Source organism: Prionailurus bengalensis, chromosome E2 (genome assembly GCF_016509475.1).
Source record: "Prionailurus bengalensis isolate Pbe53 chromosome E2, Fcat_Pben_1.1_paternal_pri, whole genome shotgun sequence".
Taxonomy (NCBI): Eukaryota; Metazoa; Chordata; class Mammalia; order Carnivora; family Felidae; genus Prionailurus; species Prionailurus bengalensis.
The window spans coordinates 2,588,614-2,639,947 of record NC_057352.1 but is presented as its reverse complement, the minus strand read 5'-3'; the positions used below and the strand labels follow the sequence as shown (position 1 = coordinate 2,639,947).

The 51,334-nt window shown below is 48.4% G+C and overlaps 3 protein-coding genes across 3 annotated transcripts in view; all 3 read left to right on the top strand.

Moving 5' to 3' along the window:
* The window catches only part of LOC122495208 (galanin like peptide), a 5,348-nt gene extending 1,238 nt beyond the window's left edge, over positions 1-4,110 (top strand). Inside the window, exons 2-6 of the mRNA XM_043600964.1 lie at positions 788-836; positions 1,559-1,639; positions 2,390-2,536; positions 2,630-2,707; positions 4,055-4,110. Of these exons, the coding sequence (XP_043456899.1) occupies positions 788-836; positions 1,559-1,639; positions 2,390-2,536; positions 2,630-2,707; positions 4,055-4,110 (411 nt within the window). The remainder of the gene's footprint in view (positions 1-787; positions 837-1,558; positions 1,640-2,389; positions 2,537-2,629; positions 2,708-4,054) is intronic.
* A 9,514-nt stretch (positions 4,111-13,624) lies between these two features.
* LOC122495206 (zinc finger and SCAN domain-containing protein 5A-like) lies at positions 13,625-17,637 on the top strand. The gene is given in 5 exon segments (XM_043600962.1): positions 13,625-13,960; positions 15,417-15,566; positions 15,650-15,665; positions 16,963-17,036; positions 17,038-17,637. Coding segments are annotated over 5 exon segments (1,176 nt in total).
* A 23,198-nt stretch (positions 17,638-40,835) lies between these two features.
* Positions 40,836-51,121, top strand: EDDM13 (epididymal protein 13). Its single transcript, XM_043600109.1, has 9 exons — positions 40,836-40,898; positions 42,548-42,553; positions 43,361-43,369; positions 43,954-43,962; positions 44,312-44,338; positions 45,248-45,274; positions 47,407-47,534; positions 49,448-49,485; positions 50,815-51,121. Coding segments are annotated over exons 1-9 (270 nt in total). The 5' UTR covers positions 40,836-40,897; the 3' UTR covers positions 50,840-51,121.
* Positions 51,122-51,334: the final 213 nt, after the last annotated feature.

Sequence of the window (51,334 nt, the reverse complement as noted above, 5' to 3'; positions counted from 1 at the left end):
TCGGGGCGTCATGGGCACCAGGTGGTAACCACCTCAAGGACTTGGAACCAGGGCGGGATGCGGGCGTGCGCCACCCAGGAGGTGCCCACGCTCGCTGCGGCCGTCTCAAAACCCTTAATCGCCTCTGAGCAAGAGGGTCCCATGTTTTCACGTTGTTCTGTGCCCCCTAAATCGTGTATCCAGTCCTGCTGGCAGGTAGTAAACCCACAATTAATGTCGGCCGTTGTAATTATCAGGGGGACGCAGCAACATGGCTAAAACCACCCAGCGACGCAGCCTGGTTCGATCCCACACTCGTGCACACACGCGCGTGTTGTGCGGTTTGTGACGGCGTGGAAAGGTTTATGGCAGTGCTCTTTTTTTTTTTAATTTTTTTTTTAACATTTATTTATTTTTGAGACAGAGAGAGACAGAGCATGAACGGGGGAGGGTCAGAGAGAGAGGGAGACACAGAATCTGAAGCAGGCTCCAGGCTCTGAGCCGTCAGCCCAGAGCCCGACGCGGGGCTCGAACTCCCGGACCACGAGATCGTGACCTGGCTGAAGTCGGACGCTTAACCGACGGAGCCACCCAGGCGCCCCACGGCAGTGCTCTTTAAAGCCCCTTCCCATTCCGAGTCGCTGTGCTTCAGGAAGCCTCCGATTTCCGCGCTTGTGAAATGTGGGTTCCGTGAACCCGCTTGCCAGGCTTGCGGGACCGTGGCGGCTGGTGCACGCGACCCCAGAGCTGAGGGCTGCCTGCCACCCTTTCTGCCCGTCTGAGTCTCGCTCTCTCCGTCTCTGTCTAGGGCCGAGGAGGCTGGACCCTCAACAGTGCCGGCTACCTCCTGGGTCCCGGTGAGTGAGCCTGCTGAGGGCTGCCCCCGCCAGCGGCCAGGCTCAGCGAGCCCGGGAAGACCCTCGACTCACATTCACTGGGGTCCACGGGTTTTATTTCCAGACCCGTCTCGAGAGTTAGTGTAGCGGAGGGATGGGCGTGTGGGCCACGGAGCCACGGCATTGTGTTCGCATCCCCGCCTAATTCTCTGGACACCTTGGTTTCCTCACCTGTGACAGTGGGCGTCGTGCTGGTCCCCTGCCTCACGCGGATGTTGTGCGGATTAGACGAATGGGAACGATTCCCAGTGCATACTTATGTTCCTCCACCGCTGGCTCCCCGTCTCCCCTGGTTCTTCCTCACTATGCACTTGTGTACGGGGCTCGGGGACAATTCCAGCCGCCGCGTCCCTGTGATGCTCAAGGCAGGGCCGCTCGGTGGTCCAGGAAAACCCAGGCTCCCGGGACCGTATGAAAGCAGGAAGGACTTGAGGTTTGGATCCAGACACAGGCGGGTTCAGAACCCAGTTCTGCCACTTAGCGGTGTAGTAACTCCGGGCAGCCACCTCCACTTTTCACCTGCCCGTCGGGACGGGCCAAATGCACGCCGTCCCGCGGATTTGGTGGCGGTGCTCCATCGAGGGAGTAACGTAACAGGATTGCTGGATTCCCCGTTATGTTGCCATTTCACAGATCCATGGGTCCTGTTCTCCCCCCGTCCTCCCCCCCCCCCACCCCCCCAGAGCTCCACCTTCTTCAGAGCAGGGACCGCGGCAGCGGGAAGAAGACAGCCCTGGAGGTCCCGGACCTGTGGAAGGCCATTGGTGAGCGCGTGGGGCATTCGTCTCCACCACCCCCCTTGCCCCCTTGCCTGCCCGCGGCTGGCTTTGGAAACTGGCAGGTGTGGGCTCCGTCCCTCGCTCTGCCACCTACTGGTTGGGGGAGCTCAGGGAAGGGCGATTCTTTCCAGCCTCAAATACGTCCACCTGCAGAACGTATCAGTGGAAAGGCCCAACGGCTCTGTCGTGTGGCTCGCCGACAGAAGGCAGGTAACAGTTTGGCATGTGATGGAGACTAAAGGAGTCACAGTTGCCACGTTGGTTTAATTATCTATCTATCTTTAAATTTTTATTTATTTGTTTTAAATATTTTTGAGAGAGAGAGAGTGTGGTGGAGGGACAGAGAGAGAAGAAGAGAGAGAATCCCAGGCAGGCTCCACACTGTCAGTGCGGATCTTGATTCGGGGTTCAGTGTCACAAACCATGAGATCATAACCTGAGCCGAAACCAAGAGTCGGACGCTTAGCCGACTGAGCCAGCCGGGGGGCCCCTATGGTTGCCATTTTTAATATTCTCTCCCTGCAAGATCCACATTCACTTTGTCCTTGCACATCCCTGGTGCTGTTACCTCGTCTGCTCGCTGGGCCGCGTCCCGTCTCTGAGACTCCCCGCTCTGTCCCACCCTCATCTGAAGGGAAAGAATCACGGGTGTGCACGGGGGTTCAGACACCTGGACAGGCACACTGTGAATGCAGCTTGTGACCTGAACTGAGTCTCATTGTTGTCACCTGCCAGGCCATAGAGGCATATCAAGGGCTGGTTCTTCGCCGGTGGCCCTGTTGGTATTTGGTGCCGATGGTTCGGTGTTCGGGCCACAGGTGTCCCCACACATTCCCAAGTATCCCCGGGCTGGAGAAAATGACCCTGAACGGGTACCCCAAAGTACCGAGAGATTCCCGGGGAATAAGAGAGCTGCAGGAAATTCCCAGGAAATAAGTCACTTGGTACAAAGCCCTGAACTGGTTTTGTTCCTAGACAGGCTCCCCAATCCCCACCCTCAGCAGGCCACCAAGAGGAGTCCGAGGGAGACCTTGGCCAAACCAGAGACGGCAGGTAAGCATGGGAGATACGAAGGAGAGAAAGAGACACAGACGGGGACAGGAGACAGGGACAGGAGAAATGGCCAAAGGAGCTTTGAGGCTCAACTCTGAACACCCATCGCGGCCATGACGGTTGCCTCCCTCTGTGCTCCTTCGCCTCCCTCCCTGCCTCTCGGCCCAACACGAATTTCCCAGCCAACCCCAGATATTTCCCCACAACCTGGCGCTTTTCCAGGCATGACCCCACTCCCAAACTTTGATCTGCCCTAAAACCACCCCCAGGCCTTTGCTGCAGCACTCACCTCAAGCCCTCACTTGGACCCCATGGGGTCACCTCTGGCTCTGACCTGTGTCTGGAGTAAGATCTTTATTTCCGGCCTTTCAACTCCCTCTGGACCCTGTGCTCATCTGCATTCACGATCAGGCGTGTCCTTCGACTCCCGTTCTGAATCCCGGTTTCCTCAGAACACAGGGTCCATTTCCCTCGAGGACCTTTGCCCCAGCTGCTGCCTCAGTCTGGAATGTTCTGTCTCTAGAGCTTTGCATGGCTGCGTCCTTCGCCTCTCGCAGAAACCGTTTGAGCCAACTCCTCCACCGTAGGGCCTGCCCCTGACCTTTGTATCTGACGTAAACCTACCTTCCCTCCATTTTTGTCATCTTCTCTTATTTTCATAGTAACATTTGCCAGGATGCACCTCGTCTTTGGTTTGCACATTTCTCTGCTTGTTCTCTGTCATCTCCCGATAAAATCTAAGCTCCACGTGAGCAGGGACCTTCTCTGTCTTGCTCGCTGCCTAGTGCAGGGGACGATGATGGATGATACGGGGTAGGCTCTTGGAAGATACTTGTTAAAGGAATGGATTAAATTATCCAAGTGCTGGCTTCCCACCCAACCACGACCCAAGTCAACGATCAAGGCCCACTTTCTCCTGCCTTCCTCCGGCTGGACTTCGCCCCAGTTCCTTCAACCCCAGCCCTGTTTCTGGAAACGAACAGCATACTTTCATCCCATCCCAGCTGTGCTAGCCCCTCTGGAAAGCACTGATTGCACATCTTACCGGTGTTGCTCTTGACAGACCTCCTCAACCCTCTAAGCCCCACGCCAACCTTCGCAGCCCTCTGGCTCTCGAAAACACCCGCCACCATCACGTGCCATCTTAAATGGGGAGGAAAAGGAAAATATGTGGGTAGATGCAAAGAAAGGAGGGCAGAGCAAAAAGGATCGAGGGAGAGCGAACAGGGAAGGCGATGGGATATGGAACGAACCGCAGCCGAACTCCTCATCCCCAGCCTCGAGGACCTGGTTTGGGTGGTGGCAGTGAACAGAACTGTTCAAAATTTGCCTCTTTCTCTCCCACAGACCCGGGCGAGCTCAGCAAGAAAGCTCCCAGGGAGGGAGAGGCCCTGCAGTCTTAGATGTCTCCACACCTCTCCTCTGCATCCTTCTCTCCAGCTCCTCCTGAGCCCCCCTCTACCTCCCTCCACTGAGACTAGGATCTTGAAATTAAGTCCCCAAATCCTATGTCGAAAATTTGGAGTGTTGACAGAATTTCCCTCAAAAGTTCCCAGACTGTCTCGGGTTTCACTGATTTTTCCTGGGCATTGTTAACAAGCTCAAGAATAATTCTGGAACCATTTGGTTAATGTAATCAGGGAATATTTCCGTAGTCCGTGTAAAGTGATTGTATTCTTTCATTTGTTCGCATTTTGGTGCGTTTTTTTGTTTTGTTTTTTTAGAGAGAGCCCATATGAGGTGGGGGTTGCAGAGACAGAAAGAGAGAGAGAAGTTAAGAGAGAGTCCCAAGCAGGCTCCGTGCCTAGCGTAGAGTCCGATGTGGGGCTCAATCCCCTCATGAACCCCAGGGTCACGACCTGAGCCAAAATCAGGAGTCCCATGCTCAACCAATTGAGCCACCCAGGCGCCCTGGCCCACCCACTTCTTTTAATGTTTATTTATTTTTGAAGGAGAGAGAAACAGAGTGTGAGCGGGGGAGGGGCAGAGAGAGAGAGGGAGACACAGAATCCCAAGCAGGCTCCAGGCTGTCAGCACAGAGCCTGATGTGGGGCTGGAACCCACGAACCGTGAGATCACGACCCGAGCCGAAGTTGGCGCTTAACCGACTGAGCCACCCAGGCGTCCCGGCCCACCCACTTCTTTTAAAGAAAAGTCCCTGCACAGCACCTGTCATGTTGGCTCACACACCTGTGCGTGGCTATTCTGAGTCCTGTGGGAGGTGGGGAACGGTCCTCTTGAGCTGGGGGCACGTGCCCCCGTAAGAACACAACATAAAGGAAGAGGCGGAGGTAGGCGGTCGGTCGCACGTCTGAGTCGCTGTTGTCCTTTGAATTCGCCCCTTCCTCAGCAGCGCCCCGTGGCTGGCATCACTCACACGGGATTCCTGGATCTCTGGCCGGATGCAATGCACTATCAGAAATCTCAGTGTAAGCCCTTAGCAACTTTAAATTGCAGAATCAAGAGACAGTTTCAAGCCCCAGGCACGAAAAAGGCACACAGGCCCTGCCTTCAAAGATCTCACGGCGGGGAGAAACCACAGAAATTGGGGGACAGAGGCGGTGTGGGGACAGTAGCACAGGGACCCGTTGGGTGAGAGCCCTGAAGGACATTCAGAGAGGAGGCTGAGGGTGAAGGGTTCTTCTCGGAGAAGACGCTTCAGGAAGTGGGGGACAATAGGGGATACCCGGAGTCAGGTTCGTCTAGGGCCCGGGGGCTGAGGGGTGGCCAGGGGACAATGAGCCTTGTTTGGGAACCAGATAAAAACACAAGTAAAGGATAGATTGAGATGAGACCTGATGGCCCCAAGGCAGAGAGTGGTAAGTCTGTGAGCTCTAAGGTGAGAGAGAAAGGGTAGGGGTCCTGCCCAGGTGCTGGGGTTTTACCCACACTGACAGGGGCTTGGAACCCCGCAGAGGGCTTGTCCTAATGTTGAGCACGTGGGCTCGTATTGCATGCAATAGATTATATACTCGGATAATCCCCATTGCACGGGACATACTTCTGCTGAAAATTATTCATGGCTTACCTGAAATTCCCATTCAGCCGGGCATCCTGAATTTTCCACCGCTGACAACCCTAAGGAGGCACAGCTTCATTCCCAGAGTGCCATCAACACCCGGCTGTCCAGGGTGAAGGTCGCTGTCCCCGAGCAGCTGTGGGGTCGGAGACCCATCCCTAGACAGCGTCACTCCTTGCTCCTCTTCTCTCCAGCTCGGGAAGGAAAGGGCTGATGTCAGAGGAGACTGCTCTGCTCAGCCTCTCAGCACAGCTCTGCTGTGTCCCCCCCAGGCTGGAGGGCTGTGGCCTCCGAGGGCCACTCACTGGACGGGTCTTCACCTGGCCACTCACTGGACGGGCTGTCTGCAGAGGGGGAGGGGAGGGGTGGGCTCTCGAAGAGGGAGAGGGCTTTCCTTGCAGGTGCAAATCTCCCTCCAGATGTCCTGGTGACGAATGAGTCCTGATGAGCAGAGATGTTGCTGGTGCACAGACGGCAGGTGAGGGACACACCTGAGTAAGTCGGAGGGAGGTGGACACACATCCAGCCGTGGTCCCTCCTTAGTCAAGTTCCCCAAACAAGTGTCTTCTTAAAGATATCTAATCAAGGGGCACCCTGCTGGCTCAGTCGGTGCAGCACGCGACCCTTGATCTCGGGGTTGTGAGTTTGAGCCCTAAGCTGGGTACCTGAAAAAAAGTTTTAATTAAAAAATTTTTAAATTGTGGTGAAATACACGTACCATGAGATTTACCATCGTATCCACATGTAAGGGGTACGGTTTTGTGACGTTAAAGGCATTCACACCATCGTGCAGCCAGCCCCACCATCCACAGAGTGCTTTTCTTCCTTCAAGAGTGAAATTCTGCCGCCATTAAACAACCACTCCCCAGGACCCTGGCCCAGCCCCTGGCAACCAGGGTCCTGCTTGCTGAATTGAATCCGCTTGTGTCTGGATTACTTCGTTTAGCATACTCATGGTGTTGCAGCCTGTGATGGGATTCTCTTCCTTTTAAGGCTGAGTAATATTCCCTATCACCTGGGTGCTTTGAAAACATCCTGTCAAAGCCCCACTCTAGACCAAATCAATCCACCAAGGGATCGGAGGGTGGGGCAAAGCTGTGGGTGGTCTCGTTCCTGGTGATTCTATTGTGAACCTCACATATAGGGAGGGCTTTCTCCCAGTGCTGGTTTCCCCCATGGCGGAGGGGCCGGGCTTAATTTTGTGACCCTGATCTGAGGTTTTACTTGGTAGGATTATACCAAAGGCAGTGTTAACTGTAGATTAATCTCCTCTCCTTGAGGGCATTGGAGCTAGAACAGGTTAGCCTCTGGCTTACTAGACTTTGCCAGGTTAATCAGCTACAGTCGGTACCCCCATCCCAGGATTTCTCAACCTCTGCACCACTGACATTTCTGTTGGGATCATTCTCTTTGTGGGGCCATCCCTTGCGTTACAGGATGTTCAACAGCGTCCCCCCCCTCCCCCCCCCACTCAGCACACAAGATAGCAGCAGCACTCTCTCCCCGGTTGTGACAACCAACCACATCTCCAGCCATTGTTGAGCGTTCACCTGAAACCAAATTATCCGGAACTGAGAGATTATCCAACCCCAAAGAATTCTAACTCACGGGGCCCAATAAGGAGCCAGCTCGTTAAGCAAAATCGATGGAGAAGAGAAAAGCTGGTTTCGGATACTTTCAGAAACAGGGCTATTAGAACTGTCGTCCAAGAAATAGAAATATCCATAAGAAAAGCAATCTGCAAGATGAAATAATTAAACATCTTTTAAATGCAGCGAATATTCATTAAGAAAAATACATAGTAGCTGAACTAAAGAACATGCCAGGCGGGACATAGGGCAGAACGGACACAACAGAGAAACAAATTAAGAAAAGGAACAAAACATTGCAGTCTCTTCCAGAAGCAAGAAAGTATGAAGAATCCAAGGCCAACTCCAGGAGAAAATGAGAAGGGGGAGAAGGAGATGTTTGTAAGAAATCGTAAAGATAAATTTCATAAGATTAAAGATGAAAAACCTCTCAGACCGGTAGTGTTCTTCAGGACGAGCAGGAAAAATCTACACCTGGTGGTCACAGAAGAATGAATTTCAAAAATGCTTATAAGAGGGGTACCTGAGGGGCTCAGTCAGTCAAGCATCCAACTCCTGACTTCCTCTCAGGTCATGATCTCACCGTTCGTGGATTCGAGCCCTGCGTGGGGCTCTGTGCTGACAGCTCCAAGCCCAGAGCCTGCTTCCGACTCTGTCTCCCTCTCTGCCCCTCCCCCACTCACACTCTGTCTCTCTCTCTAAAAATAAACTTTGAAAAAATTTAAAAATACGTATGTCTCACCTATCAAATGCTTAGCTGAACACATAATGTAAACGCTCAACAAATAGATGCTAAGCATGAAATAAAGCATAACGATCCAGTAAATAGTATAAATATAGCATCAACAACAGCAGTACTGTGAGAACGTGGTCTCTAGCTTCTAGATAGGCTGGCTGAAAGGTCAGGGGCAAATCCAGAATTCACAGAGAACCAAGGGTATGATAGTTTCGTTTGGTTGCTAAATTAAACGACACACTATACATAAAACATTTACTACATATTGTGGCTAAGTATTCTATTTTATGTTCATGCATAGCTTTGTATCTATACATCTACATCTATATTTATATATCTTCATCTGACATATACAGGATCACATATTAGGACTCAAAGAGAATCATAAAATCCATTATTAAGATAAATTTGAGGTTGAGTTTATTTTGAGAGAGAGTGCATGAGCAGTGGAGGGGCAGAGAAGGAGGGGAGAGAGAGAGAGAATCCCAAGAAGGGCTTGGACGCAGGATCCACAAACCATGAGATGATGACCGGAGCCGATATCAAGAGTTGATGCTTAACCGACGGAGCCACCCAGGCGCCCCTGTGTGTCTGCTTTCCATTGTTTTTATAAAAGGGTAAATTGACAAGTGTCAAATCAGCGATTTAATCTAGTTTGAGCAGAGTTTTAAGGCATTAATTCCAAGATATTGAAAAATAATAAAAATAAGTTTTAAAAAGTCACTAGTATTCCTTATGTATCAATATTTACTTTTCATTTTTCAGTGCCTTGGAATTAATATGTTAAAGCTTTGGTTGAGCTAGGGTTATTTTTTTCTGAAGATTTTATTTTTATTTTTTATTATTTTTTAAATGTTTATTTATTTTGAGAGCGTTAGAGAAAGAAGGAGCAAGGTAGGGCAGAGGGAGAGGGAGAGGGGGAGAGAGAGAGAGAGAGAGAGAGAGAATCCCAAGCAGGCTCCACACTGTCAGCACAGAGCCCAACATGGGGCTCAAACCCACGAACTGTGAGATCACAACCTGAGCTGAAAGCAAGAGTTGGACGCTTAACCAACTTAGCCACTGAGGCGCCCCTTAAATATTTTATTTTATTTTTATTTTTAAGTAATCTCTACCCGAAACGGGGCTCAAACTCACAACCCCAACATCAAGAGTCTCCTGTTCCACTCGCTGAGCCGCCCAGGCACCCTTGAGCTAGATGAAATCACTGGTTTGACACCAGCCTATCATCTCTTCACACATCCTTGATGATGTATCACTGCCTTCCACCTTTAGGGAAAGCATGGCTTGTGCAACTGATGCAATGTCGATGTATTTTTCCCTACTTGCATGCAACTTCTGGTTTTTTAAATGCCTACTTGTCAGCCCATTTTACTTATTATTATTTTTTTAATATGAAATTTATTGTCAAATTGGTTTCCATACAACACCCAGTGCTCATCCCAATAGGTGCCCTCCTCAACGCCCATCACCCACCCTCCCTTCCCTCCCCCACCCCCCATCAACCCTTAGTTGATTCTCAGTTTTTAAGAGACTCCTACGGTTTGGCTCCTTCCCTCTCTAACCTTTTTTTTTTTTCCCTTCCCCTCCCCCATGGTCTTCTGTTAAGTTTCTCAGGATCCACATAAGAGTGAAAACATATGGTATCTGTCTTTCTCTGCCTGACTTATTTCACTTAGCCCAACACTCTCCAGTTCCATCCACGTTGCTACAAAAGGCCATATTTCATTCTTTCTCATTGCCAAGTAGTGTTCCATTGTGTATATAAACCACAATTTCTTTTTTTTCAATTTACTTATTTATTTTATTTTATTATTATTTTTTAATATATGAAATTTATTGTCAAACTGGTTTCCATACAACACCCAGTGCTCATCCCAAAAGATGTCCTCTTCAATGCCCATCAGCTCCCCTCCCCTCCCTCCCACCCCCCATCAACTCTCAGTTTGTTCTCACTTTTTAAGAGTCCCTTATGCTTTGGCTCTCTCCCACTCTAACCTCTTTTTTTTTTTTTTTCTTCCCCTCCCCCATGGGTTTCTGTTAAGTTTCTCAGGATCCACATAAGAGTGAAAATATATGGTATCTGTCTTTCTCTCACTGACTTATTTCACTTAGCATAACACTCTCCAGTTCCATCCACGTTGCTACAAAGGGCCATTTTTCATTCTTTCTCATTGCCACGTAGTACTCCATTGTGTATATAAACCACAATTTCTTTATCCATTCATCAGGTGATGGACATTTAGGCTCTTTCCATCATTTGGCTATTGTTGAGAGTGCTGCTATGAACATTGGGGTACAAGTGCCCCTATGCATCAGTACTCCTGTATCCCTTGGGTAAATTCCTAGCAGTGCTATTGCTGGGTCATAGGGTAGATCTATTTTTAATTTTTTGAGGAAACTCCCCACTGTTTTCCAGAGCGGTTGCACCAGTTTGCATTCCCACCAACAGTGCAAGAGGGTTCCTGTTTCTCCACATCCTCTCCAGCATCTATAGTCTCCTGATTTGTTCATTTTAGCCACTTTGACCAGCGTGAAGTGATATCTCAGAGTAGTTTTGATTTGTATTTCCCTGATGAGGAGTTGTCAACCCATTTTAAATAAAACCTTGACCCAAAGTGCTTAAAACTTGCAGCTCTATGTTCCCCAATTCCTTTGAGCACCTTGGGCATATGATAAATAATTCACCAGAGCAGGAAAACCAATATTGTCTCCAAAGAGACTTACTTAATAAATGAGTTTTTCTCTTGATGGGGTTTCAGTGAGAAATTTAATCCACTCAACCATTTAAAGTTGTTAATTCTATGGCTTTAAACCAATCATCAGGCTGATGAGGTAACCGGAAGTTTGTAGTTTCTCTAGCCATATATAAACAGAGACATTTCAGCTTGAGGCACAGTTTGAGAGCTGGTCCCTCGGAGGCAGGAAGACATGTAGGAGGTAAGTTATGGGTGGGAATGCCTAAGGTTGCTTGGAAACTGGGATGGATGGATGGATGGATGGATGGAGGTTGGAACCAGGAAGGCTTAGGTCTATATTCACTATGCATTAGCTCTGAGGTCTTGTGACGGCAATGTTATCTTCCTACACCCCATTATTAACTTCGATTCATTGTCGATTCATTGTCGAATTCATCTGGGAAATGAGAATCATGTTAATACATTCGTGCTACGGTGGGTGTGGTTTATACTTTGAACCAAGGTTTTTCGACCTCAGATGCTATTTTTGGCCACATAATTGTTTGCTGTTTTGTGGGGGTGGTGGGAGGGGAGTTGTGGGTTGTGGGGGCTGCCCTGTGCCTCGCAGGATGTTTAGCGACATCTCCCCCACCCGCCTCCCCCATGCCCGGGTTAGGACAACCAAAAGTGTCTCCAGATGTTGCCCAAAGTCCCGAGGTGCGTGGGGAACAGGGGCAAAAGTCACCTTTGTTGAGAACCGCAGATCGAAATGTTGGGGTCGCTCCATCCAGTAAACGTGTGCCAGGCATGTCTTTAGCCTCCTTAGTTTATCCTCACACCACATAAGAGGTAGGTTTTATCTGCCCATGTCATGGAGAAGCGTTGTGGTCTCCAAAGAGCTGATTGACTTGCCCAAGACCCCGCAGCTCATTGAAGCTGAAGCGTGGAACTAAAACAACACTGAGCTCAAGCAAGCTTCCCCAACGATCTGAAACAGGACAAAAGTGGACAATTGTGGGTTTTAGGCAAAATGTCTTACCTTTGAATTCCATGTGGCACATGGTTCTCCTGAGATTTCTAAACGTGCCACACTTTTGCTTAAAAACACATCACTGGGGGGGCGCCTGGGTGGCTCAGTCGGTTGGGCGGCCGACTTCGGCTCAGGTCACGATCTCGCAGTCCGTGAGTTCGAGCCCCGCGTCGGGCTCTGTGCTGACAGCTCAGAGCCTGGAGCCTGTTTCAGATTCTGTGTCTCCCTCTCTCTGACCCTCCCCCGTTCATGCTCTGTCTCTCTCTGTCTCAAAAATAAATGAGCATTAAAAAAACATTCAAAAAAAAAAAAAAAAACCACATCACTGGGTGTTTGCTGTCCACGGGGTAAAATCAAACCTTTAATTATGGGCCTCTTATCAACCTACTAGAGAGGCCAGGATTAGAGCCCCTTTACCTGGGGGCCCCGTGGCTCTCACTTGTGAACTGAGTCCCCCCACCAGTCTGCAGAGTAACAAAGTGGTTCTTGCCTTTGGGAGCTAGGTTGAGAACCTCTTAAAAACTCTCTCTCTTAAAATCTTTGAAAACTTCAAAGAGCGTTGGATTTTAAATCCTTTTTTCTGGGATGAGATTAGGTATGTGTAACCCATAGAGACAGAGCCCATTAATGGATTACCAGGAGGTAAAGGTGGGTGGGGAAGGCAGGGTTTCCTTTTCAGGGATGAGTCACTTCTAGAAATAGACAGTGGTGAATGGTTGTACAGCATTGCAAATGTGAGTACTGCCCCAAAATTGTATACTTTAAAGGACTGAATTTTATGTAATGTGTATTTTATCACAGTGACAAAGTTATCTGTTAATCCTGTTAGGATTCTTTTGAGTTCTCCCTTTCCTGGAAGAAATCAATATCCTGGGATGAACAAGGAAATGTATTGGGGGACAATCCTAGGTTAATATTTCCAACATTTCTACACCACATGAAATTCTTAGGTTGGAAATATATTTCTGTATTCTGCAGAATTACAACTAACAGTTTTGCCTTGTATGCTGTCCTGATGAGAAGGTACAAAGATTGACATTGTTAAAATAAATTGTATATATCAAAATATGTTTTGAAAAATCGAAATATATTTTGAATTGAAATTCAAAATTGAAATATATACAAAGTTTATTTTTGAGAGAATCCCAACCAGGTTTCTCACTGTGCATAGTCACGTAGGGCTTGAACTCACAAATCAAGAGATCCTGCCCTGAGCTGAAATCAAGAGTCAGATGCTTAAGCAACTGAGCCACCCTGGTGCCTGCACTTAGTTATATTTAATTTATAGTAAAGAACAATATTGTCCCAATTTATAGATGCAAAAACTGAGCCCACCTCTGTATATTTCATGCTCAGAATTTAGGGGCCCATTCAATTAAACCACCTTTTACTATAAAGGACATTGGGAAAATAATAGTGGGGCTCACTTTCCAATGTATTAAACACAGACCAGTTGGTGTCTAGTGTTGGGTGAGGGGAGGAAGGGTAAGAAGTTTAATCTTTGGGCACCTGGGTGGCTCAGTTGGTTAAGCATCTGACTCTTGGTTTCAGCTTAGGTCATGCTCTCACGGTTTGTGAGTTCAAACCCCATGTCAGGCTCTGCAGTAACAGTGTGGAACCTGCTTGGGATTCTCTCTCTCCCTCTCTCTCTGCCCCTCCCCTGCTTACTTGCTGTCTCTCTCTTCCTCAAAACAAACAAACAATAAACTAATCTGGTTCATTCCTCCCCCCACCCCCAGACTTGTGAAAAAACAGCCAGTCTACTGCTGAGGAAAACCAGAGTAAATACCTTTAGATAGGTCTTAATTAGGCACCAGCCCTTAGAGAGTTTGCACAGAGCCATACTGGAAAATTCTCCTGTAAATATGGCTGCAGACCAGACGTTCTCACGGGAGAAAGCCCAAGGAGCCCTCGCTGGAATGCAAGACAGCAGCTGTGAGCAGTGGCACGTGAGCTTCAGGGCGTTTAGCGGCTCGGGGCGGTCGGACCCTGTGGAGGACCTGAGGAGGCTCTATGAGCTCTGCTATCTGTGGCTGCGGCCAGATCTGCACACCAAGGAGCAGATGCTGGATATGCTGGTGATGGAGCAGTTCATGATCTCCATGCCGCAGGAGCTCCAGGTCTTAGTGAAGGAAAGTGCTGTGCAGAGCTGCAAAGACCTGCAGGATGTGCTGAGAAGCAGCCAGCGGCCCAAGAAATGGGTGAGTAGCGCCTTCCTCGTTGCAACGGGAAAGCGGGGGCTGGTATGGCGGACAGGAGGGGCTTTTTCTGGGCCCAGTGGTTCTCGAGTGGAAGGCAGGAGACACTCAGCAATGTCTAGAGACATTTCTGGCTGTTGAACAGGGAGGAGGGGGACATTACTGGCATCCAGTGGGCTTTGTGAGTCTGCACACTTTACTGTCACTTAACCCTGCCCTACCTCTCAAGGGGACAGTTGTGTAAGGGATGTTCCAGACACTCGAGGAGAAAGGCTGAAACCGGTCCACTCACTGGCCCCACAATTCCTGGTATTGCCAGAGACCCTCTTAAAAGTGGTCCTACCTGAGTAAAGCAACTACAGGGTGCAGAGAGGTGCATTGGATGTGTTGTCATGGCAACTAGAGTCCTGGGAAGATGCTGAGGAAGGGAGGGGGTTGGGATAGTAGGTTTTTGACTGGATCGGGTTCTCTCAGATCAACTAGTGATACTGGGGGGTGGACCATCCTTTGCTTTGGGGGTTTTCTTGTGCATTGTAGGGTGGTTTGCAGCATCATTGTGTCAGTGGCAACTTCCCCTAGTTGTGAAAATCAAACCTCACCACCCCACCCCATCCCCCCAAAATCTCTGGTGGTTGCCGAATGTCTCATAGGGTCAAAACTTTGGCTCTTGGGTAAGAATCACCAGACCAGGTAAGACTTTATTTACGTGGGAACATTTTCCATCATGGTGGGTTGAGTGTGCCTTTATCCTTTGTAGAAAAATGAAGGGTTCAGAAGGATCTAGAAGGGAATAGGACCTGGTGTGCCACATGCATATTTGTTCCAGTCACAGGGGATGGGTTCCTCTATAGGTAATTTTGTAACCGGTGGACAGGAGGGAACTAAGTCCAACATGGCAATCCCCCTTTCCCTGTGTACTCTGGTAGGAGAGGAAATCCTCCAGGGGGTGAGCCAAGAATGGAGATTACAAGCTTCCACAACATCGTGGAAAAATAGCTGTGAAAACTGTAAGGTTTTAATCTGGAATGATTGATAAAGGGATTTAAGACCAGCTGGGTGACACGTAGGTCAAACATTGGCAGCCTCACTTGGGGGAGGGGTTGGGGTTTTCACGGCACCATGTTGCATGTGCCTAGATCAGGAGGACAGTTTGAGGGCTGAGTATTAGTATTAGTATTAGCTGGGGCAGTGGGAAATAAAAGGGAGGTATTGAAGTTGATTAGATATTGTGGCTAGGCCAGTAGTTAGCTGCCCAACACAAGGGGATGGGGTAATTTCACCTTCACCCCCTAGGGGTGCATTTGACAATGTTTGGAGACATTTTTGGTTGCCATTTTAAACAAGTTATTCCAACAAATTGAATGTGTGGTAGGATGCGCACTGTACAAGAGAGCTACCTTCTGGTTCTTACAGAGTCTGATCTTGTTTTATTTTCCCCCCTCTCCCCCACCCCCCACAGACCATAGTTAGCATAGAAGGACAGGAATTTCTCATGCGAAGTTCAGATGTTCAGATGGCCAACGCTGAGGCTGGTGACAGGGATCTTGTGACAGACTTGTCCAAGAAGCCCCAATCCTCTGGGTGTGAGATACATCCAGAGAACATCCAGGTCAGCAGAGAGCTACAGAACCTGCCAGGAACCAGTGAACCATCAAAGGGGCAGGTGAGTGTGATGCCCTCCTCAATCTCTAGGGAGTGGTGGCAGAAGGTACCAGAAGTGTGTGCAGCTGCTAGAATAATTGGGATATTTAGCATAGCACCGAACTAGGCCCTTTTGCCCTAGGAATTCCCATGGATGCATCAAGTCCCTAGACATTTCTGAGCCTCTGTGGAGAATGAGGACCTTTCAGCCTTTGTCCCCCTGCCATTAAGGCTTTTAGTGTTGAGGCTGGAGGAAAATGGTGGTGATGAAATGGTGCCAGGTCAATTTGCCACAGGGTAATGAACTGAAAGCTGATTTTTCCATAGTCGAGTTCCTCAAAGGCATTCCATGAAATGACAATTGGCCAAAGGACCAGTTTGGGGACTACTGTCAATAAATTAAAGGAGGGTTCTCACTTGGAGTCATTTTGCCTTTCAAGACATTTGCAAATGTCTGGAGACCTTCTTGGTTGTCAGAATGGAGGTGGGGATGGGGGGGTGCTATTGACACCTGTTGGGTAAGACCAGGGATGCTGCTAATTGTCCCACAATGCATAGGAGAGCCTCCCAACAGGGAATCATCCAAAGTATCAGTAGTGCTGGGTAGGGACACCTGGACCTAGGGCCATCTTGCTTCCAGAGTCGGACAAGGGGAAGCAGGGGTGGCTTTAGGAAGCATGCTTAGAGAATTAGGCACTAAAGTTGTGATGTGTGGACATGATTTAAAGGCGCAGTGGGTATTGGTTAACAAAGTTCTGAGAATCAGGTGATTATCAGGGGTGATGGGGTGGTCCAAGGGACGTCGTGGGGATATATTCAAAACACTATTATGGAGAAAGTTGGGGTCTCAGATTAGAAAGATGGGCAGGATGGGGAAAGAAGAGACGAGAGCTTTCCACCCCATAATTTAGACACATTGGTAACTACAGTGACTGCCCATTGTCAGGGACAGAACGTTCTCCTGCCTGAGACCATTCCTGGAAAAGGTGTACTGGAGGGTCTGAGACCTAAGGAGAACTTGGAGAAGAATCTGACAGAAGACTTGGAAGAGACAAAAATACTTAAATCCCAAGAGCCTCCCTTTCTGAAGGGTCCTGGTGAGCATGGAAACTGGGAAGAGTGACTTCTCTGCTGGGGAGGGGCTGGGGATCAAGCATTGACATCTCTTGGTGGTGCTGGTGGTGGGGAGGCTCTCAAATGCCTTCTCCATCACTGATTTCCAGAGCGTCCTACATACAACCCAATCTCAAGTTTGTTGATTGATGAGAAGTTCTTAGCCCACCTCAGTGTTTGGTTCAAATGAGGTTGGTATCATTGAAAATGCTCTTTATTAAGTGTTGTTGTGTTAACCCTTCTTTCAACAGCTCCCATGAAGACTCTCCAAGAAGGAACCCATATTAAAAATGTGGATGCCGAAAAGCCTTCCACACAGGTTTTCAGAGAGACAAGTGTCCACTCAGAATGGGAAGAGAAGAGATTCCCGGAAGACTCAAAGAAGTTCCAAAAGGAGAAAACAGGAAAACACCTCCATTTCCCAAGACGTGGCCACACATCTGGACACAGAAGAATTTTCAGGACAGCCTGTGTCATCAGTTCATCCTGTTGGGAAAAAAGCCACGGGAGGGACATCAAACGTCTGTAGCCTCTGTAAGAAAGAATTTCGTTATAAATCTCAGTTTTCCATCCACTGGAGGACACACACAGGAGAGAGACCCTTTAAATGCAACACCTGTTCTGGGAGTTTCATGCAGACTTCAGACCTCCGAGTTCACCAGCGAATCCACACAGGCGAGAAGCCTTACTGTTGTGAAATCTGCCTCAAGACGTTCACCCACGACTCCACCCTGCGGAGCCACAAGAGGATCCACACAAAGGAGAAGCCCTATGTGTGTGAAGAGTGTGGGAAAGCTTTCAGCCACAAAGGGAACCTCAATGTTCACCAGCGCACCCACTCTGGGGTAAAGCCCTACACGTGTCATGAGTGTAATTGTGCCTTTCGTCAGCTGGGCACTTTTAAGCGCCACCAAAAAATACATTAAAAAATGACTTCCCAATGATTCCACCATCAGATTTAAGTCCCTTCTGCTCCAAGAAGGAAGTTAATGGCGATTTGTCACCTATTTTATAAAAATGACATATGATATTGTGAGCACTTACAAGGTTTCTGGAACACAGTAGATGTTCCATAAACATTAATTTATGGAGGATCTTGGAATGATGACATCTTCCTTATTGGTTTTCATTTTCTGTTTTAATTATGTCCCAGTGTTTCCTTATAAGGCTTTTTGGTTTATGAAGGCAAATCTTATTGTCAATATTTCCTTATAAAGATGGTGGCTGCTGAATGTCTTTCTGTTATCCATTATTTTTATTAATGCTTATTTTTGAGAGAGAGACAGAGCGTGAGCAGGGGAGGGGCAGAGAGAGAGGGAGACACAGAATCTGAAGCAGGTTCCAGGCTCTGAGCTGTTACTACAGAGCCTGACCCGGGACTCAAACTCACAAACTGCAAGATCATGACCTGAGCTGAAGTTGGACACTTAACCGACTGAGTCACCCAGGCGCCCTAAAGTTTATTTTGAGAAAGCGCAAGCAAGCACAAGCTGGGGAGGGGCAGAGAAAGGGAGAATCCCAGGCAGGCTCCAAGCTGTCAGCACGAGGGGCCTGACATGGGGCTCCGTTCATGACCACGAGATCATGACCTGAGCTGAAACCAAGAGATGAACATTCAACCGACCCGAGCCACCCAGATCCCCCTCCTGTTATCCATTACTCCCTTGTAAAATAGGATGATCCAGGTAGGGTGGCCAGATTAAATATGAAATACTCAATGAAATTTGGGTCTCAGATGAACATTCTTAAAGTATAAACACGTTCTGAATCATCACATACCACCGAACAATTCAACTAGACATTTTTAGAGCAAGTTTAGATTCAACAAAACAGCACAGAGTACAGAGATTTCCTAGAGGCCCCCGGTCCCCAGTCAAACACATCCTCCCTTAACCATCAGCATCCCCTATCAGAGTGGTGGCATTTGCTACAGTTGATAAGCCTACACTGATGTCATTTTCACCCAGAGTGTATACTTTAGGGGTCACTCAGTGTTACACATTCTATGGGTTTAGACAGGTGTGTGACATTCACCCACCCTTGTAGTCTCATACAGAGTAGTGTCACTGCCCTAAAAATCCTTTGTGCTCTGCCTGTTCTGCTTTGTCACTTGCATCCTGGATGTTTGGCTAAATTTGGCAAACTGTAATTTCCCACATTGACTACAGAGGCATTCTGAGACACTCATTAGTAGGTCACCTTAATTTAGTGACATGGGCATCCCCCGAGGGCCTTGTTAAGCCACAGGTGAGCAGGCCCACGCTAAACTGAGTTTTAGGGCGCCTGGGTGGCTCAGTCACAGTGCAGCGTCCAACTCTTTCTTGGCTTCGGCTCAGGTCATGGTCTCGTGGTCATGGATCATACCCCTGCATCAGGCTCAGCGCTGAGTGTGGAGCCTGCTTGGGATTCTCTTTCCCTCTCTGTTCCTCCCCTGTTTGTGTTCTTTCTTTCTCTCAAAATAAAACTTTAAAAAAGAAAGTGTTTTTAAAAAGCTGAGTTTTGGGCGCCTGGGTGGCGCAGTCGGTTGAGCGTCCGACTTCAGCCAGGTCACGATCTCGCGGTCCAGTGAGTTCGAGTCCCGCGTCGGGCTCTGGGCTGATGGCTCAGAGCCTGGATCCTGCTTCCGATTCTGTGTCTCCCTCTCTCTCTGCCCTTCCCCCGTTCATGCTCTGTCTCTCCCTGTCTCAAAAATAAATAAAACATTAAAAAAAAATTTAAAAAAAAAAAAAAGCTGAGTTTTAGAACAGTTTTCCCAAGCCCACAGGATTCCCTCATGTCCTGCACCATTTCCTCTAACCTTGTGCACCACATGGAACATCTGTCAACTGTTAATATGTTGGAATAGTCCCATACTTTACTGATTTCCTTGATTTTCACGTGATGTCCCTTGTTTCAAGTGATGTTCTTCACTTGGAAGAACTTCCCAAATGATGCTGATGCTCCTGCTCTTGGGACCTTTTGAGAAAAGCAAGTTTAGCTCCTAGGTGGGGTCCAGTAACTTTCAAAGCTCTGGGTCTGTCACTTCCCACAGGAGGTGGCCTTTTACACAAGTCCTCCTGTTTGTAAGGAGGGTTTAAAGTCCTTCCCTGGGGCAGCCTCCCCATCTGAAATCCTGTGTGGACTTGCTCTTCACCTAGAAACTTCAGGCTCTGAGCATTCTTGGAGCTGAGCAGGAGGTGGTTCTCCATCATGGCGATTAAGTCCGACTTTCTTCACCAGACCTGGGAAATGTTTTGATGATACAACCTTGTTTGTTTTCATCGTAGGGACTCTCATCAATAAGCCTCACCCAATTTTCCAATGTGTATGCATGTTGGAGCCATCTGGAGAGTTAAAACAAAACCAGAAAACCACCCATGCATGGGGGCCATACTCAGAGATAAGAATTTGGCTGGTCTGGAGTGTGGCCTGGGCATTGAGAGGGTTTTCTTTTCTTCTTTTTTTTTTTAATGTTTATTTATTTTTGACAGAGAGTGAGCATGAGCAGGGGAGGGGCAGAGAGAGGAAAGAGAGAATCCCAAGCAGGCTCCATGCTGTGAGCGCGGAGCCCGACTCGGAGCTCAAACTCCTGAACCATGAGGTCATGACCTGAGCTGAAATCAAGAGGCAGACACTTAACTGATTGAGCCACCCAGGCGCATCCCGGGCATTGGGAATTTTGAAGGCTCCTCAGGTGATCCTATGTGTGGCTGACTCTGCCAGCTCAGAGTCTTCTGATTGCCCATTGTAGTTACCTAGTGACTCCTATGGCTTGTCACACCACAAGGTCCCCTTCCCCACTGAAACCCATGAGGCCATTTCAATGGCTTCACAGCCCACCTCCATAGCCAACAGAGAGGATGAACATTGCTGTGTGTTCAGAGAGGTCTGAGATCCTGCCCCTCCCCCCTGCTGCTTTCTCCATGCCTCCTGGGGGATAGTTAGGATTTAGTGGAAGGTGACCGGGGTCAAGTGTGATCAACCATTCAATCGCTCCTACCCTCTGGGTGTGGGCCAGGACCAGATGCATCCCACACAACTGTGGTACTCGATAGAAATTAAATAACAATCAGTCTCTAGCCCAAACCTACTAAATTAGAAACCCTGGGGGGGTGGGGGGGAGGTGGGCGGGCAGTGCCTGGTTCCATCTTACAAGCCCTCCAGGGGGATTCTAATACGCCCTGAGATTTTCCAACCACTGTCCTTCAACATTGGTTCTTAGACTGTCAAACACGCAGTAGAGTTTTGCTTTGTTTGTTTTTGAAAAATAGTGCACGGAGGTCCCATGGACCCTGGATCCAGTCTATTGAAAGATGCATAAGTGGCACAAGGCCAATGTATTTAGACGTCTAGACTGACACAGGTGTGTAGAGACGTGTTTTTACTTCTATCCAGCCTGTCCTCTTCTCACTTGGGCTTCCTTCCCCCACATCCCCATAAAAGAGCTCTTATCAGAGCCAACAGTGATTTGGGTCTCCTTGAAGTCAGTCGTCAAACTCAGTGCAGCCGGTGATGGAACCGGCCATTCTGTTGGAGAAGTGAATCAAGTACCACACCAAAGATGGCCCGTGGGACGAAGACAAGCTCTGGTCTCTGGCTTAGAGACCCCTCTTCCACATTCTTCTTGCCCTATTTGCCGCGCGGAACCCCCCACAGATATGGAAGCGGACAACTATAAATTACCCTTCCCACTTGCATTCGGGGCTCAGATCTTTGGAGAAACAGTCTCCTCTGAGCCCGCAGGTGTGAAATAAATCTCCGATCTACCAAAATGTCCAAGTGCCGCTTGATTTTTCCGCCAGCGTTTCAGCCTCGTTCCGTAACAATTCTACCCTCTTAAAAACCCCTCGTCCCCTTGGCTCACTCTTCTCCAGCTGGCTTCTCCTCTTCCTTCTCTGCCTCACATCCCCCTTTTGTCCCAGATTTCTAAATAGTGGCATACCTTTGTTACGCGTAAAAAAAAATATATATATATATATATATCTATATATATATCTGTATATATATATCTCAGGTTGTTAGAATGAAAAAAATATTTTATTAGGTTGTGCACACACAATGGAGTAATTATAAAACATAGAGACAATAAAAGAAACACTTTTAAAAACCTTACTTACTGGGTGACTTAGCTCAGCATTCCGACTCTTGATGTCGGCTCAGGTCATGACCTCACAGCTCTGTGAGATCAAGCCCTGCATCCATCAGGCTCAGAGCGGAGGGAATCCTGCTTGGGATTCTCTCTCTGCCCCTCCCTCACTCATACACGCTCTCTTAAAATAAATAAACTTTAAGAAAAAAGGCTGCTTCCAATATCCAGAGATATTAGTTGTTAGTATGCTCTGTTTCTTACCTTTTAATAATTTAATTTTATTTGCAACTCGCAGAATTGTATTGACACTATTATAAATTTTTTTTTATTTTTTTTAACCTTTATTTTATTTATTTTTTTAATTTTTTTTCAACGTTTTTAATTTATTTTTGGGACAGAGAGAGACAGAGCATGAACGGGGGAGGGGCAGAGAGAGAGGGAGACACAGAATCGGAAACAGGCTCCAGGCTCTGAGCCATCAGCCCAGAGCCTGACGCGGGGCTCGAACTCCCGGACCGCGAGATCGTGACCTGGCTGAAGTCGGACGCTTAACCGACTGCGCCACCCAGGCGCCCCAACCTTTATTTATTTTTGAGAGAGAGAGAGACAGAGCACGAGCAGGGGAGGGGAAGAGAGAGAGGGAGACACAGAATCTGAAGCAGGCTCCAGGCTCCAAGCTGTCAGCACACAGCCTGACGCGGGGCTCGAACCCACAAACTGTGAGATCATGTCCTAAGTTGGACACTTAACCGACTGAGGCACCCAGGCGCCCCATGAACATTTTATTTTTTTTAACTTTATTTACTTATGTAAGTAACCTATACCTAATGTGGGGCTCAAACTCATGACCCTGAAATCAAGAGTCACACGCTCTTCTGACTGAGCCAGCCAGGTCCCCCATTTTGAACACTTAAAAAAATTTCCCTTTTTTTTTTTTTTTTAACTTATTTACTTATTTTGAGAGAGAGAGAGAGAGAGAGAGAGAGAGAGAACATGAGCCAGGAAGGGGCAGAGGGACAGAGAGAATCCCAAGCAGGCTCCACACTGTCAGCCCAATGTGAGGCTCGAACTCATGAACCACGAGATCACGGCCTGAACCAAACTCGAGTCAGATGTTTAACCGATTGAGCCACCCAGGTGCCTCTGAACATTTTAAATTCTAACATAATTGATTTTAGGGCTAATTTGTATATTTTTTGTGACAACGTCCAGTAGATGGCAGCAAAGACCTTCTACCGGGTTGTGTTCATGGGTTCTTCCACCAACGTTTCCAATAACCAGTGTTTCCATCGGCAAATGGTTTTCTACCAACGAATGAGTAGCTCTTAAAAAAGTAAATCTTTCTGCTGTTAGTGTGGGGCTAAATTTGACCCTTCATGTGGTAGTTCACATGATTTGTATTTTTTTCCCTTTACTAGAATTGCGTATTTAAATTTTTTCATGAAATATTTTGTTGTACAGTTTTTATTAATCCCAAAGTATTACACAGAGATAAGGTTGTGATTACTGATAATGATCTTCTCATTAGACTATAACCTATTTTATTTGTTAATGCAATTTTATCAGACTGAAACTGTCGTCATTTCCCATATTTTATTTATTTATTTATTTATTTATTTATTTATTATTTAAATTTGAGACAGAGCACACACACACAGAGGAGGGGGAGGGGCAGAAGGAGAAAGGGAATCTTAAAAAAATTTTTTTTTTAATGTTTATTTATATTTGAGAGAGAGAGAGAGAGACAGAGTGCAATCAGGGGAGGGGCAGAGAGAGGGAGACACAGAATCCGAAGCAGGCTCCAGGCTCTGAGCTGTCAGCACAGAGCCCCACGCAGGGCTCGAACTCACAGACTGTGAGATCATGACCTGAGCTGACGTTGGACGCTTAACCAACCGAGCCACCCAGGCGTCCCTATGTCTTCTGTTACCTTTTATTTACAATGACATCCCCAGATGCTAGCACAGAGCCCAGCAATAGCCCCGTAAACATTGTGCAGTCATTGAGAAAGAATAAGAGAGATCTTTGTCTACTGCTCTGGCAAAGTGTCCATCACAAACTGATAACTGGAGAAAAAAAAAAAAAGCGGGTTACTTCACTACAGACTTGATGTGTTCTGCATCTGCATATTGGAAACTGGGAACAGGTGTGCCCGTCCATGCAGGCAAGTAAAAGGAACTCCAGCAAACTGCCAACAGGCTTAAGGTGAAGAGGGCAAAAAGGAGAGGAACGGGCAAGGAGATTTGAACTTTCTCTGTATTTCTAAAGCTGCCCTCTTTGGAAACAGTGAAGGTACTTTTATTTTAGTGTAAAAGCGTTCGGTGACTCTGTAGTGAAAACGTACACAAACTTGTGTCTCACTTGAGACTCCAAAAATGTAAATGAGTGTGGTCAAGATCCTGTTGGGAACCTGGGAGGTGGGGATCAGGGAAGCGAAAGGTGTGACTTGGAGAAAAGTTTGTCCTCTGGCCACAGAGAAAACACCCCACCCCCTTCCAGCAACTCCTGCCCTCACGCAAACTGGGAAAACAAAAACAGCCTCAGCATTCACAGGTGGCTTCTGCCTGATTGCAGCCTGATGTAACTCTCCTCTTGCGGTTTCAAAGTTTTAATTCCCTCACAAGTGTTTAAATTTATTTATTCCCAAAGTTCTCTTGCCTGTGGCCCAAGAGGTTTTCCCTCTGGCATCTCAACGCCGCCCTCCTGCCCCTGAAAACAAGAAAGCTGTTTTTCCTGCCAGTCCCACGTTGGGTTGAGTGGATTGTAATTACCTAGCTGCAGCAATGATGAAGAACACAGCCTCCCCTACTTTCAGGGTCCCTGTGAGCGTTGTTAGGGCGATTTTAATGAGCCCCAGAGCACGAGGCTCACTTTCTGCCTGTCGTGGCGCTAAATTGCCATCAGAAAGTTCACTCTGAAGTTCTGGAAAACATTGTTGATTGCCAGCCTCCAGGGTGGCCTGCTTCCTTTCAATGGCTTATTTTAAAAACAGTGATCGTCTGCTTCTGACCATAAAGATAATATACATATGTTTATCGAATACATTTTAAATACACGGGGAAAGAGTAATGGAGAATAAGCCGCCCATAATCCCATCCTGTAGAGACAGGCGGATTTGATATTTAGAGTGTGTCCTTCTGATATTTTTTCTATGTGTGTGTGTAATAGACACATTTATAGATACATGTATACATCACGTGTGTGTGTAATAGACACATTTATAGATACATGTATACATCACGTGTGTGTGTAATAGACACATTTATAGATACATGTACACATCATATATGTGTGTGTAATAGACACATTTATAGATACATGTACACATCATATATGTGTGTGTGATAGACACATTTATAGATACATGTACACATCATATATGTGTGTGTGATAGACACATTTATAGATACATGTATACATCACGTGTGTGTGTAATAGACACATTTATAGATACATGTATACATCACGTGTGTGTAATAGACACATTTATGGATACATCATATATGTGTGTGTAATAGACACATTTATGGATACATGTATACATCATATATGTGTGTGTGTAATAGACACATTTATAGATACATGTATACATCATATGCATGTGTAATAGACACATGTATAGATACATGTATACATCATACGTGTGTGTAATAGACACATTTATAGATACTTGTATACATCATACACACACACACACGTGTAACAACCCACATGGATGGATACATGCACTATGTAAATATCAGCAGGTGTCATGATGGCCCATCTGTACCAGATGGTAAAGAAAAGCAAACCAGTTGCTTTGGGGGTTCCGCCCAAAAGGAAACACGAGATGAGCAACGGGTCTGAAGGCGGAAATTAAGTGCTCACTGTTAGCAGTCCGTGAGGTCTGTGGGGCGTCCAGGGAGACGCTTGGGGTCCACGGGATACTGAGGCATAGGGCCCAGGAGTGCACCCCAGACTCAGCTGTCCACTCCGGAGGGGTTCATGAGCCCAGATAACTGAGAGTGTGGGGATCAGATACCAGAGGAAGGACAAAGGGAAGGAAAAGCAAGGCCCAGGGGGACGGTGGGGGTGGCTGGGTCAGGACAGCACAGCAGAGTTTTGAGGGATGCTGAGGCATGACAGTTCCTGGAAGCAGGTGACTCCTCGGGGCTGGAGGACACTGGAGAAGAAGCCAAGGGCTGATCTCCATGTTCTCAGGAGAAGTTATGGGAAGGACATGGAAGGTTTGTTTCTGGGACATGGTCTGCGGAGTCCCTCCAGTACTGGACAGATGGCTGGTGTGCAGGAACTAGACGCCCTCCGTGCTCACCTGACTGGCAACGGGCTGCCTCTCACCCTGGTCCCTTCCGACTGCCCCCATCTGATCTTGCTGGACACAGGCCTGGGAGGACCTGCAAACCTCTGGCAGGCTTCAAGAACCTTGCCCTGCCTCTGCCCCCTGGTGCTGTCCCTAGGGAGTTACAGGGGTGCCGTTTTGCATCAGTGAAGCCCACCCTTCCCATAAGCCCTCGTCTAGCCACCCGTACAGCCTAGACCCGTGTGCACACTGTGGGGACTGACAGACTGACAGAAATCAGAGTTCCTGCCCGTGAAGACCTTACAGTCTGTGGAACGGAGGCCAGGGACACACAAACACATCCGCTTTGTGTCTCAAGGACGGTCATGGCACTCCCTCCCATCTCATGTGCTCTAAACTAGCCGGTTCCTGGTGGAGAAATGGGTCTGATTTACTTTTCCTTGTGTCTGACGGTGGGGAGGGGTCGGGAGGTGATTATCTTGCACCCAACAGAAAGTGGCAGCAAGGATAATTCCCCCTGTTCCTTATTTGCACAGAAGGCCCAAGCTGGCCTCCCTTGTCCCGTTGCCCTTGCCCTGAGACTGCCATGTTGTGACAAAGACCCAACTAGCCCATTCCATGCTGGAGACGCCCTGGACAACACGGAGAGAGAGAGGTGGCCGCCAACCACCTGTCACTGGTACTTCTGGCTCCAGTCACCCTGTGAGAGAGCCTGAGCCAGACCACCCAGTGGGGTCCTCCCTGAATTCCTGACCGTCAGAAGCTACGAGAGGTACTCAAATAACTGTTGCTGATTTGAGTCACTGAGTTTTGGGGTGACCCGTTCCCCAAACGGGAAACCCATGACAGGTAACTGGAGCAGGGTCACACTTCCCACCCTGCACTTCTGACCCCGCCCTGTCCCTGCTTTGTCCTCCAACGGTCCCCCCAAGGGTGTTCATCTGCACAGTTCAGAGGACATTCTCTTTCGGATCTGGTCTCTGTTTATTCCAGGCTCTCCTCTATCCTTCCTCGAATCTGCCCTCTGCCCTTCCTGTCTGTGAGAAGAACACACAAAATGCACGAAGCCATGTGAGTTCCAGATTTTAGCGCCTGAAAATTCACACGTCTGAGGGGCTTTTTAAAAGCGTCTTTGGGGGCGCCTGGGTGGCGCAGTCGGTTAAGCGTCCGACTTCAGCCAGGTCACGATCTCACGGTCCGGGAGTTCGAGCCCCGCGTCAGGCTCTGGGCTGATGGCTCAGAGCCTGGAGCCTGTTTCCGATTCTGTGTCTCCCTCTCTCTCTGCCCCTCCCCCGTTCATGCTCTGTCTCTCTCTGTCCCAAAAATAAATAAACGTTGAAAAAAAAAAATTAAAAAAAAATAATAAAAAATAAAAAAATAATAAAATAAAATAAAAAATAAAAGCGTCTTTGTAAGGATTTTCATATTTGGGATTTGGGGTGTGTGCCCAACAGTTGATCTGAAAGTGGAGGATGGGTTCAGATCCTGCCTCCCTCACCTACTGGCTTGGTGACTTCGGATCATAAAATATCATAAATAAATATGAATATAAACAAATATTACAAAATGGTATTTTAGGCCTTTTTAAGTTTTTTTAAGAATCCTGTCACCTCCTATCTGCTCTGAAGGCACAGACATTGTTCTGCTGGAAGAAAGTTTTTATTTATTTATTTTTTCTTTTTTTTTCTCTCTCTCTCTTTTTTTTAAACATTTATTTATTTTTGAGACAGAGACAGAGCATGAACGGGGGAGGGGCAGAGAGAGAGGGAGACACAGAATCAGAAGCAGGCTCCAGGCTCTGAGCTGTCAGCCCAGAGCCCGACGCGGGGCTCAAACTCACGGACCACAGGATCATGACCTGAGCTGAAGTCGGACGCTTAACTGACTGAGCCACCCAGGTTCCCCTGGAAGAAAGTTTTTAAATTGTAGCTTCAAAAACTCGTAGACTTTGGGGGCACCTGGGTGGCTCAGTGGTTAGGTGTTTGACTCTTGGTTTTAGCTCAGGTCATGATCTCACAGTTTGTGAGATCGAGTCGTGAGTCAGGCTCTGCGCTGACAGTGTGGATCTGTCTCTCTCTGTCTCTCTGTCTCTCTCTGCCCCTCCCCTGCTCAAACGTGGTCCTTCTCTCTCAAAATAAATAAATAAAGGTGGAAAAAAAACCCTTGTAGTTTTAAAAAAAATTAAGTCATTTCCATCAGCAGTTAAGGAAACAAATACATGTAAACAAAAATAAATATTTAGAATATTTCCCACCAGTCTTTGGCTCTTGATTTAGTTCATTTGTGGTTGGTAGAAACGAGCAATACTATGAAGAACTTTGCCCTTTCTGATCCGCTGTGGGCAAATATTTCTAAAATGCATCATTTGGACATAGCGTCCTGCAGAAGAGACGCTAGGGGCTAATGGAAACGCGTGGGTTTCTATGTCATGTGTGTCCTTCACGTTCTTCCCACTCTTTTCTGCCTCAGGGGCTTTGCACAGGCTGTATCCAAGATACTCCTGCCCCAGATCATCACCCATTCAGACCTAAACCCGAGGCACCACCTTGGTGAGGCCTTCCCGGACAACCTCCCTCTGACGGACCCTCTCAATGCCCTCACTCTCTGCCACATGACCCTATTTTATTGACTTTCTTTGCAGCAATGACCGGGACCCAAGTCGTATTACCGTTTGTCTTCTTACACTAGAACATAAACTCTTTAGAGCCAGACATGGTGCATTCCCAATACCGAGACTACTCGGTGCATGATTTTGTGTTGACCTTACACTTTCTAGGCCTTAGTTTCCTCATCTATAAATTTTTTTTTTTCAACGTTTATTTATTTTTGGGACAGAGAGAGACAGAGCATGAACGGGGGAGGGGCAGAGAGAGAGGGAGACACAGAATCGGAAACAGGCTCCAGGCTCTGAGCCATCAGCCCAGAGCCCGACGCGGGGCTCGAACTCACGGACTGCGAGATCGTGACCTGGCCGAAGTCGGACGCTTAACCGACTGCGCCACCCAGGCGCCCCGGTTTCCTCATCTATAAAGTGGGACCCATACCAGTTCCTATCTTGTAGGGTTGTAGGAGTTACTAGGTGACAAGACCCTTAGGGTGTCAGGCTTGTAGTCGATGCTGTAAAAAGCATTAGCTATTCCTGTGATGCTTCCATTTCTACTTCTCAGGAAATTGAGGACCAAAAAGGAAAAATAATACGTCCAAATTCACAGACCAGGAGGTGGAGGAGTTGAGGGTTGGTCCTACGGCTTTCTGATTCCACAGTTTGGCTCCTTCCCATTACACAGTGCAAGCCCCTTCCGGGCAAATCTCTTAAGCTCATCATTCCCTCGTATGTTCAGTGGGGGGGGGGACAAGAGAGTCCAATGGACCCTCCATCCAGGATAGGTGTGTGGAAACTGAGCAGAGAGCCAGCCTGAGCCTAGGAAGTGGGTTGTCGATGGCAGGACCTAGCCGTTGGCCTGAGATTCTTTGGAAGTTGGGGTAAGGAGGCCAGACTGCCCGGTGACAGAAGCAGGTCACACTAGCTGATGTGACCACCCGTGTGGGTGTAGTCTGTGGGAGTAACGGCCCCTGTGATGGGGACACAGTGCTCATCCCTCCCACGGTGACCAAGCTCTGGGATTGCTTCAGGAACTGCATGGAAGGATTGAACTGTTTTCATTAATTTCCCTGTAAAGAGCCGGGGCGGGGGGGGGGGGGGGGGGTGGGGGGCTGCTGCTGCTGATTTAATTTTTAAATTGGGTTAGTTTTTTTTTTATGTTTATTTATATTTTTGAGAGAGAGACAGAGCGTGAGCGGGTAGGGGCAGAGGGAGAAGGGGACAGAGGATCGAACTCACAAACCATGAGATCGTGACCTGAGTGGAAGTCGGACGCATGATGGACTGAATCACTCAGACAGCCCCTAAATTGGGTTAGCTTTAACATGAGCAGTCACTGGGCCTGCACTTTTTTTTTTTTTTTTGTAATACAGGATTATATTTGGTTGCTATTTTGAGAAATTTTTAATGTATTTTCCCACACTTAAAATGTTCTTTTTAAGTTTATTTATTCTTTTGAGAGAGAGAGAGAGAGAGAGAGAGCAAGTGGGGGAGGGGCAGAAAGAGAGGGAGACAGAGAGAATCCTAAGCAGGCTCTGTGCTGTCAGCGTGGAGCCCAATGCAGGGCTCGAACCCACAAACCATGAGATCATGACCTGAGCTGAAGTCAAGAATCAGTCGCTTAACCAACTGAGCCACCAGGTGCCTCTGTGACAAAAACTTTTAAGTTTTGCCTGTAAAACTTTGCAGTTGATGAATATTTGAAGCCTTGGAGAAATGCTCAGTTTACAATGTGTGTACTATAATAAAGTACTTTAAATACTTCATGCACGACATGATCACTTCTTAAGATCTGCATGCATAAGATACCACATACATCATGTATTAAATGTATGTACAATCATGATATGTCCATATATTGCATTCTTTTTTAATGTTTATTTTTTTAGAGAGAAAAAGAAAGAGAGGGGGAGAGGGGGAGAGAGAGAGAAGGAGACACAGAATCCAAATCAGGCTTCAGGCTCTGAGCTGTCAGCACAGCGCCCAATGCAGGGCTTGAACTCACGGACCGCAAGATCATGACTTGAGCAGAAGTCGGACGCTTAACCGTCTGAGACACCCAGATGCCCCTGCATTCTTGATATACATACAGAGACACTATATGCACTGTTCCATGTGTTTTATAGATATATACACAATTAAGCTTTTCAGCAACCTACGAGATTGGAAATACCATTATCCCCATTTTATAGATGAGAAAACTGAGGCACAGAGGGGTTAAGTAACTTGTGCAGGGTACACAGCTAGTAAGTGTTTGGAACACGTATATGCCCAAGAATGTGAAAATAATATTTACCTCTGAGCAGAAGTATGACAGGCGTTTTTGCTTGGTTTTCTGAAAATTACAATTTGTCTAGGACAGGGTTTCAAACTTTTCAGTGAAGAATCCAGTAGCAAATATTTTAGGGTTTGTGGGTCAGACGGTCTCTGTCACCGCTACTCAGCTCTGCCATCGGAGCAGGACAGTCCTCCTGCAGTATCTAAATAAGTGGGCTGTGTTCCAATAAAACGTTCTTTCTGGATGCTAGAATTCCCAATCCACACAGTTTTCACTTGTCATGAAATATTCTTTTGTCTCCCTTTCCACCACCCCCAACCACTTAAAAATATAAAAGAACACTTAGCTCATGGGCCCCATGATAACAGGAGACAGGCAGGATTTGGCCTTGCGGGTCATGGGATAGCAAGCAGGATGCCCAGCATTTTATCTAGATTGTTGCTTTAAGATAAGCAATGTGGGCAGGAAGAGCAGCACCTACGTCAGCAGCTGGCGGCAGGAGCCCAGGTGTGGGTACTTGCCAGCCTCCGGGCCAGCTGGAGGGCATGTGTGGGCAGTTAGCTTTGCCCTGGGAGTCTGGGAGGACAGCGGGTGACCAGAGTTCCTGTTTGCCTTGGAAGGAGAACTTCCACCCCAAATCCCACCCCGCGATGCGCAGATCCGAGCTGGTTCTGAGGATGCCCTTGCTGATTCTGCTTTTCCTGGGACTGGCAGAAGCCTGCATTCCCCGTGAAGGTGATGCCTGCACCCACTCCCCGTCTCCTCTCCATTTCTGCTTACAGTGGACAGGTTCTGTGGCTGGCTCTGGATAGCTGCCTGCGGTCCAGCCAGACTCGCTGCTTCAGGTGTTAGCATCCCTTCTCTCTCTTCCTGGGTGGAGATGGTCGGTGCCTGAGTCCTCGGTACCGACCATAGCCCTGCCTCGGAGACAGACTTGCATGTGAATCCTGGCTTCCTCAGGGACTCTTGGTGGCTTTGGGGTTGAGACATTGCCTGAATAAGCCTGACTGTCCTCATTGAACCAATGGGCATCATGAAAATCTCCAGCCCATTGGATTTCTGTGTGTCATTGATAAGGTTACATTTGCATAGTGCCTGGGAGTTGACATTATCATGGTTATGGAGTTGTACCGAGACCACAGATCTTTTTATTTTTTTAAGTTTTTATTTATTTATTTTGAAAGAGAAAGAAAGCATGAGCAGGGGAGGGGCAGAGAGAGGGAGGATAGAGTGAGAATCCCAAGAAGGCTCTGCCCTTACATCCCCAGTGCAGGGCTCAAACCCACGAAATGTGAGATCACGACCTGAGCCAAAGTCGGATGCTTAACCGACTGAGCTACCCAGGTGCACCAAGACCCCAGATCTTTACAATATAAAGACACCATATGTTAGAAAGAGGACTTGAGAGTCTTGTCACAAAGCTGAGTTCCTATTGCCTCATTTGTCCGGCAAATATTTGTTGAGTTCCTGGTTTGTTCCCTGTGCTCAATGCTGGGAACGCAGTGGGTGAAAAAGACAGACATGGTCTCATCTTCATGGAATTTGCATGTTACACGAATAAGCACATCACAGTGTGGCCACTGGGAGAAGTCCTCTTTGGATACGTGACATTTGAGGCAAGATGCTGATGGTGGGTGGGAGCTAACATCAGAGTTAGGGAGATGGTTCAGGGTGGGGGAATTGGCACATGCAGAGGTCCTAGGGCAGGAGGGCACTGGGTCCATTCCTGGATCTAAGAGAAGCCAGTGTGTCTGGAGCAAGGTGGACAGGGAGAGGTGCATGGTGGGTGGGGATTGTTACACATAAGAGTGGAGAGAAGGCAGAAACTAGCACACATGGGGTCTTGTGAGTCAGATCAGGGATGTGGATATTATAAGTGCCACAGGAAGCTGCTGAAAGGCTTTCAGAAAGGGAATGTCATATTTAGGTGTGTGTGTGTGTGTGTGTGTGTGTGTGTGTGTGTGTTTAAATGATCAGTGTTGGTCCTGAAGAACAGATTGGTCGGGAACCAGAACAGAAGCAAGGACACCAGGTAGGAGATGGTTGCAATCCTCAGGGTGGAGGTGAAGGAGTCGGAGGTATCTAGGAGCAAGGGTATATAAGACTGAATGATAGATGAGGCTGGAGGTTAGGGAAAGAGAGAAGAAAGACTCCAATAATTTCATTCATTCGTTCGTTCGTTCATTCATTCGTTCATTCATTCATTCAGTTTTGCAGTTGGATAATTGAGGCTACCCGTAACCAAGATGTACCACAACTGATTGTTTCTAATGTTTTATTTACTCTTGAGAGAGAGAGAGAGACAGACAGACAGAGCATGAGCAAGGGAAGGGCAGAGAGAAAGAGAGAGGGAGACACAGAATTGGAAGCAGGCTCCAGGCTCTGAGCTGTCAACACAGAGCCCGACGTGGGGCTCAAACCCACGAGCTGCGAGATCATGACCTGAGCCGAAGTCAGATGCTCAACCAACTGAGCCACCCAGGTGCCCCTACAACTGATTTTTTAAACTTTATTTTGAAGTAATTTTAGACGTACAGAAAAGTCACACAACTAGAGTTCCTAAACAGCCTTCTCCCAACCTCCCTTAATGTTACCATCTTACCCAACCTAGTATAGTGATCAAAGCCAGGAGCTCAACACCACTGCAAAACTACTACCTAAATTACAGACTCTATTCAAATTTCACTAGTTTGCCCACAAGTGAGGATCCAGTCCAGGAGCCCACATCTCCCTAAGTCATGACGTCTCCCCAATCTCGCCTTTAGTCCTTAGAACTCGTGGCTGACTTGGCCAATCTTACATGACCTTGACCCTTCCCAAGAAGAGTCTTGGTCAGACACTCTGAAGAATGTCCCATTCTGAGCTTGTCCGAGGTTATCTCACGATCACATTGAGGTTATGCAGTTTGGGCAGGAAAGTCCCAGAAGTGGTGCTATGCCCTTCCTTCTGTGTGCATTTCTTCAAGGATGTTGATGTGTGTCATTACCTGCAATGTTAACCTTGATCACTTGGTTGAGGTGGTGTCTGCCAGGGTTCTCCACAGTCCAGTAACTATTTCCCTCATTGTAATTAATGAACATCATGGGGGGCGGGGATAGTGGGAGACTATGCACAATATCCTGTTTCTCCTCAAACATTTGCCCACCAATTATAGCATCCACCTGTGGATCTTGCCTGCAAAAATGATCATGGTGGTAGTTGCTCTGTGCTGATTTTCTATTTCCGGTATTCCTTCTACATGTATTAATTGGAATTCTTGTGTAAGAAAGAGCTGACCCATATGTTCTCTTTATTTATTTGAGTAGTTACTTATATCATTGTGAACACATGGATATTTAATTAACAAAAAATAACATCACTTTTTGATGGGCAGGAGGGTGATGACCACAAGTTCTCTTTGGGACACGCTATGTTGGAAGAGTCCGTAGGAAGTTCAAGAAATCCACGGGGCGCCTGGGTGGCTCAGTTGGTTAAGCGTCCGACTTCAGCTCAGGTCATGATCTCGCGGTCCATGAGTTCGAGCCCTGCGTCGGGCTCTGTGCTGATGGCTCGGAGCCTGGAGCCTGTTTCAGATTCTGTGTCTCCCTCTCTCTCTGGCCCTCCCCCGTTCATGCTCTGTCTCTCTCTGTCTCAAAAATAAAATAAACGTTAAAAAAAAAAAAAAGAAATCCATAGGTCACGAGTTCTGTGAGAGCAGGGCTTGAGATATCTTGTTAACTCTGGACCAACACCTCTCTCCCCAGGCGGTACCACAAATGCCTACAGGGCAGGGGCTGAGTCTGAGTCACCCACATCACCAACACCAGGCATATGGCAGTGGTCAGAGTCTGTGCCAAATAAGTGTTGGTTGGGTGAATGATGGATGGATGGTGGGTAGACCTGAGTAGTGGTTGGGTTATCTGTCTTCTTGATCATGACAGTGATCTAACACCAAATTCTCTCCCTGCTTCCTGCTCCTGTTGGCATCCGGATGGTTGACACTTCCGCATCCAGTGGCCATTGAAGAAAAAAGTAAGAACTGTGTGAACCCCCAAGTTTGTATTCCCACAGCTAACTAACTCCTCTCAGATTCCTTCTGATGTCAAGACCCCTCAGGGAATTCTGGGGAAAGGTGGGACTTGGGTCTGCCACACAGGCTTTGTCTTGGGAGCAGGGCATAACTCTAAGTGGTAAAGGCAGATAAATGCTCCAAGAAGGAATAAATAAATTAACTGAGATAAGTAATGTTACCATTAACCCTATTCTCTCCCTTGCTTTTATTTTCCATGTCAATTCACCGATTCCTGGTTCTGTTGCCTTTCTAGTCAAACGTAAGTAAGTCCCATCTCCTTCTCCCTACCTCACTAGGGAGCCCTTCAACCCAGAGAAGGGGGCGAAAGGAACAGACAAAAGTTCTGACCACCACATTCAACCAAGGCAGATTCTGGGAGATGCTCTTGGTCCCAACTCAAGCTCCAAACCCAGAATCTGCATATCCAAGGGGGCAAATAAATGGACTTCAGAGAGCCTTTGTAATCTTGCATAAAACTGAGTGTGTGTGTGTGTGTGTGTGTGTGTGAGAGAGAGAGAGAGAGAGAGAGAGAGAGAGAGAGAGGGTAGGGAACTGGTGTGGTTTTCCGGGAATAAGGAATTCATAGATTTGATCAGATTTTCAGTAGGATCAGTGACATGATACAAAAAGTACAACCGAATTGGGCTGGATTGCATGTTTTCATTTGGTGGGTTTTAGACAAGAAAAATATGGTGTAGGGTGGCCAGGCTTCCCTCTTTTCCAAGTATTAACACTCCTGGTCTCCAGTTGAAAACGGGATGATAATTGGTTCCTTCGGCCAACCTCCCAAAACTCAGATGGAGGGGGAGAATTTGGATGCCCCAGGCAGCTGGGATCCCTGGGGGCGTTTGACTTTGGGGTAAATGTGTCTCCAAAGGGGTCCAGGACTCTTAGAACGGGTCACAGCTTCTCTTTCTGGTTCCTTATCCCGTCTTGGGACCTATGGGGTGCCATGAGGTACACAGGACGACTTGATTGATTTCGTATTCTCTCTGAACCTTTATTGGGAAAATGACCCCTGCCGGCCACCATCGGACCTCTCCTTCCCGCTGCTTGAACATCAACAGTGCTGAAAGGTAAGACTCCTGTTCCACCTCTCTCAGTTCGGTTTGATTGCCCGTGTCAGAGAGAGGGTAATTTCTGCTGTCTTTCTTCTCCTGGCTGCAGCCCGGCTCCCAATCTAGAAACATAACAACTCCAGTACTAGATAGAATATCTTTTTTTTTTTTAATGTTTATTTATTTTTTGAGACAGAGTGCAAGTGGGGGAGGGGCAGAGAGAGAGGAAGACACAGAATCTGAAACAGGCTCCAGGCTCTGACCTGTCAGCACAGAGCCCGACGTGGGGCTCGAACCCACGAACCGTGAGATCATGACCTGAGCTGAAGTCGGACGCTTAACCGACTGAGCCACCCAGGCGCCCCCTAGATAGAATATCTTGAAAACAAAATACCATATCCCTTCCTCCCCTCTCCCAACCACACACACACGCACACACACACACATACACACACACACACAATCATCTCTAAATACAAATGCAATTATTATTATTATCACTTACAACATATTACTATTTCTAACATGCCTTGGGCCAGGAATTAGGTTAAGTTCCATGACCCCTCTGTATGCATTCTTCCTTCATTGTTGCCACAGCTCCAAAGGGGACATAATATCTGCATTTTGCAGAGGCATTGTGAGTTCAGTGAGCGGCCCAGGATCACCCGGTTAGTAACACATATAACCAGGATGTCACATTCAACTCCCATGCCAATACTCCTGACGACAAGTTACTACCTGATTACTCTAAGTGATATGGAGGGTGGTTTTGTGAATACAGAATACAGAAGGCTCCCCCAACAGACAGCAGAAGTCCTTGGTATGTAGGAAACCTCACCCCAACCCCACTATGGGTGTTAACATCCCCATTTTGCAGATGAGGATGTAGGGGTTTACAGAGGAGGTCGGAGAGCTCCTGAGGTTGAATTCTTGCACTCACTTACCAGCTGCATGAGGTGTCAAAAGTCCCATGATTTCTCCTGAGCAATCTTCACAGGCAACATGGGGCCAACGGTCTGATCTGAGGGGGGGGTGGCATGAAGTCACCGGAAGTAAAGACTGGGCACTTCCTTCTGGAGTCAGTAACGGCTTGTTCCCCCATCTCTTCCTACCATGGTGGGGGAATGGTCCCTCCCCTCCCCAGCTCACTGAAGCTCCCTCCAAAATCAAATGCAGAGACTCCAGCATCTCACAGAGGTCTGGGTCTCAGCCTCTAACCGCCCACCACGACCCATGGTTGACCCTGCTCCCCAGCCCGTTCCTGACCCTCAGTATCTCATCTTATGTTTGGTCTGTGGCGCCATCTCCGCGATCCTGCCATTCTGTACCGCGTCTGTGACCTTGGCTGCCAACTCCTCTTCTGCATGGGCTGCTGCCAGGAATCCTAGGTAAATACCATGCCACATGAGTGATGGCTTTGGACTGTGAACTTTGGTGGGCGAACCTTGAGCATGAATTTCTGAGCATCAACTATGAGCCTGGACCCATGCTTGGGTGATGGGAACCCAGAGATGGATCAGAGATGCTCGTCCTTGAGAAACTCAGACGCTGGTAGAGAAGAGACACAAATGAACAGATTATATTAGACATGCAGGCTAGTGAAGATGGGGAAAAGGGACAGTGGTGGGTATTGGGGGACACCCTAAATCATGCCTGAGCCACCGTAGCCATACTTCCCAAAGAAGAGAGGTTGTTACATCTGTTGAGTTGGAGAAATCCATTAATTAGGAATATTTCTTTGTCTTGTACTTGCATACCATGTGGTATATCTTCTTCTTCAGGTATGATGAGCAGGTTGTCAACGGACGGTAAGTAGGGAGCCTATATCCTTAGGGTGTTTCTCTTGTCTACAAGGACATGCAGACTTAACAGAGTCATTGAGGTTGTTATTTATTTACTTAAAATAAGTGTGTAATTATCAATTTGTTTATGTCCTATTCATTTGGGAAGAACCATTCAGAGAGCATCCAGTCCCATTTTGTTTCTCTGAGTTTTAAGGTGATAGAAATTTTTCTTGCCGTATGGCACAGTTGGAACTTTCCCTGGTAATTGTTATGCTGTAGATTTATATAAAAAAATAGTATATGCACGTGGAAGAAGTCGAGGGGACATAAAATAAAAGTCAGAATCTCCTCCTCATCCCGTCCCAGGTCTGTCTAGAAATAGCTATGAGTAGTCTCTGGTTTATTCTTAACCAGAAAGAGTAACACATATGTATGGATATCCTCAACCGTCTGGGGTAAAGAGGGTATGCATTTCAGTGGCAGAACTCGTCTCTTTCCTTCAGATACCTGAATGATATTTCACTGATTCACGTCATTTAATGGGTCTTTTCTGTTTACGGGACTTTTGTTTACCTCTTATTTTCGTTTCAGTTTTGCTTCAGTTCATGTTTATGCCATTGTGAGCAGTGCTACAACAATATCCTTGCACTTTTTGGATTTTCTCATGTTTGCATGTACTTATGTGTGAGATACACTCCTAACAGGGAAACGACTGGGTCAAAGGGCACTGGCATTTAAAATTTGGACAAAGGAGGGGCACCTGGGTAGCTGAGTTGGTTGAGCGTCCAACTCTTGGTTTCAGCTCAGGTCATGATCTCATGGTTCGTGGGTTCAAGCTCACGTTTGGCTCTGCGCTCACAGCTCGGAGCCTGGAGCCTACTTCGGATTCTGTCTGTCTGTCTGTCTGTCTCTCTCTCTGCCCCTCCTCTGCTTGTGCTGTCTCTCTCTCAAAAATAAATACACAAATAAGCATTAAAATAGAATAGAATAGAATAGAATAGAATAGAATGAAAATAAAATAAAAATAAAATAAAATAAAATAAAATAAAATAAAATAAAACACTTGGACAGAGGATAAACAGATTTACACTCCCATCAACAGCCAACAAGAATGCTTATGTCTCCACACGTTTGGTCACACAGGGAATTATATAACTTTTTGATTTTTCAGTGGTGGGATGGCTGAAAGAAAATGGATCCCCATTTTGTACAAATGGAGAGACTGGACATCAGTGGGGGTTCTTGCCCTCTCTCCTTCCCTTCCTCCTGCGTTGCCTGCAGGACAAATAATTCAGCTCTCCCTGACTCCCGTCCTCAGATAATCCATTCACATCAGCCCTCTGTGGACCAGACCACCCTCCTTGGAAGGGCAGCTGCACTTTGTAAAAAAGTAAAATGTGTTTCTTCTTCCAAGTGCCAAGCACCTGTCGGGAAGCAGAAGATCAATGTAATAAAGCCATTATTAGGTGTAATACCCTCAACCTGAGTCATAGGCTCACGGGGCTGGAGATCATGTGACCCAGTATACAGCTGGGGAAACTGAGGTCCACAAAGAAGCAGACTATCAGGAGTAAACTGGAAACTAACAAAAGTTTCATTAAGCACCTTAACAAAGCCAGTGTGTGTTTAGGGCTTCGCGTGCATTGTTTCTTTAGCTCTTAGAAAAGAGGTAGATGCCATCATCATCTAAAGTGACCCTGTTTGCCCAGGACATTCCTGGTTTTAGCATGAAAACACTCTGCTGGGAACCCCTCCGGTCCCGGGCAAGCCTGAATGCCTGGTCATCCTGTTAGAATTCCATTTTTACGACAAGGACATTGAGGCACAGAGAGGTGAGGTAAGTTGCCAAAGATCACAAAGCTAGTGTTTGTACAGCCGAGATTTGGACATGGGTCCAAGCCTTTCAGTGCTGCATGGCTATTCTCAGGATGAAGTCTGAGGGCTTTCAAATCGCCTACAAGGCTCTGCTCCAGATACACTTGTGCGTGGTCATCTTATATCATCGTGCCCCTATGTGAGTGTGTGTGGGGGGGTCTCTCGCTATCATTCCAAAGCCTGGGCTCCTCCCCACCCAGGACCATGCCCATGCTGTTCCCTCTGCCCGGATGCTTTTCTCTCCCTGCTTCCAAGCAGAGTCACATGGTTAACCCCAATCACGTTTCAGGTTTCAGGCACAGCAGCGATGCCTCCAGGGCGCTTTCCCTGGCACCCCCACAAGGTCAGCCACCACCACCGGCTTACAGGCTCCCCCTGCCCCCTGCAGGTTTACCCAAACACACTCACCCTGCTTGTACCCCATAGATGACCCTTGTCACTGCTTCCCTGAGCATAAGGACCTTGCCTGCTTTGCTGTTCGTGTGTCCTCACATAGTAGATGCTCCGCCAAGATTTGTGGGGGAGATGGGGCGCCTGGGTGGCTCAGTCGGTTGAGCGCCGACTTCCGCTCAGGTCATGACCTCACGGTTTGTGAGTTCGAGCCCCGCATCGGGCTCTGTGGTGATGGCTCAGATCCTGGAGCCTGCTTTGGATTCTGTGTCTCCCTCTCTCTCTGCCTCTCCCCTGCTCGCTCTGTTTCAAAAATAAATAAACATAAAAAAAAAAGATTTGTGGGAGGGAATGATGGAGCAAACGGTGGAGTCTGAGTCTTCATCTGTCTCATCCCCAGTGGTCTTTCCACCACTGCTCTCTTCTGACCAGTCAGGGACACTCCTTTGCTGGTGTCTAGGATCCCAGTCTTTTTTTTTTTTTTTTAAATGTTTATTATTCCTTGAGAGAGCATGAGCAGGGGAGGGGCAGAGAGAGAGAGAGGGAGACACAGAATCCGAAACAGGCTCCAGGCTCTGAGCTGTCAGCACAGAGCCCGATGTGGGGCTCGAACTCACGAACTGTGAGATCATGACCTGTGCCAAAGTCAGACGCTTAACCGACTGAGCCACCCAGGCGCCCCTAGGATCCCACTCTTAATGCCTATGTCTCTCTCTACCCTACACCTCCCTCGGAACCTGGCTGCCTGCATTCTCCCCTCCAGATAGGACAGAAGAAGAAAGTGAGTACTGTGACCATTTTGACTCTGTGTCCTTGAGATCATACTCGTAACTTTCTGTGGGCAAGGGTGGGTGCAGACCCTGGTGTTTAGATATTGGCCTGGGGTCAGGAGCATAATCAGTACAGGCAGATTCCACCGAAGGATCTAAGCTGCAGTGTCCTGGCAGATGTTTAGCAACTGCCTCTTGGGGAGAAGGACAGGTGGGAAAGGGTACATGTCTACTGCTCCTCCGAGGCAAAGACTTGCCCTAGAAGAAAGGTCTGGGACACAGTTGGGCTACACAAATGTTTCTTAAAGGAAAAGAATGTTCCCTACAACTGCCAATGCGTGGTACTTTTGCTCATTGGAAGGAGTCAAAGAGAAATAATATTGGAGCATCTATCTCTGTCTCATAATGGCACTGTGAGCCAGATGGAGCCTAGGTTAGAAGACGTGGTTCCCCAAACGAGCTGATAATCAGAAACTTGAAAGAACAAAACACAAATTTCTGTATTCCACCTGCAATTTGGCATGAGAATACCAAAGAAAGGGATCTTGAAATCTGTTCTTTCAGAAGGTTTCTCAGGTGATGTGATTCAGATGGTTTGGGAACCAATGAACTAGATAGAGTAGCAGTTGGCAAACTACCACCTGACCCGCTGCCTGTGTTTTTTTTTTTAATAAAGTTTTATTGACACCTAGTCACACACATTCGTTTATGTATCCTCTATGGCTGGTTTCTGGTTGGAAAAGCAGTTGAGTAGTCATACTCAGATTGTGTGGCCTGCAAAGCCTAAAATAGATACTATCTGGCCCTTTACAGAAGATGTTTGTTGACCTCTGAGACTTTGTTTAAAATTAAGAGCCCATCTCAGGTCTACCTAACGAGTCAGGACATCTGGGGCGGAGCTTAAGGCTCCTTGTTTGTAATAAGCTTCCCAGGTGTTGATTCTTAATACACATATGGACCCACCAACTTCAACTCAACAAGCAGATTGTTTAGGTGGGGCCCATCATGATTTATGGGGGTGAAGTGGACAAATAAAGAAGTAGTGCTCCCCCCTTCATCTCCAGTATCAGCCTCAAGTCCCGCTTCTACTCGCCCCTTGAGAATGAGAGGCGGGGATTCACTGGTACCCACCTGCATTGGGTCACTGTCTGGCTCTCCTAGAGACCCCTAGGAACTGTATGAATCTCCCTTCTTTCACTTATAGAGCAAGGTAATGATATCCTTATTATTTTAAGATAGCTTCCCTATGACCGTGAGATAGCTAGGTATTTAATAACATACAATTAAAACAAAAAGGAGTACACACACACACACACACACACACATACACAAAAACCCTGATGAAATCTGAGTATGTTCTACAGTTCAGTTACCGGTATTGTGCCAATGTTAACTTACTGGTTTTGATAAAGTACTACGGTCATGTAAGATGCCACCATTGGGAGAAGTTGGATGGTGGTTACACAGGACCCCTCTGTACTATTTTTGCAATACTTTGTGAGTCTATAAATAGTACACAATAAAAAGTTAAACGCAACTTTAAGATTACTTAAGGAAGGAATAATGGAGTGTACTTGGGGAGGTATTAATGTTATCCTACTCTCTTGCTCTCTCTTTTCCATATTGACGTCCTGACTTCTGGTTCTGCGGTGCCCTACAGTGAAAGGTAAGTTAGTTTTCCCTTTTCTAGGGGTAACTGGGATGTCTTTGGGTGCTATGAAGTATAGAAAACAAGAATGAGAAGGGGATCTTTGTTCTCTTTGATTCAGGGACCAGGTTGAGAGACACCCTCTGCTAAGGGAGGTCACAATCCACTGCCCCACAATCCACTGCCCCACCCCTACGGGACGAACTGTAGGGGTCCACATGACCCCTGAGGCTGCAGGGAAACTGAGAGAGGGTGTCTGGGACGCAGGTGGGTTGAGGCTGCAGGTGTGACTGGGTATGGAAGCACATATGCATATAAGGTCCCCAGATTTTATCAGACTCTCAAAAGCCAACGACCACTGCCATAGAATACAAGGATGTATTGAGTTTTGTGTATGTGTGCAAAGAGCTACTGGATAAAGAGATCTTGAGAGTGTAGCCTACTCTTTCCTCCACCTGTCTCTCACCTGATCCTCAGGAGATAGATGAGATAAAAAATGGGTCAAGGGGATCCTTTGCTGTTAATCCTCTTAATTTCTGGGGGATGAATCCCCAAGGAAAATGGTACCCAGGGATTCTGGCCACCTGGATAAATGTGTCTCCAAAGGGGATAAGTGTAAGTCAAAGCAACCCACCCTAGTCCCCAGCGCATCCCATGAAATCTGGGGGGTACCCTCCTTTCCCTCCTATGGGGGGGCCTCTTTTGAGAACCATCAGGGTGGGGTGAGCTAAGAAGGAACCATTAACACCTTCTTCGCCTTCTCTGTTTCTGTCACTGCCCAATGACCCCTTCTGGATTCTCTCCTTGCTGCTCACATCTCAACAGTATTGAAACGTAAGATTCTTATTTCACATTGCTCCCCCATCCTCCACTTTGTTCCCTTTCTTATCTCTGCTAAAGGGTCCATTCCTAGCCAGGGATCATCTCTTGGATAATTTTTTTTTTTTAACCCAGGGACTTGAAAAACTAGCTGTACTACTTTGACTTTCAAAAAGGTGGGGTATCCTCTGGGAACCAAATCAGGGCTCCCCACAACTTGTTCACAAAGTAGGCATTATTCACCCAAAGTGTGCAAGGTGCTGACAACATGGGGACACTAAACACATGGAGAGGGATGGTGGCTGCCTGCCCAGCCTAACCCTGACCCAATGCAAGTCCCTTAAGCCATTTGATTTCCTCTCTGACCCAGACAATGAGGCTTTCAAAGGTCTCCCCTGCTCACTGCTAAGTCCTTAACTGATCACAAGCCACCTGGGCTCTGTCCTCATGTGTTCCCAGTCTCCCCATCTTATCTGGTGATTTGTTTCCTCCTTATGGCCTCATCGCTCATGACCCCATGGACTCAACACTCTGGACCTTGTCTGCCACCATGGTCTTGCCTCCTGGGACCACCCTTTTACCTGGATGGGTGACCTCAGAGATCCTAGGTAAAAATCTCACTCCATGCATGCCCTGGGATTTTGGTGAGAATATCTTGTCTGGTGAGAATATTCTTTGACACTTCAGTATGTGCCAAGACCATGCAGGGCGGTGGGAACCCCAAAGATGAATCTGACATGCTCAGACTTGTACATGAGCTCATAGTCTACTGGGGGACAGGTGGTTATTATGCAATATGGGTCAACGTCCTGCCTGTGGTGGCAAGGAGAAAAGGTGCCCGCAACCCAGCAGGGCTTCTCGGAGGAGAGCTAGCTTGTGGCGAGCCTGTTGAACCTGTGGACCCGAGAGCACTCGTCATGCTGCTTTTTGTAATTCAGTCTGTGTTGTCTTCCTTAGGTTTGCTGAGCCTCCAGGTGCTAAGCGGTAAGTAGTGACTGTGCTGTTTGGGTCCCACTATTTGTTCTCACTCCTGTGCACAGAAACACAGAGCTCTTTGCTTTTTTAATTAGTGTTGGAAGAGCCTTTAGATATCACCAAACCCTACGCTCTCTCTCCTCATCGTTACCATCATAAATGGTTTAACATTTTTGTCATTCATCCAACAAACGCTGGTTAATATTAGCTCCTCTGTGCTAAGTCCTGTTCTAGGTGTTGGGGAGATAGCAGGGGACGAAACACACAGAAATCTGTGCCTGGATGGACCTTGCATTCCAGGGAGAAGAGAAAGAAAACAAATAAATAGGGTAGTTCAGTCAGTTAAGTGTCCGACTTCGGCTCAGGTCATGATCTCACGGTTTGTGGGTTCAAGCCCCGCGTGGGGCTCTGTGCTGACAGATCGGAGCCCGGAGCCTGCTTCCATTCTGTGTCTCCCTCTCTCTGTCCCTCCCTTGCTCGTGCTCTGCCTCTCAAAAATAGACATTAAAAAGAAAAAAAAAGAAGGGGGTTAAGAGTCTGTTGGATGTTGATGAGTCTTAGGAAAACACTGGAGAAAGGAAGAGGGAAATAGAGCTGGGACAGGTTGACAGGTGTTTAGAGGGTGATGATGGAAAGTGACATTTCAGCAAAGACCTGAAGGAGGGAGCCAGTCGAGTACACAAGAGTGCTCCAGGCACAGGGAACAGCATGTGCACAGGCCACAAAGGAGGAGAGTGCCTAGGAACAGCGCAGGGAACAGCGTGAGGGAGGAGAGTGGCTGGGAACCGAGGGACAGCAAGGAGACCAAGGAGGTCACTGCATCCCCCTCCCTCCCCAGGCACTAGAAGCACTATATCCATCCATCTCAAGCTCCCTTACTGATTTCCTCTCCTCCTCCTCCTCCATGTTCATCTTTAGAAGAAACAAATGATTGCAAGGAAGCAGGTAAGTCATGGATCCGCTAAAATCCAACAGCCCCATGGAGAAGACCCCAGGTAACCGCGGGCACAGCTCCAGTACCTGTGAAGGTGTCCTTCTGAAGGGCATCCAAAGCCTTCTGTTCCTTTGTGCCACTCGTGGGTGCCAAGGAGGCCCCACCCACTGAGGTAGGTGTGGGAAACATTCCTGTTCCCCCTGGAAATAACACGTAAGTCCCGAGTGTCAGGGCCGCGTGGCCAAAAAACCAAGAGAGGGGAAACCAGGCGATAAGAGCGAGCCTCCAGGGGACCCAGAGTTTGGCCATAAGCACTTTAAAAAAGCTTATGATTATCAAGTTCACAAAAATAGATGAGTCATTTCACCAGAGAGTTATAATTTGTTTAAAAAAAAAAAGTCAAAAAAAAAAAAGAAAGTCAAACAGCCATTCTAGAATTGAAAATATGTAACCGAAATGAAGAGTTCAGGGGTTGGGCTTAGCAGAAAGCACGATTAGTGAGCTAGAAAATGGGTCAAGAGAAATTATTCTAAGTGCAGAACAACGGATAAAAGAATAGAAAAGTACAGAAAAGGGGCGTCTAGGTGGCTCGGTAGGTTAAGCGTCTGACTCTTGATTTGGGCTCAGGTCATGATCTCACGGTTCCTGAGTTCGAGCCCCATGCAGGGCTCTGTGCTGACATTGTAGAGCCTGCTTGGGATTCTCCGTCCCCCTCTCTCTCTGCCCCTGCCCTGCCCTGCTCTCTCTCTCTCTCTCTCTCTCTCTCTCTCATTCTCTCTCAAAAAAAATGAACAGTTTTTTTAAAAATTAAAGAAAACAGAAAAAAGCATAAAATAAGAGACTTATGAGAACTGGTGAAAATTTGTAACACATGTGAAATGAGAATTTAAGAAGGAAAAGCAAGAGAAAATGAAGCTGAAGTGATAGCTCAAGAGTTAATGGCTAAGAATTTTGCGTCCTGATAAAAAAATAACCATCAAGCAACAGATTTTAAAAGCTCTGAGAATGCCAAAGGGAATGAATATAAAGGAAACCACTTCTAGGAACACTGCCACAAAATAGTTTAAAACCACACAGGGAACATTTTTTTTTTTTTAATGTTTATTTAGTCTTGAGAGCGAGAGAGAGAGAGAGACAGAGCGTGAGCAGGGGATGGGCAGAGAGGGAGGGAGACACAGAATCCGAAGCAGGCTCCAGGCTCTGAGCTGTCAGCACAGAGTCCGATGTGGGGCTCGAACCCACAAACTGCGAGATCATGACCTGAGCCGAAGCTGGACATTTAACTGACCGAGCCACCCAGGTACCCCTGGAATCCCCACCCTATTAATAGAAAGAGGGAAAAAAATCATATTATCATCTCAACAGATACAGAAAAAAAAAAAAAAGATAAAATCCAAGAGTCATTCCTGATTACAAAATAAAATCCCAGCACACCAGGGATGGAGAGAGAACATCTCCATATGACAAAGAGAAGCCCCCCGCAAACTCACAGGGAACAACCTGTTCGATGCGGACATCGTGACAGATTTCCCAGCCCCCAGCTCGTGAATGGACGGCTTTCCGGGTCACCACTTCTATTGCCCATCGTACTGGGTGTTCCATCCTGTGCACGTCCTATCCAGGCAAGAGAAAGGGCCTGAAAGTCAGAAAGGAAACCCATTTTACATAGATGTTACTTTGTACCTACACGGTCCTAAAATGCTTATTGCAAAAATTTGGGGCTTTCTGTATGTAATACTTGAACAAGATGTTTCGGATGACAAGGGCAGGGAAGGACGTTGGGGAGGTGAAAATCACATTAGGTCTGAAGCGGGGAGGCCGCATGCTCATATCTGGGTGTTAGAAAGACCCTCCTGGCACCCTCATGGAGGCTGGAGGAGGCTCGAGGGACAGAAAGGTGAGCAGGAGGCTGGTGAGGAATCGGGGAGGACAGCACGTGTAGCTGGCTGCTTGTCGGGTGGACAGGAGGGATGGGAACCGGCAGCAGGAGACCAAAATTTCAGTTCAGGGCGTCAGGTGGAGATGTGGTGCGGAGAGGTCAGGAGGGGACTTGTGCTGGGAACAGAGATTTCGGAAGGGCAGGGATTTCTGGATGGGGACGGGCATATCCTCAGCGTGCATCCTTCCCACCGGCTTCTCCCAGGGAAGATTTCCCTAGCCACTGCCACCTCCACCAAGAAACCACCCACGAAACGGACCAGATGGAACTTGTTGAAATGCACTTATATGATGGTCACCTTCCTGTTCGTGTCCTACAACAAAGGAGACTGGGTAAGAAGGAGCCTGTTACCTTTGAGGGGGGAGGAGGAAGGGGGCAGGGAGGAGGGAGGAGGGAGGAGGAAGGGAAAGGGAGGAGGGAGGTGGGGCAGGAAAGAGGGAGGAGGGGGACCAGGGAGGAGGGAGGAGCAGGGAGAAGGGAGGGGGTAGGGAGGAGGGAAAAGGGAAGAAGGATGCCAGAGACAGAGATGGAAGGCACAGAGAAGGGAGGGAGTGAAGGAGGTGCCAAGCAAGGGAAGGGGTAGGAAGGAAGATCCCCCCACTCTGTAAATCGAGTCACCCCTCCCTCACTGTCTCTCTCCCCCCTACCTCCACCCCTCCACCACCAGGCTTGGCTAGGAGACACTCCCTTCTGCACTAACACGGCCTCAGAGACTCCTCTGAAATACTACCATTCATTCATTCTCTCTCCCCCCCCCCCCTCCATGTAAATAAGGTAGGTTCTTAAGGACCAAGTCATTTCCCAAGCAGTAAGTAGAGGTCTGGGGGTAGAGGTTAGGGGGGGCGGAGGCATGGAAATATTACCTGCAAGAAATGGCCAGTAATCATTCATTTCATCCGCAAACTCAAATATTTACACATGCAGCAGGTCCCTTGCTGGGTGCCGGGACTACAAGACCCCACAAGGTCCCTGGACCCCACAAGCTCACAGGATAGGGGCAGGACAGAAACAAAACAAACAGTGAGCTCCAGGAAAGGAAGCGAATCAGGGGATCTGTCAGAGCACGCAAAGCGGTGGGCTGCTTTACTGGAAAAGGCGAGCTGAGCTGGCGGAAGCTCAGGGGCGAGCTGAGCTGGTCCCTGCCTTGAGAGCTGCAGGGACAGCCGTCCTGAGCAAAGGGAACATGCGAGGCAAAGACCCCGAGGCTGAACTGCACTGTGTGCCTCTGAGGGACCAAAGGAAAGTGTGCATGAGTTGGGAGAGCCAGAGGGCGTCCAGGTCACAAAGGGGCCCCATAGACCATGGCGAGAAGGAAGTTTTATTCTAAGTTTGGTGGAGAGCCATCCACAAGATCTGACATCAAGTAGGAAAGGGTCAGTCTGGATGCTGAATGAGGACAGGGCAAGAGCGGAAGCAGAGAGATGAGAGAATGAGGTCCGAGTGGCCCGGCAGAATACCTGGTGATGAGGTAGTGGAGATGAGGAAGACCACCTGGTGGTTCTATAAGAAATGCTAATGGGGGGGCGCCTGGGTGGCTCAGTCCTTTGAGCGTCAGTATTCAGCTCAGGTCATGACTTCTTGCCTCACGGCTCTTGAGTTCGAGCCCCTGAGCCCCTCGTAGGGCTCTGTGCTGACAGCTCAGCTCAGAGCCTGGAGCCTGCTTCGGATTCTGTGTCTCCCTCTCTCTCTCTCTGCCCCTCCCCTGCTCACGCTCTGTCTCTCTCTGAAACATAAAATAAAAATGCTAACGGGTTGCATGTGAGGGACGAGGAAAATGGCACCAACGAGATGAGCCTCAGGCTTGGACTTGGGCCCTTGGTTAGACCGGTGGTTCTCCAGTGGGGCAACCTTGCCCCTCAGAGGGCACAGCAGCATCTGGGGATACTGTTGGCTGTCATGACTGGGGACGGGGTGCTACTGGCCTTTAGTGGGAGGAGGCCAGGGATCCTGCTCCACATCCTGCATTGCATAGGCCAGCTACCCCCAAATAAACAGTGATCCAGCTCAAAATGTCAGTAGCGATCAAGCTGAGAAACCCCAGGGGAGAGGACGGTGTTACTGATGAGGATGGGAAGAGCTGGCTGGAAGATGGGACAGAAGGTGGGAGGTGAGGGCGACAGACCAGCAGGCCCTCAGGGTGTCACAGCAACAGGGAAGGGGAGAAAGCCAGGGGAGGAACTTGACCTACCTCACCCCTCCTGTTTCTTTCTCTGTTTCCGGTTCACTTCCTCGTCAACCACCCAAGTGTTACTGTCACTCCTGCAGCACGGAAGTGGACATCAGGTACGTGACGGACAGAAGGGCATTTTCTCCTCCCAGCCCCTGGTAACCACCACTCAACTCTCTGTGTCCGCATGGCTTGGCCCGTTCTGGACGGATAGCGTCATAGACGTGGAACCACACACCACGTGGCCCGTGTCACGCTTTGCGCTTTCCAGGTTCATCCAGGAGGTGGCAGGGGTCACGTGTCCGTTCTTACGGTGGCCGAGCAGTCTGGGTACACCTCATCGGCCGGCGGGACCACATTTCGTTATACGTCCCCCAGAAGGGCATTTGAGGTGTCTTCCGCCTTTTGACAGTTGTGAATAGTGCTGCTGTGGACATCTGTGTCCAGGCCTCTGTCTGAACACTTGTTTTCAGTTCTTCCGGGTACACACTTGGCCGCGGGGTTGCTGCTGTTGAACCTGATTGAGGAGCTCAGCAAGCTTTTGTTGAGCAACGATTCTATGGTGGATCCTTGAGTAGCTAAAACGGCTAAATGGTGAATTTTATGCCATGTGGATTTTACCTGTTTTAAAAACCTATAAAAAGTGGGGGAGGCTGTATTTTGAGGACCCCTGCACTGCGCTGTGAGACCCTCTGGGAGCAAGTCCACCGGACGGATGTACCCTGGGGACCCCAGCACGCACAGCAGACCCTGTATACTCGCTCCCTGCTCCAACCTGGCGAGGCTCCAGTGTGCCAGGCTGGGGGTACCGGAGCCGGGGGCGCGGTGCTGCAGGGGGCACGGAGGGGCCGGGGGCGCAGAGCGGCCGGAGTCACGGAGAAGCGGGGTCACGGAGGGGCGGGGTCTCAGAGGGGCGGGCGTCCCGAGGGGCCGGGGTCATCAAGGGGCGGAGTCACAGAGGGGAGGGCGCACAGAGCTGCCGGGATCACGGAGGGGCGGGGTCACGGAAGGGCCCGGGGTCACGGAGAGGCGGAGTCTTCGAGGGGCGAGCACCCCGAGGGGCCGGGGTCACGGAGGGGCGAGCACCCCGAGGGGCCGGGGTCACGGAGGGCCGGGGTCACCGAGCTGCCGGGGCACAGACGGGCTGCGGCAGGGGAGGCCCTCGAGGTCACGGAGAGCGCCCTCTGGAGGGTGACTGGCAATCAGGTGAGTGTCCTGGAAGACCGGACGGTGACAGACGGAACTGGAGGGGCGGCCTCCTCCCTCCGCGTGGTCGCAGGAACCCTTCGGAGGGGGAGGCACCTGCTGGGAGTGACCAGGTGGAGCCCCCCCCCCCCCCCCCCCAGCTCAGACCCCGGGACGCGCGTTCCAGTCGGTGGAACCACCAAGCGGCGGCGCAGAGCGAGGCACATCTACCTTTCTCCCTGTCCTCTTCCCTCCCCCAGGAACGACCCCTGCTGCTCTTTCTAGCGACCCTGCTCCGTCCCCTCTGGGCGGTCGCCAGTCCTTCATCTGCCCGCTAGTCTCTCCTCCAAGAACCCTGTCTGCCCGGGACCGCCAGTTTGGAGAGTGACGGACTGGGTCCTCTGAGGGGTGACACCTGTCTCTGCAGGAAGGTGTCCCTGAGGGTCCTGAGGAGGTGGACCCAGGGCGAGCGAGGGCCCTCAGGGGGCTTTCCACACCGCTGTCCCTGGCCTCTTCTCACCTCCCCCACTGTTTCTCTAATTAAATGTACACTAATTGAGACCGTGAGGGCTCAGTTCTTCCATTCACGCGACACTGAGAATTAATACCTTGGCGGGGGGAGGGAAGGGGGCCAAGAATCATGTATACCCCTTAATTCTGGCAATCACCCCATGAAGAATTCTGTTATGCTGTCCCTGTTACAGGTGAAGAAACTATAGCCCAGAGGGATCGATAACTTGTCCAAGGTCACACAGATGACAGGTTTGACTCATTCCAAAG

Excerpts from the sequence above, each read along its gene's own strand:
- EDDM13 (XM_043600109.1), top strand. Across the intron at positions 44,339-45,247 it reads GAGCCTCCAGGTGCTAAGCG|AAGAAACAAATGATTGCAAG; the intron begins GTAAGTAGTGAC and ends GTTCATCTTTAG. Across the intron at positions 47,535-49,447 it reads CCTACAACAAAGGAGACTGG|TGTTACTGTCACTCCTGCAG; the intron begins GTAAGAAGGAGC and ends CAACCACCCAAG.